General features: G+C 39.2%; 2 protein-coding genes across 3 annotated transcripts; one reads left to right on the forward strand and one right to left on the reverse strand.

The window, feature by feature from the left end:
* Positions 1–15030: 15030 nt before the first annotated feature.
* Positions 15031–23196, reverse strand: ATP23 (ATP23 metallopeptidase and ATP synthase assembly factor homolog; the record flags this gene model as incomplete). The annotated part of the gene is made up of 6 exons (XM_082280883.1): positions 15031–17048; positions 18001–18084; positions 21119–21256; positions 21544–21625; positions 21729–21774; positions 23013–23196. The coding sequence occupies 6 exons, from the start codon at positions 23194–23196 to the stop codon at positions 16845–16847; spliced, it is 738 nt and encodes a 245-aa protein (XP_082137009.1). The 3' UTR covers positions 15031–16844.
* On the forward strand, positions 23195–42004 carry RPAP3 (RNA polymerase II associated protein 3; the record flags this gene model as incomplete). Of its 2 annotated transcripts, none has more annotated exons than XM_082280881.1 (17): positions 23195–23449; positions 24877–25038; positions 25598–25738; positions 26166–26288; positions 27475–27602; positions 28188–28309; positions 28643–28713; positions 29724–29855; positions 31223–31350; positions 32970–33091; positions 34531–34601; positions 34763–34879; positions 36677–36888; positions 38047–38242; positions 38825–38922; positions 40331–40431; positions 41516–42004. In XM_082280881.1, 17 exons carry the CDS (start codon positions 23195–23197, stop codon positions 41605–41607), a joined length of 2271 nt encoding a protein of 756 aa, XP_082137007.1. In that variant the 3' UTR covers positions 41608–42004. The 2 variants fall into 2 exon arrangements, with proteins under 2 accessions (XP_082137007.1, XP_082137008.1); XM_082280882.1 differs by having other exon boundaries at positions 24880–25038.
* Positions 42005–72089: the final 30085 nt, after the last annotated feature.

Raw genomic sequence — 72089 nt, forward strand, 5'->3', positions numbered from 1 at the left:
AGCATGGGAAATGGATAGGATGGATCCATGGACTGTCATTTTAGCATCATGGACCTGAAAGCTATATTTCCTTAGTGAACCAGCTTGGATGGGGCTGCCCACTCAATATTTTACAGGCAACCACTACCACAGAACAGAGGTTAACATCTTTACCTCAGAGTTCCCTCACAGATCCAGTTCCTCCACTAGCATCCTTAATATGCCCAGGCTCCCAGCTGGGCCACTCCTCAGGGTTCAAAGTTTGGTGTGTGCATCTTGCAGACCTGATGGTGCAACCCTTCTCTTGCATATATAGACCATAAATATTTTTCAAATAAGCATGTCACAATAAAATCTGATGTTAACTGCAATACCCTGTTATTCAGCACATTAGCCAGGAAAAACACTGAAGTAGAATAATGGATGAAATTGCATTATATCATTATGGCATGAATTTTTCCACTTTCTCTCCAATTTGTTACACAACTTAAAGCTTGAATATGCAGACCTGTGTGGGTGCTCTGTGCAGCTAATCAGTGTATGTCTAACAAGTCTAGTTAAAGACAGTTTTAGCAGATCCACAGTCTGTGAGCAGACGGTCTCTGCAACACCTACACAGTGGTCAACACATTCCAAAAGCAAGTGCCTACCCAAGGGCAGTCGATTGGACTAATCAAGCATGCAAAATATAGATGACCTGGACACAGACAGCTGTCACTTGTCCTGTTTGTGTTTGAGGGCACTCAGAAATCCCAAAGAAAAGGGCTAATGCTGATAGGAGACTAGGAGGTGAGACATAAAAGCAATCAGCTACTGCCAAAAGCAGTAACATTAGCAGGTGTGTATTCCCTCATCTGCTTCTGAGGCAACCTGGGTAGGATCACTGTAAAGTTACAGGCAGGATGCTATGAAATTGCAATGTACTAATTACTGTACAATACAAAATCCTGTATTCAGTCATTGTCTCAAGCTACCAGGGCTCTTGCTGTAGAGAAAAAGTTAGATACTAGAAACTTTGCCATCAATTCTGTTCTGTGGCAAAATTACTACACAGCATCCAGATAAAGGTCTTCATGCCTGTCTAAGAGAGGAATCTGGCCTATTATGTTTTTCACAAGTATTTTTTTTATGATCTCCATGCTTATTGTCTCTCCTTTTCAGATTGATTTTATCATTTTATTTAGTGTTCGCTCTTAGACAGGTCTTAGTAGCAACCACCTGGCACAGTATGGCCATAAAATATTTCCCAGCATTTGTTTTGTTAGGTTAAGCATTAAGATCATTATGATTCTTCCTAATTTTTTTTATCAGGAGCAGAACTGGGATGGCAAACTCCAAAACACTGGTACACGTGGCTTAGGTATTTATGTGCATGTTAGTATGTTCTCCAAACAAATGACACATATTGAAATGTATTAGAGCGCACACAAAATAACATACTAAAATTATAATATCTATTTTTTTAAAGCATGCAAATTGCATGCTTGTCTCAATAGGTTAGAAACAGATGGAGCATTGTGTTTAGCACATTTCTTTAGAGTTTCTAAATCTGCCTGATGGGAATACCATTACCTGCACCAGCTGCACAGGTGACCTCTTTGACTTCCACTTGCTAGGCTCTGAATATATAAGACAGTGCTGGCATGTTTTTAACATAAAGTGTATGCAAATATGGATATATTTGACATGTTGCTGTAGTGCCTATTTAAAATGTATGCCATCTGGTTTAACCCTTGCACCCATAATCATAAAGTGTTTCAAACTCTCTGTGCAATAAAACGTTTTTATGTCTTTCTCCTGATTAATCTACTTTACTTTTTTCCATAATCAGAATCACTTAAGATTCCTTTTCACCTATGAGTCTTTTTTGTTTCTTTTCACTGGGAAATGATACTACTGTACTCCTAAGGGTGATTTTTTTCAGGCACTGAATGTCTAATTCCCTCTCTGGTTGCAGATGCTGAGGAAGATCTTGAAAGCCTTCCACATTAGGAATCTTATTACACAAGAAATAAGATACATTTCTTGCTTTCGTATAAATACAGCACAGAAAATATTCCTTCTTGTTTCTGTCTCATTTTTTTGAAAATGCTGAAGTGAATGTATCCCTTTTACAGTGTTTCCAAGATGTACTAAGGCCCATATTGAAGAATTACCTGTGTTAGTCTGTAGTCATTTTCTGGCTGAAAGCAACCATACACTTGAGATATTTACCCTGTTACACAAAAGACAAAATACTCCTTTCCTAGGAGTATGAATATCCAGAGTTAATATAATAGGCCTAATTTTAAGAAACCTGAAGTCAGGCAATTTCCTTCCATTTCAGGTGTTCACATGAGTATGGTTTTGAATGAAGATATATGGCCCCTGTGACATTATGGATGATTGATACAGTACAGGTTAATGAAAATGTATTGTTCCACAGCAAATCATAGAATCATGGAATGGTTTGGGTTGGAAGAGACCTTAGAGATCACCTAGCTCCAACCCCTTGCCATGAGCAGGGACACCTTCCATTGCACCAGGTTGTTCAAAGTCTCATCTAACCTGTCATTCAACACTTCCAGGGATGGGACATGACATCTTCTTTAGACAACCTGTTCTGGTGACCAGCGCATGGAAAAAACCCTATCCCTCCACTTGAAGTTGGTCTGTGGAGTGGCTTCTGGCAGTTTAGCAAGCTACAGGAATGAGGGGACAAAACCCCTTTACTCCCTTGGAGTCTGCCTATGGTCTTTTTTCCATTTCCAACAATTACTATGTTCCAGATTTTTTCAACAAGCAAAGGGAAAATACATCTTGTATGAGAGTCAGGAATTTGCTCAAAACTACAACAGTGTAATCCAATAAACATATTTCAGTTTAGATCTAATTATTGCAGAAAGAGAAAGACTACTTTTCTATGGGGAAAAGTCTCTGTTGTAATAATAGCAACAATATTAAGAAATAATAATAATCTTGTCATACACTTGGTTTCTACCCCTTTTCCTGTCATTACACACACCCTCTTGTCACTTGTGCAGATCCTCTGGTCAGTGGTTTCAGCCTGGCAGCAGTGATGGGTAACATGATTAGTGTCAGCATCCGGAGTACTTCACCAGTATGAATGGGATGATCATGGTGGTGGTGTCTTCTTCCTCAATAGGTGACATACCTGAGAACATTTTTACATGTTTGCTAGCATGTTTTTACCCTTTCTTTTTTCTCCAATGATCTGAAGCTCCACATTACAACTAAATTAACTACATACAGTGCCTTTTACCTGTATAATATACTATTTATCTGTCTCTTTTTTATCCCTGAAAAATGGGGACACCCCTAAAAGCAGTTCCAGATGCTCCTTTCTTTAGTTGACTGCTGCTGCACTGTTTACAGCCCTGGTCATAAATAGTGCCAGTGTCAGCCTATGCCCATTTATCATCACATCTGCCCTCCCCTGTTCTGCATTCTGCATTTCCATTTCTTGATGCCTCTGCTATCTTACCAGGCTGGTATTTCTGTATACTATATAGGTATGGTAGCCATAAATGTATCACTGCACATAGAACAACTGCTTATTATTGCTATCTCAATAAAAATTTGATAGTACTTTACAAAGTTAAAGGAAAGTAGAATGAATTAGTGACAACTATCTAGTCGATAGAAAAATTTAGAAGTGTTAAAGCCAACCCTAGTAAAACAACAACAGTTCGGAGAGGGCAAGCCTCATGAACCTCTGTTCTGAGCCTTGCAAACGCGTTTCAAAGTCTGTAGCCAGACACAAACAATGCCAATGCAGTATTGCAAGTCTACAAAATCACAGAGTTGAGTGTATGTTTTGTAACTATACCATATCTCATGAGAACCCCCCAGAACTTATTTTCATTTTGGGTGGTGGTGGTTGCTTCAGATTGCTCTGCATTGTATCAAATTCCCTTACTGAATTATTGTCTGGCAAATTTTCAGAGTCGAGATTTTTACAGAGCTCTTCTGATCAGCGTGCAGAACACATCCTGACCTAACACATCCAGTTGCTGCCTGCAGTCCTCTTTATCTCCAATATGCAGTCTGTGAGAGAACCTGCCTCCCTGCTGCTGCATCAACTGGGACTAGAAATTTTCACAGTAAAGGGAAGACAGATAATCCAGGCAACCTTGGGAAAGAATTAAAAAGGAACTGATTTGAGGCAGAAATAGGACAGAAAATGGGATTAAGCAGGTTTTAGGAATGGGATAGTGGGAAGAACAGGAAGTGTCAAAGAGTCTGGGCTCTCAGGAGAGAGAGAGACATGATCAGCAAGAAAGCAGCTCAGTGTCTGTTACATGTGAGGCAGAGAACTCACAAATGTAAAATTAGCAGCATGTTCACCTTCAGCTTCACAAACCACATCACTGTGAGAAGTACAGAAATAATTCAAATACCAGATGACTAATAATCTTCATGAAATTGCTAGATGAAATGAAAGATATATCATCTAAACTAAATGCAACAAGCTCTACAGATCCACCCCAAGACCTGAAATGTGATACATTTCTTCTGTCTAGCACTAAATATATCTTTATATTTCTCAGCACTGGTTAATTTAAAAAATGTATTTACTTCCAATCTTAATTAAAATTCTATTTTAATTATCAGGCAATTCTATTTTAAAATTCTATTTTAATTATCAGGCAATTAAAATTCTAATCTAAATTTACACGGATCAAGTAACTACTTATGGAATGTGTTCTATAGGTTGTGCAAAAAACACTTATAGTTTACAATGGTCCAACAAATGCAAAAAGAGGCTATGCTTGCAGACCATGAAAAAGAAGCCAAAAATTTAAGATTGTTACTATGAATTTGAAATATTGATATAAAGTCAATCTTTAACCTAACATCATCTAGAAAAGTGATTGTAAAATTTATGTTTAAAAGTCTAGATATAGGAAAAGGTTGTAGTTTCTAAAGTCTGATACCTAAAAATGTAACAATAATTCCTTAATTTACTTTGAAAAATACTTCTTATTTTCCATCAAAAACCAGTTGAAATGTGCAAGAATCTATCTGCCTTTAAAAGTCACTTTGAGCAACAGCAGTAATCCCTTCTTAGATGGAGAACACTGAAGCTACCTGTAAACCAAATTGCATTTTCCACAGATGACAAGGCAGCTCAGTATAATGGAACCCAGGTGTTGGACTAATTTCTAATTTAACCACAAATGAAGAAAAGAGAAGTATAATCCTCAATGCAAGTTGTTGTGGTATTACAGAATCCATCATAATGAAGAAATGCCCTCACTTTGCACAAAGGTTAACTGTACAAATGGTATTGTATCAACAAAAATGTTAATGAGTTTGTGCGGCAGCAGGTAAGCAAGAGCTGGCAGAAGGAAGCTATTGTGGTAGGCAGATAATTACAATGGAAGTCATGTCTTTGGTAATGACTGGGATTCACATCACATCTCTTTTCAGTCACAGTACAATTTCTCTAGCTCTGTTTATGGTAATCTATGGGATTATTTGACAGCAAGGTGACACTTTGACTTTGGAACAAATGTATTTCATAGACAGCACAATTACTGATATTGTGACATTCAATTAGACACATCACCGATGTATAATTTTGATTTTAGAAAATATACAAACATAAGGTATATTTTTTATTAATACATGAAGTTTTTTTGGTTCTCAAAATTTGGTTCATCATGCTATTGCTCTGATCTTACTAATTTGTAGAGTTGGGAGAAATTTAATAGCTGTGAGTTTTTAACCATTCAGAGGCAGGATTAGTAAAGAAAAAGGAAAAATTATGCCTTACAAACATGCAATTGTCTTAAAGAGAAGGAAAATAGATTTCCAGGCAATGTTTATCTGTGTTAGAAACTCTACTACATAACAAGAAATACGTAATATGCTTTTCAGGAGGGAATTCTGACAGTAGCTATACATGCTTTATCATATTCTAGGCCAAATCCCCAGCTAACCTATTTACCTCAATCTCACAAAACAGTTACAAATAGGAAAATATTCAGGTGAAGAATCAAATCTGTGTCACCCATTCTTCCCTTTCTGGAAGGAATGTGAAATAAAAGGGAGAGGACAACACCAACAACAAATGTGGTGAGTACCTCCTGAAGTTCCACCCTGTCCTTGGTCTATGGCAATAAGCGGGGTCTCACTGAGTATTTCATTGCAAGATCAGAGAATACAGCACTCCACCAATACTTGCATGTAAGTGTTCTATACTCACAAGTGATAAAATATGTACTTTGGTAAGCAGAAAGTAGTTTTCTGTTTGAAATTCTTCAATAAATGCTTTGTGCAAATGAAGTTTGGCTTCTGGGATGCAACGTGTCTAGTCACCTAAAAAACATTTCATTACTTCAGTTCTTTGAGTAGCTGACCTAATTTTACACAACTGCCTCACCTAAAATCTCTCTTGCTTCTTAAAATTCTATCTTCACAAATACAGCATTGTAAATATTAAATTTGTGGGAAAAACAAAACAAGAAATGAGGATACAAGGAGGAGTATAAATATATCAGAAGCAAAACCTTCTTTAGAAGACAAAAGCATTTCTACAAACACATTGCCTTACTATAAGCATGGCTCTTGCCCTACTAGTAATCTCCCTTCTGCCCTTGATGTAGGTTTTACAGTTTAAAGTTATGTGTCTGTCTTCTTTGTAGCTCTGAATCTGTGTGAAATATTTGTTATTTTAAGTTATGTGATCTAAGTATTAATCAAAGAACAGTTATAAGGAACAATAGTCACTCTGCATCATTCTTTCCATTGAACTTAGGTGTAAACTTTTATACTGAAATTGGATTAGAAGAGTTGGCTTAGGAAACTTATTTATAGTCACGATGTGGAAAAAACTGATTTGCTATCAGTATCCTATTATTTCCACTTTTGCTGAGAAATTTGTGTCTTGAGTGAACAAAATAGTATGTGGATGTTGCTAGGATTTTTTAGACTAGTCACGTTTTTCTCTCTCCGAGGAGACAAGTCACAGTCTTAATGATCTTACATTTGTAGAGTGGTTTTCATGCCAAAGAATGCACAAATGCTTTAACACTTGACAAATTACACACATGAATCTTACCGTTCACCATTGAATACCAGCAGCCTCTGTTGTGAAAGGTTTTTAACAATACACAGTAAAGTCTAGTTCACTTTAGTACAAGATATGACTACTATAAAGCAGGAAGAGTCTCAGCAGGCAGACAATAACACTTTAAATGGAAATGCAAAGACACCACTGAAGTTAACATACTGCTTAGAAAGTGTGTCACATCGATTTAATGACCTTCCTTTTGTGTTTTGAGAGGACCATACATGCAATAGCTCACTGAGCAAGTTCAAGTGCACTTGATGCACTTAGAGTACTGTTCTCCAAGGTGCTGAGTACTGTGGTTCACAAGGCAACAAATGGTAAGTCTGTAAAAATGACATGATTAAATGTAAGTAAGTTCTTAAGTGCTTTGCTGATCAGAACTTCCAGAGCTGTATAAGAGTCTGTGTCCCTGAGAGTCTGACATTCACATCTTGATAGTAGGATTCCTGAAGGAGAGAAATAGAGGCAGTGAAAAGGTTTGGGTTTTTTCACTGGCACAGTTTACAAGGCCAGAAATAAGTAATTTCTACCAAAATCCCTTGTCTCACCCATTCCTTTAGAATTTGCTTTATGAGGCTGCAGTTGAAGACAACAAGGGTTCTATTTAAAAAAAAACCAACAGAACAAAAAAAAATAAAATCCCCCCTTAAAACATATCAGAAGAAATTTAGACTAAACCTAGACCTCTAAAAGACTTCTACTAACTGTAGAGATGCTGGTTTCCATCGACATCTCCAGTGCTGCAACAAAGATTGTACAAGAGGGAGATTTACTCTAAGCACTACTTTAAGAATTTCTCAGGTGGGGGCAAATGTGCCTGACGATGGATAGCTGCTGCAGCCGCTGCTGCTGAAGGGGATGGAGAGAGTGGACAGCAGTTTGATGAGACTCTCAGGTGATAAGGAGCATGTCCAAAAGTCTTGAAGAAGCAAGAAAGAGGGTCACCACAGGGAAGGTTGATTTTGAATAGGAAAATCTATTATCCTAGTGTTTTCCTAAAGTTCATCCACAGGTGCTTCGGTCACCCTTGGACAGCATAGGACCATCTATTCTCAGACACCCAACCTCTGGGACCAGATCTGCTGCCTTTTCTGTCAGCATTTGGATTGGAGTTAGATTGCTTACATTAAGCATGTCATGAACGGTGACAGTTATGTGTCTCAAAAAAGATCTACAAAGGCCAATGTGCCAAGACAAAAGCAACCGAAACTAATACTTCCTAAACATAATACTTCCTAAAGTTAAATCTAAAAGAATTTTAAAGAAAGTGTTACCTTTTTTCCCCCATATTAAGACACAGTTTTAAGACTGTAGCACTGCACATGCAGTAGATGCCTTACTTTGTGGTGATATATGCAGTGTAGAAGTTACATGCCCAGCCTCACTGAATGGGGTTAGCAGAATTCTAGAAAATATCTTCAGAAAAGTGCATTTTCTGTGTGAGATAGGCACTTGGAAAGGACTGTAAACAGTATGATTTCTAAAAGCCTAACTGCATCAAAGACTCAGCTATCCAAGATTCATTGACTGAACTCAGGAAGGCTTCCTGAGCCCATGTGTCTGAAACACAGAGCATCTCTTTCTTTCTGAGCAAAAGTCTTAAAGGTTTGAACCTAGATTTCTTACCTCTTGGGGAATGTTATGTCAGAGTATGGGTATTGTAAAGAGAAGGAAGGGGACACCCTTGGTATCTTTTCTTTGCATGGAGTAAGTAGAAGGGTACAGGAACCAGAAAGAGTTGATGTAATATCCAGTCCACTGCAGTTAGTGGCTAGCAGACAAATTAACTCTATTAGAGTCATCCGAAGAGCAGGAAAGGATTATTATATTAAAGCTGTCCTTTTAAGTCTGCTTTTACCCAGCAGTCAGAAAAATGCATCAAGATGGAAATGTGTACCTGTGACCTTCTTTCCTTGTATTCCCAGTCCTACAGGTAATTAGTCTCCTACTCTTCATACCAGAAGGTCTAAGGCAGAAGGTGTGAAACCTGAGGGTAATATATATTCTGTGATACCCAGGAATGCTTCAGTTCCCATGAATGAATATTCAGCCCTGCCAGAAATTCAATTCAGTATCAGCGTGAGGTCTGACTGGTAATCCCCATCCCCTACCATGGTTCCTATGGTAAAGAAACATATTTCCCAAGTTTCCCAAGTGCATTACAGTAAAGTGTCAAATCAAGAGACTAAAATGTAGTGAGCCACCAGCTGGCACCAACAGTTTGGCATGGATGCAGGGAGTGTGAGGGCAGCTGAGGAGCAGGGGAGGACAGCAGCAGGAGCTGGGGCACGGGAGTAGTGGGGGAGACACAGTCACGATGCCTACAGGTATCTAGGTTTATTCATGGGCATATGACCAGAGGTGAGAAGGAAGCTCCAGAAAATAGGACCTGGGAAAGGGGATTCAACTACTCCCTCACAGTCTGATCCTGGGAACTCCCAGCTGGCTCCCACCAGACCAGATAGAAGCTATCAGAGTCAAATCCAGTCCTGTGGCATTAGGAGGTGGAAATTAAAAGAGAATGCTCAGAAGAAATACCCCTTGTTCTCACACACATAACATAGCAGACTGGTTCCCCAGATAAAATTTCGTTTACCCTCTCCCTCCTGTGTATTGGAGATGCACAGTGGGAGAAGAAGGAGGTAACTAGTAATGAAATGAAAAGAAGAAACGCCATTCCTTACTTGCACACACAAACTGTGGTGGTGCATGCCCCCATCTCCAGGCTGCACTATGATCTGAGAAATGCTTGTCAAACCTCGGCCCTGAACAACAACACCTGAGCAACTGTTGAGCTTATCAGAAATACCATCTTCTCCCACAAACTTGTGCTGCCTAACAAGCTTCTCCCCTTGTTTTTGAGCAACCTTGGAAACTTTTTTTTCCCTGAATAACAACTCAAGTGGAATGATATTTTTGTTCTCATACTTTCAAAGAAAGTTTCCGACCTGAAGTGTAGCCAAGATGAAAGATTACTATTACTAAAGCCGAGTCTGTTGCAGCCCTATAAACAGTGGTCTAAAATGAGACACTTTGAGCTCTCCTGGACCACATCAGGCTGTGACCAGCAACCTCCCTCTGAGGGAACACCTCTCAGAGCCAGCAAACTCTCAGGTTTGCTGTACTTGAAGGATTGTCGAACGATGACAGATCTGACACCCCCACTCATTGAGGCTCAACTTTTTGCCCATTGAGAAGATGAAAAGGCATCTGAAGTGAGTATTTCACTACCTTCAAGGGTAATTTTTCACAGGTACTTTATACAGACTCTTTATGTCTGTGTGCATGCAAGTACGCATATCAAATGTGGGAGAAATGCTGCTCTCCTAGATTCTTAAGACCTTTAGATTTGTAAATTAGGCCTGTAAGTAAATTACTGTTGTGGTATAGTAAATCCTATATGAATCCTTTGCCAAATTGTTTAAGTTATAATGTAAGTCAAGTTAGATGTTGTTAAGTTTAAGTACTATCAAATTTAAATGCTTTTAAGTGCTATTGGGCCCTTAGGGTTTGGATTGATTGACTCTAGATTTTTGTTTGTTGCTTTTCTTCGGTGTGCCTTAACCATCTAAGTAGTAGAGTAAACCTTGCCAACAAATTTTGTTGTGCTGTCACTTTTGTATTAAACCTGTTTTTACTGTTGCCTTTGCTGGTGATTCTTTAAGCAATCTTAAACATGCATAAGAAGAATTTGAGTAGGAAAGAGGAAGAGATGTAATGTGTTCATGGAGAAGTAATTCCTTCAAACAAGGAGAAAACAGCAGGACAAAAAATGGAGATGAAAGAAAATCATTCAACACTCTGGGGAGTGGGAAAGGTGCTCCTAAGGACTCCACTTTGTGCTAGGAAGGAGTGAGGGGGAACTGACCAAAGTGCCTGGATAGCAGAGGCTTCCTGTTGCCCCTGCCTTTTCCCCAGTGGATGTCTGTGAGAGGAGAAGATGGGTGCAAAACCAGCAAGCACTTCAGAACTTTTTGCTTAGAACAGGGACTCAAACCAAGATCTCTCTTCATATATTGGTTCCTTACTCAGCAGCACAGAGTGCTTTGTATGTGCCTTTCTTCTCCTTTTCCCTACTTTCATCTACTTCTCCTTTTTCCAACTTTCATCTTCTTCTCAAGGAAAGTGAGAGTAATGGTTTAATTCTCTCCTAAGCTCTGAATTATTTTTTCATGACCCATTAAAGAGCTACAACAACAGGAAAAACAAAACAAAAAAACCCAACCAACCAACCACACAAAAAACAAACCCCCCACAAACAAACAAACAAATGAAACAAAAAAAGCCAAACCAAAACAATAACCCCCCCCCCCGCCCCCAAGTAAATCTTTGTTTTCTAGTTTTCTTTTTAATCAGGCATACAGGCAGGCTAAAGGATGAATGCTTGTTAGGTAATTTGGGTGGATTTCCAGTGGATAAGACTCCCTGACCATGCCCTGAAAACTTCTGAACTTCTCAGTATTTCAGAGTTGGATTTTTCTGTTTACTGATGATTTTTGTTGTTTTCACTTATAATTGCTACTGTCTCTAAACCAGTTTTTAAAAACTACTATCATCATATGAAGGCTCCTGTGGTAACATACATCCATGCAACTGAGAGCTAGGTGCTACAAACTTTAAAGAGTTCTGCCAAGGAGCTATTCAGTGAGGTATGCCACATCTAGCACTTCCTCTCTAGCAGAAATAAAATGCCTGAAGGCTCTTTATTAAATTACTTTTCTATGTAGGATTATATATCTTTGCTATTTGGACAATGATGGTTTTTTTTTTTTTTTTGGTCAAAACTTGAAATCTTTCAGATTTAAAAGTTATAATCTTGTGAAAATTCAGGCTTGAGGAATAAGGAATTAAGCTAATGTAATTTGCATGATTCTGATTATCAATGATGGGTCTTTACAGCTTGACATTTTGGTCTGCCACATGCATCCTGGCATTTGTCTAAGTGTCCCTGTGAACACAGTCACACTCCAAAACAGCACAGATGCCAAAAGTATTTCCACACGTTTTGAAGCGGTCTTCTAAAGGAAGCATATATTCTGCAGAAGCTAACAAAAAAAAAAAAAAAAAAAAAAAAAAGTGATTGAAATGTGGTTTACTTTTAACATCTTTTAATATTAAAGTTATGCAAGTTTGATTAAAACAGGAATTTAAACCAAGAGTGAACTGCTCACTGAAAAACAGCTGTGTGTAATCTGCTGCTGATTTGCCACAGCAACATGCTGTTCCACAGTCCTTCAGCTCCCTCTGCTGCTTGAGTCACAAATTTTTCATATTTGCATGGAGTTTTTACTTGTTTTTTTAACCTCTGTTTTGATGAGAAAAAAGGATGCAGATTAAAATTGCACCTGAAGCAATGAAATGATTGCTCGAATTGATAAACAGTGTGTGCAAACTTCCATGTAATTATTGTCCCTTCTTTTCTCAGTGAATGACAAGCCCATCAGACTGTCCTGATTGCTTTCTGGTGACTTGCTGTGCATATATTCTCCCATTATAATTTGACTTGGTATAACAGAAAAGTATCTGTTGCTTAAACTGACTTTTTCTGGATATGCAATTTTATTTCATAGACATTATTACATAGAATCAAAGAATCATTTAGGTTGGAAAGATCATTGTGTCCAACCGTTAAGCTAACAATGCCAAGTCCACCACTAAACCCACACCTACATGTCTTCTAAATAACGTCAGGGATGGTGACTCAACCATTGCCCTGCGAAGGCTATTCCAATGCTTGACAACCCTTTCCATGAAGAAATATCTCCTAACATCCAGTCTAAACCTTTACTGCCACAACTGGAGGTTGTTTCCTCTTGTCCTGTCACTTGTTGTTTGGGAAAAGAGACCAACCCCCACCCGGCTACAACCTGCTTTCAGGTAGTTGTAGAGAGAGGTAAGGTCTCCCCCAAGCCCCCTTTTCTTCAAGATAAAGAACCCAAATTTCTTCAACCGCTCCTTATATGACTTGTGCTCTAGATGCTTCACCAGCTCTGTTTCCCTTTTCTGAACATGCTCCAGCACTTGAAGTGAGTGGCTCAAAACTGAAAACAGGATTCAAGGTATGGCCTCACCAGTGCTGAGTACAGGAGGACAATCACTGCCCGGGTCCTGCTGACCTCACTATTTCTGATACAGGCCAGAATGTGACTGGCCTTCTTGGCCACCTGGGCACACATTGGCTCATGTTCAGCTGCTGTCAACCAACACCCGCCCAGGAGCAGCTTTCCAGACACTCTCCCACAGCCTGTAGTGCTGCACAGGGATGTTGTGACCCAAGAGCAGGACCCAAGGCTCTTTGCCTTGGTGAACCTCATACCATTGACTGCAACCCATCAATCCAGCCTGTCCAGATCCCTCTGCAGAGCCTTTCTGCTGTCCAGCAGATTAACAATCCCACCCAGCTTGGTGTCACCTGCAAACTTGCTGAGGGTGCACTTGATCCCCTCATCCAGATCATCGATAAAGATATTACACAGGACTGGCCCCAATACTGAACCTTGGGGAACATCACTAATGACCCGCAGCCAGCTGGACGTAGCACAATTCACAACTCACTGTGTCCAGCCACCCAGCCAGTTTTTAACCCAATGAACAGTGCACCTATCCAAGCCAAGAGCAGCCAGTTTCTCCAGGAGAATGTTGTGAGAGACAGTGTCAAAAGCTTTATTAAAGTCCATGTAGACTGCATCCACTAGATCAGCTTGTCACAGGTGGAGATCATATTGGTCAAGAAGGACCTGCCTTATAAACCATGCTGGCTGGGCCTGATCCCCTGGTTGTCCTCTATGTGCCACGAGATAGCACTCAAGATGATCTGCTCCATGACCTTCCCCACCCCAAAGGCCAGGCTCACAGGCCTCAAGTTCTGTGGATCCTTTCAAACCTACTGTAACTGGGCATCACATTTGCTAACCTCCAGTCAACTGTGACCTTCATTTGACCATGACTGCTGATAAATGATGGAAGGTAGTTCAGTGAGCACTTCTGCCTGCTCCCTCAGTACCCATGGTTGGATCCCATACAGCCCCAGAGATCTGTGTCTGTCTAAGAGGTGTAGCTGGTCACTGACCATTTCCCCTTGGATTATGAGGGCTTCATTCTGCTCCCTGCCCCTGTCTACCAGCTCAGGGGGCTGGGTACTCAGAGAACACCTGCTCTTACTCCTGAAGACTGAGGCAAAGAAGGCATTGAGTACCTCAGCCTTCTCCTCAGTCTCTGTTTCTGTGTTTCCCCTCCCATCCAACAAAGGATGGACATTCTCCTTAGCCCTCCTTTTGTCACAAAGTTATTTATTGAAACACTTTCATTGTCTTTTATGCAGTAGCCAGACTAAGTTCTAATTGGGCTTTGGCCCTTCTCATTTTTTCACTGCAAAACCTCATGACATCCTTGTCATCCTCCTGAGCTGCCTGGCCCTTCTTCCAACTTTTCTCTTTTCCCCGAGTTCCAGCCAAAGCTCTCTGTTCAGCCAGGCTGGCCTGCTCCAGCAGCTTGAGGATTTTCTTCTTGAAGAACATCCAGCCTTCCCGGACTCCTTTGCCCTTCAGGACTGCCCAAGGTACCCTGCCAACCAAGCTCCTAAACACGACAAAGTCTGCCCTCTGAAAGTCCAAGGTACCAGTTCTGCTGAGTCCCTTCCTTACTTCTCCAAGAATTGCAAAATAAACATTTGGTGATTACTGTGCCCAAGCTGGTCTCCAACTATTTCATACTGATATACATACAGATGTTAATAATTACATCTTTATATAGCTCAATGTCCTCTTTATTACCAATATTTCTTGCAGATATCTCTGGAATACTTTCTTTCCAAGATTTTAATCTTGTTCACCTATCAAAAATGCTAAAGAAAAAAAAGAAGGAGCTTGTATGCTTGCATTTTCTAGTTTTTATTGCTATATTTTTCATTTCTAAGTAGCCTTGATAAAAGTTTATCCCAGATTGAAGAAAAATGTATATATTCAAACTATGTATTGGTCAAAATACAATATAAATGCAAACACACACACATTCATTAAAGCAGAACTTTGTTTAATGAGGTATAATGGATTATCTGCCAGAATATGTGTCAGAAGTATAAAAAACCCAGCATCATACATCATACTGACTAAAACGGTGACTTGAAGAGCAGTAAAGGTTAAAGGAATATTAACACACACTATTATCCTGTTTTCAAGGTGTCTCTGATCCTCAGGGGATTTTGGAAACTGCAGGTCTACACAGACTACATGGAATATGGGAAGCTTAGAATTCAATATGTAATTTTCTCCGCAGGTATCTAGGTTATTACACCCATTTTTTTCTGTTGAGATATTCAGCCATGAGATTTTTTCAGTCACTGATGAATTATCCAGGAAAATAAGATTATGAAATCACCATTCAAAATTCTGTAAAACTACTGAAAGTACAGTTTTGAGGAACCTTAGTCAAGACCCAACTTCCCCCAGTACAACTGGGATGACTTTCTGAGGGATCTACATTAATGCTTAGCCCCAGAAGTAATAGTGTCTTGTAGGTATGAATTATGCTACACCTGCAAATAAATGCAACCCATGCATAGTCCAACACAAACAGAACTCAGGCACTTCAAGCTTGATCAGCTCTCTCAGGCACTTCTTGTATGTGCTGCTTTGTCCTTTTTGAGGAATGTGTTTAGGTTTGAATCTTCGAAAGGTGTTTGCTGCTGATCAGGAAAAGGCAACACACTGTTGTCATCTTCAGGCATCTTGTTCCTGAGTGACACCTTAGGAGCAAGACCACTGGGCTAGAGACTTATCACATGACTGAATACCTCCCAGGAGCAAATTACAGAATGATGGTCAGATCCAAAGCATTGTAGGCATGTGAAATAAACAGGTGGATTGCAGGAGCCCAAAGCTGCAGTCAAACAAGGGCCCTATTAAAGGCCGCCAAATTCTGGAGGTACTTGGGAGTACCTCCCCATTTCAGCTGTAGCATGTCAGGCACTCAAAATTTGTACATGTGCTGACATTTCCCAACCTGAGCAGTTCAGTGCCTCACTCCTGCTCAAGTCTCACCACAGCCAAATCTCAGTATTGTATTGCCTGAAGAAGTTACATACACTGACAATCCTGTTGTCACAAAATATATTGGGACACAGAGAAGGAGAAGGCAACACTGATCATCATACCCAGTCCTCCACTACCAGAGACAATCAGAACATGAGCAGCAATTCAGGGCATTAAAGGAGTCAAGTCACAAAAGCTTTCCCACTACTAACAAATGTTAGACCACCCAATAATTTCAGGAGGTGCTCGAAAACAAATGTGGCAATTACTAAATTTTGGGTTTAGCCATAGTTATTAAATCTAGACCATGGACCTGCAGTTCAGGTGCCCATCTTTTAAAATACAGTGATGAAGATCATCAAGTTCATGGCTGTGTATCAAAGATAGTGAAAATGTAAAGATTTTATGAAAAGATTTATTCACTGACAACAAAACTTTCAGAAACCAAGTCCTAGTCAGTCAGACCAATCAAAATTAAATGCACATTGAAAGATGCAGATCATTATTTGACAAGTTATTTGGCATACTAAATTATCTTTCCAGAATAACAGGTGAGGAAACACAGTTTTTAGTCTGGTTCATTTACCCCATTTACTCCCACGGAAGTTGGCTCATGAAATAAGTCTAAAAAATTAACTGATACATTTGACAGATTTGCCCTTTCCACCAGCACTGTGGGCATAGACTATGATTCCAGATGTTACAGAACAGTTGGGTATTAATGGAATTTCTCATGTGGTTCCCCCTCCTCTCCCCCCTTACAAATTAGCATTATAGCGATCTCTGTTCTGAAAGTCTCTGTAAGCACGTTTTGCATCTGCTTTGCTGTGTGGGATTCTTCCAAAAGGTTCCAGATCATTGAAGCAGGCATCAAAAACTTCATCCACAGCTTTTTCTGCTGTTTCTTTGCTAACTTTTCGAACAGCCAGAATGGAACGAATTGCTCTGTCTCGTACACAAGTCTAAAGTGAAAAATAAATAAAGAAAAATCTGTCATTATTAGCATAATTTTTTCCAGATTCTGTCAAGTATTAACTCCTATTATAAAGGCAATAATTTTGTATGAAAGAAGAGTCAAACAGTGCCTGTAATAAGTATTAAAGTCAATTTTAGTTTCATCCTGTGTAAACTATGTGCTTTAGTTTTTCCATACACACATAAACCATGAGATAATTGTAAGACATTCCTTAGAACAGGAATTAAAATACAACTTGGCATTTGTTGTAGGTATTAAGTATTTGTAAAACTTGACCTGGGCACAAGAAAAAATATGTCAGAAAGAAACAGACACAAAAACCAGTTAGGATCTTTACAAACTGAAATGCTGTAAAACAAAGGAATGACTTCTCTACTGGCCTTCAATTTGATACTTCTCTTTATGGTAACTTTTTCTTACACAGTTTGTTTACCAAAAGACAAAAAAATATGTAAACATCATCTACAAGCTAACTGCCACTCTAACATCAGCAGCTACTTGGGTCTCCATCTGTAGACTTCATTACTATTTACAAAAATTAATTCCTACAAAACAATGCGGTTATTTAGAAATCTTCTTATTTTGCTTCCTTCAGTTTTCAAAGACTTTTTAAAGATTGTCACCCACTTACAGTGGACAAGGTATTTCCACTACATTTCCTGCAAGCCCTGGTTTTTGTTTGGTTTTATTAGCCATCCACTGTCAGTGGTAATGCTTTAAAACATGACTAAGTATTCAAGAATTTCACTCCAATAAAAATAACAAGGTGGGAACAAAACCCTAAACCAGTCATTAAAGGTTAGTTAAGAGGAAACAGCAAGTCCATGGCATCTATTTCTTTTATAAAGTTTTCAGCTATGAAAGTGCAGGAGCCTGAGACCAAGTAGGTAAAGATGGCTCATAACGAATTATTCTATTTTAGCATCCAGAACCTTTACCTGATGGTGCCCTTTCAATCCAAATTTAAACCTGGCTATTTCATTCATCAATGTACAGTCTCCACTGAGATTAGCAGCTCGAATCTATTCAGAAAAATAAAAAGACATAAGATCAGTGAAACACATGAAAATACAAAGTCAAAAAAGTTGTAGCAAATGCTTTTCTTCAGTATATTTCTGGTGATTGCTGGTGGAGAATATTCCCAAGGCCACTTTAACTCCTTAAATACCTGTTACTACCATACTCTTTACCTCCATCTCAGCCTCAGTGAACTGCAAAGTATTACCACAATCTTCAAGTTTCTCCAGGAACTACATCTCACATATACCTAAAGCTTAAATAAATGAGCAGTAGAGGTTACATGTATGTGTGTATGTATATATATGAACTGCTAGAAGAAAATGGAAAGTAGCATTCTCCACAATCTACATCAGAATCTGTTAGAAGGGCCAGGAAGAAAGGCAGATACCTTTCAAAGACTACAGCTGCAATACTCAGAAGAGCAGTAACGTGCCTGTTTCACAAAAAGCCACATTTAAATGTTTTAGCTTGTTAACTGTCTTGTCCTGTACACTAGGATTTCTTTTGTCTGCTAAATGTTCTATACCCTACATGGTCTGTTAGGAAATGTAATTAAATCCTGATTTCCTATAATTATGTACCAGAGTGAAAATAAATGCATGGAAAATACGAAAAGGTAAGAATTAAAAAGCTGTCAACAAAAAAAGTAAATACCATATAATTAATTAATCAAAAGACATGAAGTGAACAAATAATCCCAACAAGAGCAAGAACATGCACTTAGTTTATATAAAACTTATATAAAAGGAATTTTATGTAATACTTATGTTTGAGGCTTACATGCTTTACTCTGCACTGTGTAAATGCTTAGACAAAAAAAGTAGATGACAGTTAATAATTCAGAATATTGTATAGAGTTTACATGGCAAAATGTTGGCAGTGAGGGGCCTGCCAGGGTGGCTTTTGTGAGACTGGAGAAGCAGCTGTCCCTATGTCAGACAGAGCCAGTTTTAACTGGCTTTAAAGCAGACCCACCACTAGTCAAAGCTGAGCCCATTAGTGGTGCTGGTTGTATCTCTGTGATGACATGTCTAAGAAAGGATAAAAAACACTACAGGGCAGCTGTGAGACAGAGGAGTGATGCCCCACAGACACCAAGACAGTGAGGAAGGAGGGGGAGGAGGTGCTGCAGGCATCAGAGGAGATTCCCTGGCCACCTGTGGGGAACAGCATGGAGACAGAAGTTGTCTCCCTGCAGTCTGTGAAACAACACAGTAGAGCAGATATCTCCACTGCAGACCAAGGAAGACGTCATGACACGAGAGACAAACATGCCCTGAAAAAGCAGCAGCCCACAGATAGCCCATGCAGGAGTAGATTTACTGTCAGGAACTGTGGGCCTTGGGGGACCAGTGCTGGAGCAGTCCATTCCTGAAAGACTCTATGCTGTGGAAAGAACTCAAGTTGGGGCAGGTCTTGAAGAATAGCAGCCCAAGGGAAAGACTCACATTGGAACAGCTCACTAAGGACTGTATCCTGTGGGAAGGGCCTCAAACTGGACCAGGGAAAGAGTGCAAAGATGAAGGAGCAGCAGAGACAAAAGCGTTATGAACCGACCACAGCTCACATTCCCTGGCTCCCTGTGCCACTTGGCAGGTAAAGAGACAGAAGAATCAGAAAAGAAGGAGGGAAGCTGAGCCTGGGAAGAAGGTGAGGTGGTGGAAAGATATTTTTAGTTTTATTTTTCCTACTACTACCACTATCCTACTCTGTCATTAACTGGTAATAAATTAAATTAATCTTATACAAATCAAGTGTAGTTTTGCCATGACAGCAACTGGTGAATGACCTCCATGTCCTTATCTCGACCCAGGAGCTCCTTAATCTTACTTTTGAGTCCTCTCCTACTGAGCAAGGGAAGTCAGAGAATGGCTTGGTGGGTTCCTGGCAGCCATACAGAATGGCTTTACTCATACCAGATAAGGTTACTTCATGAAGTTTTGTCTATAAGAAGGTAGTAAGTGACTGTGGCTCTTTCCCACAGAAAATAAGAATTCAATTTATGAACTAAAATGAATTTTTATGAAATCTGCTTTGGTCAATACTAAACTCATAATTATGCTTATCTCCCATACTGTTTATAGGTGAACCTTGTGCACATCTAAATTCTGGAATCAAATACATTCTCATTAAAAACAAACAAATCAAACAACTCATGACCAAAAACAAACAAGAAAACCACCAAAGACAACATAAAATTTTTATGTATTTTTTAAAAAGTTAAAAAAACCACCTACTTCACACAGTCACAGTGCACAGTAATCAAAAGGATAAGCTTTTCTGTGACCAAATTATATGGATTACGTCAGAAATAAAATAAAAGCATGAGGATTCCTCTTGTGTACTTGACACCTGTGTCACATACACAAGAGAAATCCTTCTCAGCCTGTGCTCTATTTAATTTCACCTCCTAAAGCATTAATTAAGGCCTTTAATACCGCAAATGTCCTTTGAAACCACAGAATCATAGAATGGTTTGGGTTATACAGGGCCTTAAAGATCATCTAGTTCTAATCACCCTGCCACAGGCAGGGACACCTTCCACTAGACCAGGTTACTCAGAACCCCATCCAATGGACATGGATTCATAACCAGTGTACAAGCAGCAATATCACAATTACTCAAAAAATGAATGTTAGAGGAAATGACAAGTTTGTTGTTAATCAAAAAAATCTAAGCAAAAACAAGGTTACTGTACTACTGTGGTAACTACCCAACATACCAAGACTTGCACGGGATAAAAATAATTCTATAAGCATTTGATTGATGTGTGAATGTGTTTTCATTTCTAACTACTGTCTCATTTGTCAATAACCACTTCTTACACTCACAATGATCACATTCTACTTAGTATGACATTAACTTACTAATATTTGTGAAAACTAAGTATTTGTTTTCTAAACAAAATTATTTAGGTTGACCTGACAGAAAGGACAAAATGTATTAACAGAATTAAAACAGACCATATAACACAAAGCAATCCTAAAAACCAGCAGTAATTAATAAAATGACAACATCAGAACCATTTTAACTTACCTCTGAACATGCTAAGTGTTTGACATTTTTAAACCAGTCAACATGTGCACGGCAATGATCAAATGCATGAATTAATTCATGTGTGACCACCCGGTTCATATGGGATTGTTGGCGAATGTTGTTCTGACAGAGAACAATCTGCAGATGAAGAGATATAGGTAGCCTTTTCAGCCAGTTTCAACACCTCCTTTACTTCACAGACACACAGCACACACCACTGACAGCATTTAGGATCTTTAGATTGGTGTTTTTCAACATGAATAGCTTTATGATTCTGAAGTGTACTAGATCCAATAGCAGGGAACATCTTTCATTTATCTCGTTTTCATGATTAACTCAGGTATCAGCATTGGTAGATTTAATCCTAGCAACAAAACACTAAAATAACTGAAGCCCTTTGAAAGGGGACTATGTCCAGCACCCACCTGAGATGTGGCAGCATCAAAACCTCCGCTGACACAGCCATCACAGTTTTCACAAGAAAAGTGTCGGTCATTGAAGACAGTGCTGAAAGGCCCAAACAAAGTTACAGAAAAGAATTTGAAGAACTTCAGTCACTACTTATCACAGTGATGTTACTACACAAAACAAGACAAATTAGTTTACATACCAACCAGATTGCTTCAGAGCCTCAAGGAGAAGTTGAGCATACGGATCTAGAAAAACATTGCTGCAATCAATTTCTCTAGACAAAAGTTTTGAAAATCATCTATAAACAAAATATAAAGACAGTCAAGGAAAAAAACCAAACAAGAAAAGCACTATACATGCAAATTCATACTTTGCAGTATTTAATCCTAATGCAATGCAACTGGCATCTGTTACAGCTCAGACTATGTGAAACAGAATCACAGAATGGTTTGAATTGGAAGGGACCTTAGAGATAATCTAGTCCCAATCACCCTGCCTTGCACAAGACCAGGTTCCTCAGAGTCCCATCTAACCTGGCCTTGGAACACTTCCAGGGATAGGGGAACCACAACTTCTCTGGGCAACTGTCCCAGTGCCTCACCACCTTCACAGTAAACAATTTCTTCTGTTTATCTAACCTAAATTTCCTCTGTTTCAGTTTGAGCCCATTTTACTCCTTGTCCTGTCACTACGATTCCTGATGAGGAGTTCCTCTACGGCTTCCCTGTAGGGCCTCTTCAGATGCTGGAAGGTTGCTATGAGGTTTCCATGCAGCCTTCTCCAGGCTGAACAGCCCCAACTTTCTCAGCCTGTCTTCACAGGGGAGGTGCTCCAGCCCCCTTACCAACTTGGTGGCCCTGCTCTGGACTCACTCCAACAGCTCCATGTCCTTCTTATGTTGGGGGTACTAAAGCTGGATGCAGCACGACAGGTGGGGTCCCGTGAGAGAACAACAGAGGGGGAGAATCACCTCGTTCGACCTGCTGACCACAGTCCTTTTGATGTAGCCCCGGATAAAGAGTCAAAGCTGCTCAGGAATCAAGTCAATCCTGACATTATTTTATTACTAACAGACATAAATAGAGCAGCCTATAGTGCCCACTGTTTGCCGTTAACACAGTCCGAATCAAACAATTAAAAGGGCACGAATGCACAGAAATTGACAAATCATCTTAATTTTTCAGGAAAAAAAAGAAGCAAAGAAGAACCTTCTTATTAAAAAAAAACAACAAACCCCCTCAACCACTTTCGAAATGGTATTTTGCCTCAAGCAAACTCGGCGTGTTCCTAAAGCAGCAGCCGCACGCCCCGCCTGCTCGGGCGCAGCGCGGCCGCCGCGGGGGTGTTGCGGCAGGAGGGCAGGGCCCTCCCGGGACCCGCGGCACAAGGTCACCGCCGCGAGCGGCCGTGGCCGGCCCGGGCTCCGCCTCAGCACCACCGCTGCGCCGGGGCCGGGCCCGCGGGGAGACGGGGAAGCGCCTACTCGTTTCCAGGGTCAGCCTCAGCATCAGCTGGCACTTGTTGTGGAAGGTGAAGAGGCTGCGGACCAGGAAGCTCTGCGGCTTCTTATTCCGGTCCGGGAAAAGCCGGTAGCCGAAATCATCCTCCTTGTCGTCCGTTCCTTTCTTCTCCGCCGACGGCGCCGAGTGAGCCTTCCCTTCCTCCATGCCCGGCCCTGCCGTCCCCCGCCTGCCGGGGGCACACCGGGCCCGGGGCCCGGACCGCTCCAATCGCCAGCTCCGCTCCCGGCACGTGGGCGGGGCCGCGCGCGCAGGCGCTGTCGCCTCCTGCCGCCTGCGCCGCCGCGGGGCCGCCGGGGCGCGGGGCGCGGGGCTGTCCCGGCGCGGGGCCGCGCTGCAGCCTGGGAGCGGGATCGGCAGCGCGGGCGGCGGCGGCGGGAGGAGCCGCGACACGGCGCAGGTGAGGCCGCGGCGGCACGGCACGGCACGGCACGGCACGGCACGGCACGAGCGGGATGTGCAATGCCCGAACCCCGTGGCGGCGCCGTCCCGTAGCCGCATCCCCCATCCCTTGTGGTCCATGGGCGGCTTGGCCGCGCGGGGTGGTGAGGCGAGGGAGAGCTCACCCTGATGGAGTGAAGGCCTCACTTGGAACTTGCGGGCGGTGCAGAGGCGGGTGTTGAGGCTCAAAGGGGCTGTTCTGCCTCGGGGCCTCCTGCGGCACGGCCTCGGGACCCGCTCCAGGGCGGGCCCGTGCTGCCGGCCGGGGCGCCGGCGTGGTGCGGCCGCTCCAAGGGAATCGCTGGAACCAGCAGCCCTCGGGTGTTGGGAGGGCCCAGCACTGAGATGAATAAAAGTGCCCTGAAGGGTGTAAGAGCTGTGCCGCAAGGAGGTTGCTGTCGGTGCGTGGATTCAGGTCGTTGCTAAGTTGTATGCGGCTAGTGGGTAACGGAGCAGGCTGACTTTGTACACTTGAGCAAGATGCTTTAGAATGGCCGAGAACAAACAGCCAGATTTCATGTTAGATTTTCGCATTCATGGCAATACTATTTTAGTATGCGATAGGAAAAAGAAAAGTTCAGCAGATCACAAGGCATTTTATTGCATTTTTTAAGTGTCTTGTTCTAGCTACCTAGAAGTGCTAGGCTGGATGGAATATTTGATTGTGTCCATGCCCAGGTTGCGCGATATTAACAGATTGAATATTACAGAGTTAGGTCCGGGTGGGACAAAAACGGAAGGTGGAAAAAAATATAATTGGAAATTAATTATGAGCTCCTTAATTGGAAATTTGATTAATGCTCTGTATTTCTCAATTCACTGAAAGTTTCTGCTTCCTTTCAAATAGACCTAGTATGTTGCTCAGGGTAAGCATGTCACCATCTATGTATGAACTAGGGAGAAGTACAACTGCTGCAGCAAGGTATCTGCTCAGCTGCTTACTCTTGAGTCTGTAAAAACATTTCTGCTTTGGTAGTATTAGTTCAGTAGTAATGATGCAGAGTGTTTTTCCATCTCTTTGAGACCCTTGTCTGTAATATGGATAGCACGTTGTACCACAGAAATCATTAACTGTGTTTATGTTTAGTGTCTCTACAAATAGCTTCTTTATACTTCCATGAGGCTTGTAACAGATCCTGAAGCTTGCCATCAAGAGGTTATAGTTAGCAACCATTCATAACTTTCTTCGTCTAAGTTTGTATTTAGCTCATCATGAGTTACTTAATCATGATTGTTTTCAAAACATGTTGCTTCATTCTTTCAGATTTTTGTGCTATGAACTGTACAAATAAGGGGGTGTTTCTGAATTGTAATTTTGAAGTAGCTAGCTTCCTTCACTACATACTTTCAGCTTCTTTTTAGAAGGCTTTTTTCCTTGAATTTCAGCAGATTACGATGAGCACACCAAGTAAAGCGATAGAACTGCAGCTGCAAGTGAAGCAAAATGCTGAAGAGCTGCAGGATTTTATGAGAGAATTGGAGAGCTGGGAAAAAGATATTAAAGAAGTGGATTCTGAACTCAGGAAACAGAGTGGGGTCCCAGAAGAGGTAAAGAACTCAAGACCAGTGTCAAGACAGCTATTCATACCGTGATAATTTTCATAATAATTATGTTTTGCTTTAGCTAAATGACATTTGTTGACTTAAAATACCTGAATAGAAGGCACAAACTAATTCACAACATGTCCTTCATCTGAAGTAAACCAGAGATTCCTCTGTAAACTGCACCACCAGCAGAGCTCTGGGGCAGTAGCCTCTGGAAGTGATGAGGCCAGTAAATTTTTTATCGGTTCTGGGTAGATTTATGAGAATATTTCTGTTTGCAACATCAGTATTGCTAATTTACTGCTGACATTTAGTATATTGAAGTTATTCTTCACTGATGCTCTGAAGAGAGTCGTCTTCTAAAACTCAGCTTAGTATCATGCGTGTAATATTTGCTTTTATGTGTTGAAAGATTTATGCTTATTGTTCTTAGTGGTTTTGTAGAGTTCATGAGAACAGCTTGCTGATAGATGGATACTGTCTAGATACAAGTACTGTAGATTCTTCAGTGCAAGTGATTTTCACACATCTGTTTCATAATAAGTTACTTAATTCAATTTAGAATTTGCCACCAATTCGAAACAAAGCTTTTAAGAAAAAGAAGAAAAGCAAAAATAAAGTCCCTTCAAAGATAACCTCTGAGGAAAACAAGAAAAATAAGATCAAATCTTACGATTACGAAGCATGGGGAAAACTTGATGTGGTAAGTCATAATATTTGCTTTGTTACCTGAGTCTTATCCCCACTTGATTCTGTGTTAAATAAGATTTTGTTACAGTGCTGAGAGTTCAGTCCACCAGTCAGTATCTTACTGTGCTGGGTACTGTATGAACATAGGGGAGCTGCCTGCCAAAAAGGTTACATGTTTAATATTTGGAATATTGATAAATACTTGATTTTCTATTGACAGTGCTTTCACTCAGCAAATTGAATTTGAGTTTAAGGGGAAAAAAACCTGTTTTAATAATAGACCTATTAGAAGGTCATAATTATAGTAGAGTATAATATTAATCACAACTGGGAATATTGGAGGACACATTAGTAATTCTCCTAAAATCTTACTTGTATTATTTTGCACTGTTAAATTATAATGAAGACCACAGGGTTTTTTTGTTTTTTTTTGATTCCAGGATAAAATACTTGAAGAACTTGATAAAGAAGATAGTACTCATGATTCTGTATCTCCAGAATCAGACTCTGAAGAAGATGGAATTCATATAGATGCAGAAAAGGCTCTTGCAGAGAAGGAAAAGGTTATAGAATTACAGATGTTTATTATTGGTAGAGTAGCAACTTAAGTGTAGGAGCATTCGCAATTTTCTTTTAAAAGGTCATGCACTGAGACCGCACATCTGGTAGAAGAATTGCTTATTTGGAAGTTTCTTTGTCTGTTTTCCTGCCCATTATTCCAAAATAGAAAATTCTCACTGCAGTTCTATTTCTTCTCATTGTCGGTAGCAACAAGCCTGTCAGATTCTAATTAATGTTTGCTTATGATAATAAATGTATTGGTGATTTTTTGCTTTGATAAAGAGCGAACTGTTTTTTCCCTGAACTCAACATCTGAATGCCCCAAACTAAATCCACAAGAATTTAAAAATAGTCCCTTTGTGAGGCCAGTACATCTGGGAACGATGGGTGAACTTCTTTGCTTTAGTAATGGCAAGTCCATACCAGTTCAGTTTTACTGAATAAGGTAGGATATAGAGAGAGATCTGTCTCAGGCTTCGTTGCTATGAGAAGGAGGCTAAGTTGTGCAGCAGCTTCTGGTTTTTGAAAAACTTCTTTGTTTGTAAGCAATCACCTAACCCATCTGTCAGTCAATACTTGACTTCAGTAGTTTTAGCTTTGGTTTGGGTTTCTGTGGGGTTGTTTGTTTGTTTGTTTGTTTGAAGTTGTCTCTATGGGTGATATTTGTGTTCTGTCCCTGCTGCTAAGGAAATTCCTTGACTTGTAATTGGTAGTCTACACTGAGAAATTGACATATCTTTGGCCATTATTATCTTGGCTGCAGTGAAGTCATTGAGGGTGCATGAGATAAAAGTTGTGTCCCAGAGAAGGGAGAAATGAGAATATTGACTTGGAAAGCAAAGATGCCAAATCAAGTTACTAAAAACTTAAAAAAAAAAAACCCATTCAGTAATTTAAGTACTGATGTATGTGCTTGTTACAGGTTTCTTGAAATGACCTACAGATACTTAAAATCAGTATTTTATAGACCCATGTTATAGAATGTGTCGTGAGAATTATTTAATATGGGACACTTAAAATATATTAGTTAGAAAGTGTAGTTCACGGTAAAGCAGTACTTCATGAGAAATGTTAAACAAAAATATTTAAGCATTCTAAAATACAAATTTCGATTTTTTAGGGTTTTTAATTAGCAGTGTTTCTGCCAATGTACAGTAACTTGCTGAAAAGGCTTTTTTCTATTCACAGGGTAATAACTACTTTAAACAAGGAAATTTTGATGAAGCTATAAAATGCTATACTAGAGGGATGCATTCTGATCCATACAATCCAGTATTGCCCACAAACAGAGCATCAGCTTTTTATAGAATGAAAAAGTAAGACTTCATTGTTAAATCTGTAATATTTTCTTACTTGAAATGCTACCTTCAGATTTTTGGTCTAATTTTAATTCTGGATTTATACATCATGCTGTGTTGCAGTCTGTGTAAGGCTGTTGTTGCAACCTGCCCACCAGTTACAAAGTAAAATAGAAATCACCAGGAGAAGTAATCTGGTAGTCTCCCTCATCAATTTTTCCTCTGCTTGCGCACTAGAAGCTTACCGTCTTCTGTGTTACAGTGTGTAAGACTTGAAGAAAAACGAGGAAGAGAAAGTGAAATTGCCTTCCAGATTCAGTGAGCTCTATTTCTAAGGCTTTAATTTGTTTTGGGTGAAGAAAGGATACAGGGGAGTTGGTTGTTCTTTCTGTGGGAGTAGAGATTCTTGACCACTGTTTTCCTTTCTTCTTTTAATGTATTCTGAATCAAGAAATGTGTAAATACTTGGTTTGTGCCCCTTCTGAAGCATGTGAGATTTCCATGTTCTCAAGAACCTGGAGAGGCTCAAAGTAAGATAAACTACTGAAGTTTTGGGGTTTGTTACCTTGATGTGTCCAAACTACTCATTCATTTTTTTGATAGGTTTTCTGTTGCAGAATCTGACTGCAATTTAGCACTTGCTTTAGATAAAAATTACATAAAGGCTTATGCGAGAAGAGGGGCCGCTCGCTTTGCTTTGAAAAATTTTCAAGGTGCTAAAGAAGGTGGGTCTTATAAAAATTGTTTTCTTAAAATACATAGAAACCTGTGGGATCTGCTTCTTTGATGTAGGAGTTTAATATTCATTTCCTATAAACAAAGCACTGAAATACCATGTTGCATATTCTTTTGGTAAGGTAAAATTCAAGTAGCAAGTCCAAATGATAGATGTAGATGTTAGTTCTAGAATAATTCAGCTTTAACTGTTTTAGAATGTTGCATTCCTTTAAATATCTCAGACTTCTTGGGTAACTACAAAAAAGGGCTATCTCAAAGGAATGCTCTGCTTACTGGTTTGTGCTTCCTACCTGAAACATATTTTTCTGGTCTTCTGATAGATTATGAAAAAGTTTTGGAGCTTGATGCAAACAACTTTGAAGCAAAAAATGAACTGAAGAAAATTGATCAGGTAATAAGACTAATAGGCCCTAGCATAAATTTATATGCCCTGTTCAGTTTATATCTGTGTCAATTTTTGTTTCTAACAAGAACTGATTCAACAAATTCTCATGCACTTTTTCTGGAATCTGAAGTTCACTGAGGTCAAAATCTTTAATGGAGTTTCTTTTGGAGAAACTCGCATATATGCAGACATCAGTGTAATAGTGGAAAACTAAGACTGTATGTGTGCACCATCTGGGATTTTTTGGGTTTTTTGTCGTTGTTTTTTGGTTGGTTTTCTTTGGGTGGTTGGTTAGGTTTTGGTGGCTTGGTTGGTTGGTTTATTTTTTAATTTTCCCCCATTTTCTACCCTCTGTGTAAATGCTTTTTTCAATCAAGCTTAGTATTTTGGTATAAGGAAGCACAGCACGAGAGAACCCCTGTATTCTCTTGGCCATAAAACTACACTGCTACCCTGTTTGTAGTCCCACAGATTGCTATGGTCAACCAAACCAGAAAGCTGTTCTAAGAACAGAACAAAGTACTCTAATATAAGTCCCTTTCATGACAGGGAGGAGAATGTTGATTATGATGACTTTAGTAAATATAAGCACACCTGTCACTACTATATGAATGATTTACGCCTTACAAAACTGTATTTTTGAAAGTGCTTGAAAAATTTGTTTTCAGAATGAAGACACAAAGTCTCCAGTAATTGAAGAAATAAATGATATCTGAATCGGGCTGTATACAAACAGGTTCCATGAGTCATTTCACACTGTGCTTCAGAAGTTACATACTTTCTGTTTACCAAGCATTATTCTGACTTGTAGTCCCTCATAGAAATACATTTTCAAGAAACAATTTTAAATTGTTTTTAAATTGTCTCTTCAATTTGCATTCAATTTGCAACACAGGCACTTCTGTTAAAAAGCTTGGCAGATTTTCTTATCTTAAAAGTTTAAAAATTATTTTCGTTTATGTTCTGAAAATGTTTAAGTGGGGAAATACTTAGGGGAAAAAATTACATCTTCACAGGCTCTGTCATCAAAAGAAAGTTCAGAACAGAAAGAGTTTGAAGATACGATCAGAACAGGATTAACAGACGAAGAGAAGCAGCGCATTGAAGAGCAGCAGCTCAAGCAGAAGGCAATTGCAGAAAAAGATCTGGTAAGTCACAGGTTCTGGTGGAACGGGAGAAACCTAGCAAAGAAAAGGGTTGTGTTGTGCTGTTATGCAAATGTATAAATTAAACCAGATGCTGTCTTGAACTTCATAAATGCAATGTCCTTGATGTTACTTTCATTGTTTCCTATTTTGGGCTCTAGGAAGGTGAGTGGTCCAGTGAGTTCTGTTTGGATTCAGCTGGAGGAATAATTATAAAAGGTAGCTTTTACAGCCCAAATTGTATGTGCTAAATTTCAAATACATGGTAACACAAGTAGAGCTTAAACCGTACTTTACAAAGATCCCATTTCTCCATTATTAAGCATCTTGATGCTTGCTTGTCCAAGTGGAGTTGTGGACTATTTCTTGTTTTGAAACTTCTGATTACATGATGAATAGTAGTTACAAAAAAGGACTTCGGGGTGCAGACAACAATGACAATAAGAATGTATTTCTGGATACGCAGTCTTGACTCACAGTTGGCTTATCAATTTCTCCCTCTCGCCACTCTCAGTAAATAAAATTACCAAACTAAACTAAAATTTTTCTGTTCACTTACCTAGCTATGTAAGTTCTGACTTCTTACCATTATTCAGGTTTGCTGTATTGGTTGTAAGAGGTAATTAGATGAGAATGAAAGTATGCATTAAGGAACAAGAGTTTGAATAGGTCACAGAAGAGAAATTTCAGTGTAATGCAGTACTTCATTGGCAGCAGAGCTGACTCACTGCAGGCTTGTTCCTGATAACATGGATCCTATCAAGTCTGAACTGTGGCCTTTCTTTTATTTGTCAGTCAGTAGAGTAGTAGCAAAGAACATGTGCAGCTTCTAATTAGTGCTGAGAAGCAAAAGGTAATTTTAGTCCCCCAGAAACAAAGAAAAATAATGTAATTTTCTTGTATGGAGCATTAATTAGAAAACAACAACATTTGGACCCAAGTAGTATTTGAGGATAAGTTTTATGGAGCAGGATAAAGATGAATTCGTGCAGTGCAAAAAATCATCTGGAAAGGGAAATTGTAAAGGTTCAGCTTGTGTTTAAATTCAGGAGGTACAGGGTAGGTTATCCTGTACATCAAGCATAAAGTTAAATAACAAGTTGTAGACTTACAAGTCTGCATTTGAACTATGCATGTAGCAAAGATTTTTTTATCCTTGAAGTATTAGAAAATATTAAGATTCTTTCTGTGTTCTGCCTCCAAACTTAGATAGGAAGAAATACGCCATAACTGTCTGCCCTGATGTGGGTGGTCTGTGCAATTCATCTTTGTAATGTTGTGACCCTCTCTGCTAAAAAGGATAAGAGAAAGTTCATTGTACTAGATGTTCTCAATGCTGTTTTATTTTTTTTTTGACCTAAATATTCCAGGGTAATGGTTATTTCAAAGAAGGAAAGTACGAGGCTGCAATAGAATGTTACACCCGTGGTATCGCAGCAGATGGCACCAATGCACTATTGCCAGCTAACAGAGCCATGGCCTACCTAAAGATTGAGAAGTAAGTGGAATTGCATATGCTGTATCGTTTGTTTGTTGTAAATCAGAAGGAAAAATGATCCAGTAGATTTTCACTCAAGTTGAGTTATTGTCACTCCTTCTAATTTTTGTTAGAATTCAGTATAGAGTAAATCATGTTGAAAGCAGTAAAGGGGAGAGAACAAATCTGTATGTGTGATCTTGAAATGCAATTTGTGGGAAACAAGTTCTGAGGGAATAAAATAGCACCAGTATTAAATAATGGTTTCTGAAGTTGGATTTTTGTTCTTTTATGTGCAAAATTCAGGTATTCACCTTTGTGAAAGGAACTGCCCAGAGCTTCGTCTTTGACTATAAAACCCAGTCAGCTACTAAACGCAGTCAGCACTGTAAAAAGAAGTGGATTATAACTTCTGACTTTAGAGGGAATGAATATAAGCTTTTTCTGGAAATTGTTACCTTTTAAAATATTTTTTTAGCTTCACTGATGGAGGTGCATATGTGTTGCTTCTTTATTTTTATTTAAGTTTTATCCAAATAACCCAGAAACTGTAGGGAAATTAATGCTTTCTGGCAAATTATCTAAGTTCTATACAGCCGTTTTTTAGGTGTGAACTTCTTTTGACTCTGTGATGTTGTGGTATTTTAAAACTTGTAAGCTGGTAGCATGAGAAGCAGAGAGCAGAGGCTTATGTTGGTCATCTGTTTTCACATGACGTGGCTGAGTATCAGTAGAGACAGATCTGAAATGAGGATCTGTAATTAGGATAAGATAGGTGGCCTGGATAGTATTTCTGACACAACACTTGCAATTTAAAGGACATCATAATGCAAATAATCTTCTGTGAGATTCAGTGAAAGTGATACTTTAATTGAATGACCAAGCAAGAAAATTGATTCTCTATGATAAATCTTGTATCATGGGTCTTTACATTTCAAAGAGGAGAAAACATAAAATGCAACAAAAGCCCATTGGTATTCTTAGAAGCTGCTAGTACTGATGAGAACCGCAAATAAAAATTAATTTGCATAAATTTAATGATATTTTGAAAGTGGAGGAATGAATGAAAATACTTTTAATAAACATATAGTGGAATCGTGATCTAATGTAACTTAATATAAATGGGATGAGGAAATTTAATCTTAAAATGAAGCAAATGACATTAATGCAAGGATATACTGAATTCTCATTCTGAAATAATTAAGGACAAGTTACAGAATTCCAAATGTAGAGAAATTTATTCTCATACTTCTCCTTTCTTGTATGTTTTCTTTGTAATGGTGTTTCTGGTTTTCAGAAGTACAAAGCCATGGTACTGACTTTGTTGAATTTTTAAAGTGGACTCTGCTCTGACAAGTTTTAAGTGGGTTTTATTTTGCAGAGGATGTGAATTTTTTGTGTTCCTAAAAAGAGTCAACACTTTTCTATGAGATGCCAAAATATACAGCTGAAATTTCAAGGTGCTGAGAAATCATATTTTATGGGAGTTTTTTATTTCACATTTTCCCTCAGTGATGTTTTTATGTATGTAGGTAATGAAGATCTACCTTTATATTTTAATTGGTTTGGGTAGCTCTGTCTTTTCGGTTGAAACTGCCTCTTGAAACTGATTATTAATTTTGTACTACACTTTTGCTGAGGTACAAAGAGGCAGAAGATGACTGCACACAAGCTCTGCTCTTAGATGCTTCCTATTCTAAAGCTTTTGCCAGAAGAGGAGCTGCCAGAGTTGCTCTTGGAAAGCTAAAGGAAGCTATTCAAGGTATGACTTTGAATTGGCCTAAATGTGGTAGGTAAGAGATCATTATAAGGACATCCTGATCTTCTGATTTGAGATTATCAGTGCAAAGGTTAAAAATTAAGGGATTTCTGTTGGATTTCGCTCAATGGGTATAAAAACTTGGGTGTTGGTACCCACATAATGGGAAGACAGTTTTGTGTGAAATTACAGCTGTTACTATGTATGGTAAGCAGTAAGAAATAGTTTGAAAATTTTGTTTAAAAAGTCAGTCATAATATAGGTGTTAGAACGACTTATAAGTAGGCAGTGAGGCAGATTGAGAGCTGGCTGAACAACAAATCCCAGAGGGTCTTAATGACGCAGGGTCTAGTTGGAGGCCTGTCACTAGTGGTATCCCCCAAGGTTCAATACTGGGCCCAGTATTGTTTAACTTGTTCATCAGTGACTTGGTGCAGATCCTTCCTCAGCAAGTTCACTGATGACACAAAGCTGGAAGGAGTGGCCCATGCCCCAGGTGGCTGTGAGCCTTCCAGAAGGACCTTGACAGATTGGAGCGATGGACAAAAAAGACCCTTCTGAAATTCAAAAAGTAAATGCACAGTCCTGCACCTGGGGAAGAATAACCCCTGCAGCAGCACAGGTTGGGGGTTGACCTGCTGGGAAGCAGCTCTGTGTAAAGGACCTGGGGGTCCTGGTGGACAGCAAGCTGTCCATGAGCCAGCAGTGTGACTTTGTGTCCAAGGAGGCCAATGGAATCCTGGGGTGCATTTGGAAGAGCACTGCCAGCAGATGGAGGGAGGTGATCCTGCCCCTCTACTCAGCCCTGGGGAGGCCACATCTGGAGTGCTGTGCCCAGTTCTGGGTTACTCAGCACAAGTGAGACATGGAGCTCCTGGAGTGGGTCCCACAGAGGGTGACAAAGATGATTAAGGAACTGGAGTGTCTCTCTTATGAGGAAAGGCTGAGAGAGCTGTGCCTGTTCAGTCTTGAGATGACTGAGGGGTGACCTCATCAATGTCTACGAGTATCTGAAGGGAAGGTGTCAGAAGGAGGGAGCCAGGCTCTTCTTGGTGGTTCCAAGCAATGGGACAAGAGGCAATGGGCAGAAACTGATGCACAGGGAGTTCCACTGAATATGAGGAAGAACTTCTTTACTGTGCAGGTGACCATGCACTGAAACAGATTACTCTGACAGGTTGTGGAGTTTCCCTCGCTGGAGATATTTAAGAACTGTCTGGGTGCAGTCCTGTGCAACACACTCCTGCTTGAGCAGGGAGGTTGGACCAGATGACCCACTGGTGGTCCTTTCCAATGCGGTCCCTTTCAACCCTGCCCATTTTGTCACTTACCTGCCTTTAATTATTTTTAGATCCATGAAAGGAAAATAGAAGGTTTAGAAATCTGCCACATGTACATTGTAACTTGAAATACCTACAGTTTATGTGTTGTTTTTCACTCAGATTTTGAAGCTGTTCTGAAGCTGGAACCTGGAAATAAACAAGCAATAAACGAACTCACTAAAATAAGGAATGTATGTATGCTTGTTTGGGTATAGTGGGGTTTTGTTTGTTTGGGAGTTTGTTTAAGGCTATAGTATTAGAAGGTTTTTATTCTTTATTACATTTTTTTTAACATACCTTGTATTTATTCATCAAACACCTGATGTTTTGGACAACTTGACATTTTTTTCAGGAATTATCTGCGAAAGAACAGCAGACTCAACAAGAATATCCTGCAGTATTGATAAAAGAAACGGAAATTAAAAATATAGTGAAATTGATTGATAATCCATTACAGATTAAATCAACAGTAAGTTGTTACATGAACTGCTTTCTGTAATGATGGGAGAAGAAGTAGAGCTTAAAGTTAAAATCTGTTTTCTGTATTTATAGACTAACTGCTGATAGATAGCCTTGCCTGTGGAAAGCCAAAAATGTATAGATTTACTCTTTTGATATTTTTCAAGGACATATACACACATGGAAATGCTGAAGTTCATAGCAGTGGGGGTGTAAGCATTCAGCCTGCAGTACCACCCTCAGCAAACGTAGTGCATGCATACATTTATAACGTGGAATAGGCAGGCAGCCCCACAGCACTGTCTTGTGTCTGTAGGTAACATTGCAGTTGAGAGTAAATGGGAGAGAGTTGAATCTCTGTGTTTGATTGAGAAGTTCTGGGTAAAGTTTCCTTCATTTCTTCTGCTATTTACAGTTTTTACAGCAGCCATAGTGGTTATAAAACATTGCCTACTTGTGTCATATGCTGCTGTCACCTAGGGCTGCTTCTCAAAGAGTTCTGAGCATACATTTTCATCCATGTAAACTGTAGGACAGCTGGCATTGATTTTCAATAAGCAATATATTTGGACTATGAATTATCAGTGTTTATAGTCAGATGAATCAGCTATAGATGAAAAACTGGAATACCAGGTTTCTTTATGTATTACGCTTCCTCTTTTAGTACATTTAATCTTTATATATTCAGCGATGAGTTGTGTAAATACAAAGTGTGCTCATACTTAGTATGTGTATGCACTCATGCTATTTGAAAACCTTTGTTTATCTTCATCAATAATATAATTCAGATGGATAGTTTTAGTAGAAAATGTGTGGTTATTTTTATCCTTTGGGAGGGGGGAGTATTATAGCCTTTCTATAGCTAGATACAATATTTCTTTAAACCTAAATTAATTTATTGTGAAGTAGATGAAATACTTCAATAATAGACAATTATATTTATTAAGTGTTCACTTTGACTGCTAGATTAAGTGAAGATGCTAGGTTGGTTGTATTCCTCTTGTTATTCTGTTAAGGTAGAATAAGTATAGGTGAAACATCTGTGCTTTTAGTACTGCCATTTCCTAGAAGTCTAAATTGTTGAGTATGTTTAATCATGTTCATTCACATCTGTATTTCTAGAGCAATATACACTGTGTTCATGCTCAGGAAATTAAGTTCCAAAGTAAGAAGTGATGAGGGGTTTTTTTGTAAGACCTGTGAAGGTGGCACTAGGTGATGGTCAAAAATAATGGGGATCGTGCAGAGATTAAACAAGCTGAAGCATTTTAGCATGAGGTGGAATCAATTACCTTAGTATATATGTAATGTGGTCAATCAGAAGGGTTGAGTTACAAATATTTATTACATCAAAATTTTAAGTTTTGAAATTTTTTTTAAGTTTTGAAATTTTAAAATTTTAAGCCAAGGCCTATGTTGCTATGATTTTTTTTTTTTTTTTTTTATAAAGCTTGACCCCATAATGGGACAAAGTATATCATAGATCTTGCCTATTCAGCCTTAGTGGGAAAAAAGTATGCATTTTTAATTATTACTGGGAAAACAGATGGCATATTGAGATCCTCTAGGGTAAGGATATACTGGTTTATGAGTACAAAGCAATAAAATTATCATATCAGGCTTCATGTAGAATTTTATGGTTTCCTGATTTTGCCATTTGCCTTTGTTCAGAGTGTCTTCTCTGTGCACCACTACAGAGGTAACTGGTTATCATAAGATTCTTTTAAGTTACACAGCGCTCTGTCTGGGGTCTGTATAACCACTTACGTTGAGTCCACACATGACATGGGGTCTGTGCTCTGTTCAGAAGCCATTGCGAAGAATAGATATTGAAGAAGTTGATGATGATACATCAGATGATGACTTGCCCAGCACTACTTCTTTAGTCAGTAACTGGAGGAATTCAGTGAGTATTGAAACAACAGAGACTCTAGATCAGGATGATCTCTTGACTACAGTTGATACTCCAAAAGCAAAGCACTTGAAAATAGAAGAAATCAGTGATACGTCACCATTACAGTAAGTATAATAATTCTGATCCCCTTTTAAAAAGGTAAATGTAGTTAAAATGTAATCTTCATTTCCAGATGTCTGCATTTGGTGAGGTATTGAAGATACTTTGGAGAATCTGAATTAAAAAGGAAATGTTGAAAGAAACTGCAGTTCTTGCACATTGCCTCTTTGACCATGTAGTGGTTGAGACAAATATGATCTATTTAGTTTCAGATGGAAAACTCAGTCTTGCATTGCAAATATAAAGAAATTCATAATATTTTCCTGTATGCTATACTCATTCTTGCTTGGGCACTCCATCTTCCCTAGCTGTGACTTTTATTTGTATTGTTTTAGAATAGATTTTGAACAGAGTTCAAGCATTCTTTGTACCCCAGTTGTGTGAGAGAAGAGGAGCAGATCAGTGTCACCACCCTTTCCTCTGCTGAGGCAGGTGGTAGATGTGCTTGGTTTTTAAGTTAGGCAAATTAGGCAAACTCAAGTCTGTCTTGCTGAAACTAGGCTGAAGTACAGAAGCTTTATCTTCGCTCAGTGTTAGAACTGTACTTGTTGTCCACTGGTTTGACACTGCCTTGTTCTGTTAATAGTAAATACTTTTTAAGGAATCTTGATCAAAGAATTTCTTTGAAAAACACTGGCTCCACCCACCTTTTCTAGCTCAGTTAGATGGATTTACTGTGAAGTGTTGAAGAAAAAAGTATGTTCTTAGCCATTTCTTAATTTCTAAAAAATAAATGGACTTAAATAACAAATTATGGGACAAATATACATTATACTGCTGTCAGTGTTGAAACTAGTTTATCCATGTGACATTGTTTATTGTTTTCCATTATGAAATTCCAGAAAATGTGATTTTTTTTTCCTTGCAGTTATATATGGGAGAAACCTACTATGAAATGCATTTATTTCCAGAAACAAAGTAGACAGAGGCTGAGTAAATTTAAGTATTTACAGATGTGGCTTTTTAGAAAAGGTGAATCGAATATAAAGCTTGTATAATTTGAAGGGATTTTTAAAATACCGGCTTAAGCTAAAACACATTATTTAAAAAAAAAAAAAAATCAGTATTTTAGCTTTTAATGAATAGAAAGATCTTCAAGTAGGTCTCACTGTAGGATTTCCTTAAAAGTTTATTTGATTATGTGTTTGAAAATACCTTTGCAGGCTGCCTGTAAATGTGAAAGGAGTTTCATCAACATTGCATCCATCTTCTCCTGCAAGCAAACAGAGAGAAAAAGAAATCAGAATGTCATTTATGTCTGCTTCTCCAGTTCCTCCCATTCCTGCAAATTCTTTCCAGCTGGAATCTGACTTCAGGAAGTTGAAAGACTGCCCAGAAAATATGTACTTGTACCTGAAGGTTTGAAACAAAGAATATTAACAGTATTTGGACAGTTTTTTTCAGCATCAGTTGAAGAAACAGTACACTTAGGTGGAAGGGATAGCTGTGTTTAGAGTGTCTTAAGTGTACAATAGTCCCTTTTTTAAATTGTCTTCACATAACACTAAGTAGTCTGATGTGCTTGAAGTACAGTCTCAGCATTTTTTTTTTCAAATACAGGCCCTTGTTCTTTAAAGACTTAAATACATTAAAAACTCTATTAAATTCTGATTTTTCAAATGAGTGCTTCTGGGGTAATTAGACATAATGACATTTTTAAACTAAGCAAATGCTTGAAACACATCAATCTACTTAATGTGTACTTTTGCTTACATATATTTTGAAAAAAAATCACTTTGAATTCTTTTAAGAGAAGTTAGAAATTACCATCACCAAAAAACCCCAAACAAACAAGCAAAAATTGTTTTGTGTAATTTCAAATTTGGTTTTTTTGCTTGCATGCACTCCAGCATTGTCCATGACATTCTAAAAATGCACATGTAATTCTCATTACTCACTTGTATTTTTTTGTCTAAAAAACCCTTTTTAATTTTTCCATAGCAAATAGAGCCCTCACTTTATGCAAAGCTGTTTCAGAAATCCTTAGATCCAGACTTGTTTAACCAGATCCTGAAAATTCTACATGACTTCTACATTGAGTAAGTTTAACTCCTCCTTTGTTTTACATTACTTATTTATTGCTGTTCTGAAGGGTTTGGGGTTCTTTTGGTGCGGGGAGGGGTTGGTATTTTGTTATGTGTTTGGGGTTTTTTTAATGTTCTCTCTAGTCCCAACCTCAGGCCTACAAAATGATTTTCAGCACGCAGGATTAGATGAGCATAATGAAATCATTGGAATTACTCAATAGTTTCTTCTTAAGAAGTGAAACTCATCTTGAAACATTAGGTAGAAAAGAAGTGAAAAAATACTTTTTCTAAGGGTTGTTGAACTGTGCTCTGCTAAAGAGCATCAGAAACTAGCATTAGACTGTATGAAATAACTTTTGTTCATATTACTGTGTGTATATTCTGTAAGCACATACAATTGCACATTGTCCTGTATTTTAACTTCCTAAAGCTGAGAAATTTAGAGGGTTTTGGTTTTATGCCACACTTACTGTGATGCATTCAGATTTAGTTATCTGCTAGCATTTTACAGTTGCCTGTGGCAAATGTGTTTTGGAGACAGGTTCTGATAAGACAGGACCTGGCAAATTATTTTTGAAATTTCTGTCCATGCTATCATTTGAGTCCTAAAGTTAATTTTGTTTGTCAGAGGCAGTGTACTGCTTTTCTTAATTACACTGTCTGAGAAGCACACACTCTATGTTTTTCGGTGTTGTTTTATGGAGAAGAGCAAGCATGAATCAATGTTTGCCTTTCCCTTGGTTTCCTTGAAAAATAAGATATCCATCATATGGGTGAAAAATGCTGTCTTAGAGATACAGTCCTGCATTTGATGATGCAACATAAAAAGGCTAGGAAGTTGAAATCTTTTGCTGTAAGGTAAAAGTCCTGTCTCCCTCCAAAAGAAATGCAAAGTTATGAAAGAAAAATACTATTTGTTAGTATTTGTGAGACAGGCAGTGCCTGTTTACTCTTCGCCAGAAAAATGTAAAATGAACACAATCTAGGAATTTTCTGTATGGACGAAAATTAAGGCAGCTGTAATTGGCTCAGCTTTTTGATGAGCTTCCTATGGCCACAGGTACTGCTTCCTTTCACACTACCTGATACATATAAAAATGGTGATGTTATGGCCAGGTGTAAGCATTAAATCATGTAGTAGGTATGCTGTACATGACCAGCAGTCAGTTTGTGTCAGTCTAGGTTTTTGTATTTCTTCACTCTTGCTCTGTAGAACAATAATACCTACATAAAGGTTTCTGGGTATTGACTTTTTTCTTTGTGAATGGACAAATGAACAGGAAAGACAAAGATAGGGAATATGAAAGACAAGGAAATTCTATTGGTCCTTTAATTTCTTGTTCCTGAATTCTTTAATATTGCTTGCAGCTACTGAATCTAATCACCAGTAGTTATTTTTATATTTTGTTATAATCTTCAGGAAAGAGGAGCCATCGCTCATCCTTGAAATCCTCCGGAGGCTCTCTGAATTAAAAAGATTTGATATGGCAGTAATGTTTATGTCAGGTTCAGAAAAAAAAAGTAAGTAATTTGGTAGTAAACTTACTTTGTGATACTGTAGAATCTAGCAAAAAATATATAAAACTTAGTGCTATTCTTGTTTATTCCATGTAATAATCACTTTAGTTGTCTAGCGTTTTATTGGTTTAGAAGTTAATATGAATGTCATGTTATTTTTCCTAATCCTTTGATTCCTTATTTATTGTTTAGACTAGAAAACTAGAGCTGAATCCTCTTATTTTAATCAGAATTACCACTGCATTTTATTCTGATAAAATAAGCTTTGCCAGCATGTCAGTTTGTAGCTGGTAATGTTACAAATTTATGAATTTGTATGAAATTCTACATCTGAGATCCAAGGTATCCAGATTATACAGTTTCCACAATTTACAACTATTTCTTGACAAATCCTGACTTTTCTGTTGGCAAAAGAATGCAGACATCTCTAAAGCACTCAGCCTGGTTGTCTGTTCTGTTCCAGAGGCATCACTCACATTAGTTTGCAATTTGTGTTGACCTTGGCTCAAATTCATCGTTTATAAAAGTGGGTTTTGTCTCAAATATTTTCTTTATTTAGCACACCAGAGAGACTATGTAATAGTGAGGCATAAGCAAAACATTTCTCTGCAACCATGTAAATTTAAATTTACTATCTACAGCTGAGTTTCACTAAAAACCATAATACTTAAAAGTTTTTGAAATGTGAATCTCCTTAAAATAAAATTACTTACTGAAGTGCAGTGCCTCTTGTAAAGGCATGAATGCTGTTTGTCTGATGTAAGCTTTATCTGCCATCTGGTATTAACTTCTGTCTTCTGCATGTAGTGGCATAGTGTCAAGATAGTAAACAAATTAAAAGCTGTTTGTGGCCTGGATTATACACATGTTGAAGGAAGTGTTGTTAAGCATCTCTTGGGCATTGAAACAAAGTGAGAGTTTTGCTTTGCTACTTTTGTTCATCCTCCAAGTAGTTCTAAAATTGAATTTGTATTTCAGCTGTATAATCCGTACACCCCTTACTCTCACCAAGGAAAGAATTGGATTAATTTACCTTAAGAGTGTGAATCACAAAAATAACAGTTCATGTTGGGACTTTCTGTTTCAGTTACACAGGTATTATTCAATCATGTGACCCACATGGGATTAAAAGATGCTTCTGTTGACGAATTGGAGAAGAAATATGGCATTTTCTCTTAGCAAGATGGCCGACGTAAATGTCTGGATTTGCACTTTTTTCATGTGGAAATCAGCTAAGAAGGCTATAAAGACTGAAATTTTGTTGCTTTTTATAAATAATGAAACTCTTAAACTTGGGTTAGCCAAATGGCAAGTACCTGAAGAGATCATTATTTAGTTCTGCAATACATTTGTTTTCCAGTACCTGAAAAAATACGGATCTGCATTTTCTTCTGTGGAATCTGTTTGCCTGAAAAACAGTTGGGCAGATTGGCATTCAGGATTTGGACTGTAGATAGAGATCTTTATTAAAAGGAAAAAAATATTTGTAAACATGTCTTTGGTAAGAATCAAATGCTGTATATTAGAATTATGCATGGGGTTTTTATTTTAGAAAATAAACTGAATGTTTAATTGAGATACTATATTTTTAAGGAATTTTTTATTAAGGTGCCTAAATCACTCTTCTGTAAAGATCCATCACATCAGAATTTGTACTGTGCAACGTGAACCTGAGGTATGATGGCAAGAAAATTCCAGAATTTTTGCTTGAGTTTGCTAAAACTCCACTTTTAGATATGGGTAGCTGAGAACCTCTGAACCTTTTCCTGTGAACCTCAACTGTAATTGCAGAATAGAAGGAAGACAAATACTGTAGAATTAAACTAAAAGTTTAAAGAAAAACACTTTCTGTCTTCTTTCAAGAGTACTTTTAAAATAATCTGGTGAAACTTAACTTCGTGGGTCAGTTGTTCCTGAACAGATACAAACCCCTTAAGACAACTCAGGAGGCTAAGCAAAATACCTCAACAGTAGAAAGCAAAAGCATGAAATTAACTGAAATTCTCAGACAAGAGGGATCATTAGGCATAATAAATTACGTGTACTATTCACATGACCAGGAGGAAATAACAGCACTTGTCAAGTATACTCTAAAGTTTAGCTGTAGTATCCAAGTGGTGGTGTCTGAAAATTTGCCTGTGTCTCTCTGAGCTGAACTGCTCTCTTCCATCCCACAGATGCTAATACCCTGCCAGTTTGCTTTCATCCTGATTCAGCCCTTGTACTGTACTCATGCTTCTCTGAATGTTTTGGTTTGGAAGTTGTGCTGTTTTTCAAAGGAATAATTTAATGGCTATAGCATTCAAAAAGACTTCAAACTCCCAACATGGATTAGTAGGAAAAGATGTAAATGTTGTCTTCTATGTAGTCAGTATTAGAAAATTAATTTTAAAACATTTGCAGCTATGTTATGTCCTAGTTTAGATATAATCCACTTAAAAAAAATATTAACTGAGCTACATCCTCAGGCTTGGTAGCAATTGACAGGAATGGCATTAGCACTGGATCCCTAAGGTGGCTTCCAGTTAGCCCTGGAACGGAGCCCAAGAGCGGACAGTGCAACTGGGAGAATGGAAGAGCCTTTCTATAAGAATGCTTGCAGGCTACCTGTGGTAAGAATGGTTATTACTAGGTGTGGCCCGAGTTACTGATAATGGGCTATTTATTCCCCTTATTGTAAAGCACTTCAGATAAGGTATTGGGGATACTGCTATAACTAGTAATGGTGGGGGATAGAGTAGTTACCCGAGTAATTTTATAGGTACAGATTTTGTAGATACAGTGTACCTTCCTATGGACTGTTACAAGTTGTTCAGTGTACAGCAGAGGTGTTTGTTGGACTAGGTTATACTGGTAAACCATTTGGTACATTGTCAAAAGCTGGTTTTTGAAAACTGTTGTATGAAAACAGGTGATTGGAATAGGGATCTTCAAAAGTAAAAGCAAGATGATGTCAAAAAGATTAGAAACTGTAGGCCAAGAGTCACCTGCAATTCCACTGTGCTGTGCTCTTAATGAAAATAAGCTGTCATGGTTGGGTTTTGTCCACACTGCTACTTCTACAGAGATTTCTGTTCAGGACTTGTGCATATTGAGGAGGGATGATGAAGTTTTTCAAGCATGTAGAATTTGGTGAGGTGGATGAGCAGACCTGATTTTATGTTGCTACTGAACTTCAGCCACCAAGATTTATCTTGCGGATTACATGCTACTGCAGACTTTCACTTTTGTTTTTAAATATAACATCTGGAGTTACTGAAGTTACTTCTCAGTGCATAGAAAATGCAAGAGGGAGAGCAGAATGCAGGTATTCAGAGAACTGCCAGCTTCACCTTCTCCAGGAGATGGCAGTGTTTTTCCCTTCTAAATTGTTAAAGACTGCCAAATTTCTGAATTGTAGAGTTTAATAAAACATGAAGAGGATTTATAGATGTCAAGCAAGTAAAAAGTCCTTTTTGGAGAAAGAAGATTTTTTTTTTTTTTAATCCAACGCACTCTGCAGTGGTTATAACCCTATTGTTTTGGGGCGGGGGGGGGAAGTTGCATAAATTGTGTGAAGCAATTAAACTGTGGAATACTTCATAGCCCTTTGCTATGTTACAGCATTCAAGGTGTCAAAAATCTGAGATGATGTTTGCTACAGTGATGGATTCAGACTTGAGTTTTGAATGATTATTTTACTTTTCAGTATTAAATTATGTTTTTCAGATAACTTTTTATTCATCAAGGTAATTTTTAAAATTTGAACATTGTCCTCCAGTAGATCTCTGAGACACTCAAACTCCACATTGTCTGTTGATTCCATAGCACAGGTTGTTAGAATAGAGGGAACTTATCCTAGGACTTACTTCTGCAGAACATCCTTACAGTTTTCCCTTTTGGCAGTAGACTGTGGCTTTATTTTTTTTTTTGCTTTCCAGTAGCTCTGGGTATCTCTGCATTCACCAAGTAGTTGTTTAATCTGAGCTGTGTTTGCCTTGCTTGTAAGGGTGTCTGGTGACAGTCATACATGAAGATAAAGGCACTTGATTTACTGCTTTTTCGTTACACTGCTGTCAAAAAAAAGGTTTTAACATGACTTGTACTTGGCAATACTTGTGTTCAGTTACTGTGGAAAGCATAAGTGAATATAGTTTCAGTACTTGTTCCAAAAGACTTTTTAGGATTGAAAATTAATGGTTGCGACACTGCTCAAGTAGTTCTTGCTGCTTCTCTTCTTCCCTGTCGTTTTGTTTAAAAATAGACATTTCAGCTTGCCAATTGCCATATCAACTACTGTTGCTTTTGAAGCTACTTTTAAATAATTTTATTTATATAAATATATATATAATTTTAATAACTTTAATATTAGTATAAGCTTAACATACTGGTTTTTAATATTTAGACTATAAGTGTTTGGGGTCCAGAGAACCTGTGAACATCAGTTTCAGGAAACTGAGGTTATAGCTCATATATAGCTCTTTTACTAGGCAGAGATCTTTTTTTGTCAGTGATGTTGCTTGTGGGTGCCATCACTAGGGAATACTGAAATGGAAATAGATACTGAACAGTTCATTACCAGTGTCATCAGCTGTCAGTTGTTTTCTTCCATCTTGCATGACTAACACTTCGATTGTTCAGGAGTTTTTTTTGTTTTAATGCTGGTGCACCTACAGTGCAGTCTCCTCTTACTCCTGTCAACTACTGCTTATTTTAATTTTGTCCCTTGGTTCTGTGTTTTCTTGTTACTGCTACTTAGTAATTACTAAATAGTCTGTCCTCATGTCCATTACTTACATGTTTTTTTCTTTTGAGATCACTGAAGAGCTCTCTTGTTCAGGTTGATCCCTTTTCACACTTCTTTCTTTCCATTACCATAATTTGAGCTTGTTATCTTGATATTATTATTGGTAACTCTGGTATACCCTTTTCAGCCCTTATATTTTCCTCCCATGAAGCCTTGATGAGCAGTGTTACAACAGAGGAATTAGAGAGAAGATGAAGGAAATTAAGCTTTTACAGTTGTGTTTAGGTGCTGTGATGTCTAGGCAGCTTGGGATTGCTCTACTGTCAGTATTAGAATCCAAGAGTGTGGAGCATTAAAAATACATCCTCTTTTCTCTCCTTCACCTGTGTCCCATGTAGGGGCAACTGTGAGACAAGGAGTCTCTGCCAGTCTCTTCTGCCAGTAGGTTTTGTTTGTCTTCAGTAAATCAATGCTTTTCTAGGAATAGCAAAAAGGACCTTAATAAAAGCATAGAGCTGCACATGTATTGACTCTTACTTCTCCCCAGGTAAGATTCACCCTGTAGCTTTTCTTTTGTAGCAGCTGTCAAGCCACTCTTTTTCTTTCTCCTGTCTTAGAGAGCGATTAGTGTTTTGAACTGCATTCTATCCTTGCTACTTTTGCATGATGCTTTTTTAACTCCCTTAAGGTGTATTTCTAAGGGTTGTGTTATTCAGAGGACAACATTGTCCTGCAAAATCCTGTGTTAGTGATTATCCTTGAGAGAGCAGGAAACTAGCCTGACCTCTAAGGAACATGTTCTAAGCTGGAATCTAGTCTTCATGTAAGTCTGCCAAATGACCTGGAATTCTGTTAGTGATTGATCTGTGATCTGACCTCATTTTCTTTGCAGGTTAGGCTTAGGCAAGGTACAGCTTTCAGGATAAAAGGTGGAAGTGTATTTTGCATTGTTGTCTCTTTTCGTAAGCATGCAGTTCAGACTGATTGCAACAGTAAAGTTGTCTGGGTTTTATGCATCCGTCACTTTGTACTATTTCATGTAAACCATTTGTATGAGATCTTTCTTGTTACATCTGTCACTATATGCTGATTCCCTCTCTGAATTTGTCTTCATTTGCACTGTGCCCTTTCTGTTCAAAACATTGTATTCTCCACTGCCTTCCCTCTCCTGTCATTAGTTGCAAGCAACTCAGCCTCTGAAAGTGTCATTTGAAGGCCTCTTCTAATTTTTAAATATTTCTGCTCAAAGCTCTTTGTTTCTGAAAGCTCCTTCTAATAACCTTGTTTCTTCAGGCTCCATTTTGTAGAAATATTCCACTCTAAAGTCTGACTTTATAAACTGAAGCAAATACAGCATAAAACCCAAACAAATTCCTTTTTTCTTTATTCTTTTGCTTTCTATTCAAGTGATTGCTGAGTTCAGTTGTGATTGAATACTTCAAAGTCTTTTCCTTTCTTCATAATAGAAGAAAGTAGTGTTTTCTTCAAACTTCAGACCTTCCAGTCTCTCTTTGGCAGTTGTTTCATTAATGAAGTTTAAGATGACAGCGTAAAAGATAAATTTGATTCCTTGTCCCAAGTGAGTCTACCTGGTTTTTAAAGCAAGAAAAGGTACTATTAAGCATAACTAGTGTTACATTAACCAGCAACTGGATATACAAAAGTCTTCCTTGTCCTAATGCCTGATAAGATAGATTCATGCTCTGTATAAACTGTTAAAGTCCTGTTTTATGGCCCCTTATTTAGATAGGTCTTCCACAATGAGCTGAGCATCAGATCAGCCTAAGAGAGGTCCACAAAAAACCCTGTGAGAGACCGAAACTGGGTAATATCTCAAACAGTTGGCCATTTGCAAGGGTGCTTTGCTGAGGCCAGGTTTGCATCCCCCAACCAAAGGGGAGGAGGAGAGGTTTGTGTGTGTGGTGGGGAAGCCTCTGACCTACGACAGAGAGGGTGCCATCCATCACCAGAGTGACCAGGACAAACCAACTTTTGTTTAGCAACAGACTGGATTTTGAGCCAGATAAGGGAAAAGACCGATGAGAAACCGATCCTCTGAATGCATTCATCCCTTCTGACAGGGCATACCTGGCTCAAGTACAGAGATCTAAGAGGCAGCTGTCGTGTCTTAGAAGGTGTCATAAACTATCAAAGACCCTTGAAGTGCCCCCAGACTCATTTCTGGGGCCTTCTACCAGAGAATGATCTACAATGTTGAAAGTGGTTCATAATGAATTGCTATCACTTTTGGAAAAATCAGTTACACCTTTCTGACTTGAGAAAAATGTACTCCAGAACCTTCATTGGAAAGTGAAAAAGCTGCAAACTCTTTCTAAAATAGTCTGAAGTTTAGATGTTTGAAATAAAAAGTAATGAGCTACTACTGTACACCAGAGCCTGTGTATAACACCATGTAGCACATGAGCCTTGAGGAGTCCAATTCTGTCCTTAGTGTTAAGATTTATTTCTTTGCTTTTAGTGGTTGGATTCTGGTAGTTGTGAAAAGTAGCCAGGCTATTACTGGGTTGCCTCGTATTAAATGCAGTATTTAAGTGAAAGTGTGTGTGTTTTTCTCAAGATGGGTAAAAACATTTTACAGGACACCTCCTGAGCTGAAAGGGGCAAGATGATGGACATCTCTTTGAGCTCTCATGGAGGCAGGTCCATCATCTGACAGATCACATCTTCTGGGAGTGTCCCATGTAATCCAAGAACTCAGTGACTGGCAGCTGAAGGTGAAGTGAATTTCCCTTTCACAAGACTCAAAATCAGCATATTTTTCCAAGCTTTCAGAATTTCAGTTTCAACATTTCTCTCTACTTAAGTAAAATCTAAAAAATTGATTAATGTTTTCACCATGGGATTTGCAGAAGCTATGAACAGAAGAACAAACTACACTAACCCTTTTTTTAGTAACTTTCACTAGCTTTCCTCTCAGAATTACATTTTCCTTTGTCCTTTCATGCTTTTGCCTGTCACATACTGGGTTTATGTGAAGCCAGCTGTACTGAGGACAGATTCCTGCAGTCGGTTCTCGCACTACTGGACTTTATCAGGACAGCTCTGCTGCTTCAGACCCAAGGAAATTTGGCTCAATAAGAATTCCCACATGCTGCATATAAAACACCCAGGCTTTGAATGTATTCCTACCTGGTTTGTGCTGGTAGAGACAGGGAGCCACAATACCACACAGCCAGAGCTTCAGTCTCAACTCCTTTTAAAAGGCTTTTTCCTCCAACTGCAGTAATGCCAATGCAAAATATCACAGGGATCAGGTGCTGTGCTCTGAGGCAGATGAGGGGTTTGTTTGTTCCTGTTCACTTACCCGGGGTTACAATATAGGGCTCTTCATCTTAAGATCTCAAGCTTAAAGAGTTTGGTAATGGAAGTTCGTTTATCATTCCCAGTTGCCTAATGCATAAAACAGAGGTTTTTTTCTAATCTTCATTTCTTTCCCCTGCTAATTCCCTGTGCTGATAATTTGCCATCCTACAGCCTGCCTGTGCTCCCTGTCATTGCCAGTTCCTGACTGAATATAGCCTATGTTTTTCAGAGCAAGGAGGATGTTTTGAATGGGTGGAGTTAAATCAGAATAATAGACCAAAGAGTATTTTCAGGCACCTCAATGTATTTGATATCCTTGTGTACAAGATTTTCCCACATAAAGTAATGCCCACCAACAGATTTCAAAATTTAACAAGACAAATATTTCCAAACTGATGAGCATCTGTTGGGACATTGCCAAAGATGTGACAATTAAATGTCCATGTGCCTCTGAATCTCAGGAAAAAACAGCTGCATTATGGAGCCTAGGGGAGCAGTGCTACGTCCAGTTTTACAGTTTTATTACAGGCCACAGGCACACTTGGACTAATCACTGCTTGGAAAAAGAAGAGAAACCAGGCAATGAAGTGAGTGATGAGACCAAGCTGCCAGTCATTATATTCCATGATTTTAGGGAATAGCCTCGTGTTGAGACTTGTCCCACTTTTGTGCATAGCCTCATGCCTCAGGCAAGTTCCTACCTAGAAATTAGGTCCTGTAAATTCAAGATTTGAATTTTTTTGTCAACATACCTGTACTTGTGTGCTATCACTGCTGCATTAGAAGCAGATAGTCACATGTGAAATTTATCATAGAATTACGGAATAGTCTGAGTTGGAAGGGACCCAGAAGGATCATGAAGTCCAGCTCTTTAGCAAATGGTCAGTATGGGGATTGAGCCCAAGACCCTGGCGTTATGAGCACCATACTCTGACCAACTCAGGTGGAACATCTGAGGCTTTCATAGACAATTAGGAGACTGTTGCCCAAGTGTAGAGATGAGATTCTCCTCACTGGCAGGAGAAGGTAAAAATGTTCTCTTCTGATGGGGAAGGCAGCTCTGGATCTGCAGGAGAGCTAGGGCAGAGGGAGGTGCACTGAACCTCTCAGTGGGGGAGGACTCTGGCAAGAGCCAGATGGAAACTGAGAATTAGAAGGAAAAACCTCAGAGCAACTTTTGAGCTCATGTTACAGCAAAGAGTGCTACTCATTGAAGATTGTATTTGATGAAATTTACATGAAATACCCTTTTTCCTTCCTAATTATACAGCTGGCATAATGATTCAAGAAAATCCGTGGACTATTTATGAAGTGAATTTTGTGAAGGGAAAGCTATGAACTATATTTGATTTGTTTAATTTATTTGACAAGCTCTGAATCTGACCCAGCTTGGGAGAAGAGGACTGCTGTGAGGGAAAGAGAGCACAAGGCCTTTATCTTTACAGAATTATTTCTGCCAGCAAGGAAAACCTTTGGCTCTTCAATTATTTCAGTCCCATCCTGGCATTTGTTTCCTGTTGCCCAGTCCTGGATCATTTGACTTGTCATGTAGGATCATGGTTGCTTTTTCCTCTTCTATCTAATGCTAAAAATGAGAATCTTGATGGCCCTCCTTACTCAACAGCCTAGAAAAAAGACATGACAGGAAATTTTGAAACTTCACAGAATTGCCTAAAATCCAGTATCAGGGGAAACTGATACCAGACAGCTGGGGCACAAACTGGAAATTGGTCTTCCAAGGGTAACATGTCTTGGGACATGGCTGTTGCTATTAAAGAGAAGCACAAGAGGATTATGCATGTAGGGAGGGTGTGAATGCCAGCATAAACAGATAGAAAAAGACAGGAGTGGCCAACTGTTGGCTCAAGGGAAGATTTCCTTCCCTAATGATTCACTGTCGCTATTCAAAGGCAATAAAAAAGTCGGTAGAGAGCCACAGCTTTCTGCACTTACACAGAGACACAGCTTTCTGCTCTGACAGAGAGAAAAAAGTTTGCCACAGCTCCTTGTTCTTTTTGCCCTGATTTATCCCAGAATCCTCAAGATGCCACAAGAACTGATGCAGATTTCCTCTTATCATTGATTCATTCTCTCAATGTAAAGTGTGTTGATTTATGGATAAATATTATGCATTGGCTGTGCTGAGCCTACTGATCATGTTTGAACACAGTCATGGAAACAATGCTTCTTCTTAAAAGAATAGAAGTAGAATGGCAAAGTCAAGCACTCAAAAGGCTGAAATTGCTAGTACTGCTCAAAGTGATTCTTAGCTTTATTCAACCCATTTGTGGATTTTTCATATGATGGTATAATCTTTAATTACACGCTACACCAAATTTCTTACCTTCTAGCAGCCACGCTTGGAATGTGTTTATCTTCCAGACATGGATGGTTTGTTTGAAAGACTAGCTTTTTTCCAGGAAGATTTTTGGTGCCTGTATTTCAGCCATCAAGAGGGCAGCCTCTCTGCAGCACAGTTCATGCTTTTAAACTTTTCAAAATACAGTTGTTCAAAAACATCTAGCTACATTGCAGCTGCAGGGAGCAAAGTAAAATGAAACTTTTAAAACCCTCAGCTGGGTTTTAAAAGTTTCATGATGGCATCAGTGACAGCCATGCACAGTTGCCCTCTTCTCCTTATTGAAGTACTCCTCTGTTTCCTGGCTGTTTGGTACCAGAGGGGCACCTGTCTGACAGACAGACACACACCCACTTATGCATGTGTGCTGGTTCAGCTGGATCACATGCCACATGTGCATTTGCTTTGTGTAAAACAGACTGGGAATGAAAAATCCCTGTAAAATCTACAACATCAATATATGTTTTTATTCATTTTTGAGTGCCTTGCTCCAATAGACCTTCATTGTTTTTCTTTCATTTCATTTTTGTTGTTCTTACTCCTCTAATTTTCCTTCCTGCTTTTCTTTTATTCATAAGTACTAATTAACTGTGCCTATGAGCCATAACGCTTTCCTAATGAACAAGCTATAAGCTTTGCGAAAGTACCTTAAAAAACATGGGAAAAACCACTTCCAGCTGAGCCAAATGCAGCACATCTCCTCATGTCAGTCAGGTTGAGAGCAGCTCCCTTTAGTAGTCCTTTGGAGAGTTGCCAGCGCTGCACAATTAAAATCCAGCCTGGAAGCAGCAAGAGCAGCAGTGCTCAGACGCGGCAGCCACGGGAGGGTGAGTACCTTGCTAGGAGAAACACGGGAGACTGTGCCAGGAGAGGGGCTTCCTGGGGGCCTCCTGAAGCTGTGCCTGCTCTGACTTGTGACATGGCCCTCCAACTCTACTAAAAATTCACCACATGTAAGAAAAAATAAAAATGTCTGAGGACAGAGTAGAGGGAAAATGTTTCAGGGAAGAGCCAGGTCAGCAGGAAGATGTGGAGCTACTGTAATAGGAGGTACATGGGAGGTTCATGCAGGTTCACAGGAAAGACACTAAATTGAGAGAAAGGATTAGTCCTTTCTGGGAAAGGCAAAATAGGAGAAATGGGTTGATTTACTGCCTCCACAATAACAAAAAATGAGATTAATCCGTAACTCCATCCCTTCTTTTTCAGGCAGATACAAAAACAAAATAGCTCTTCAGAGCTTTTATGTTCTGCAACATAATAGACAGAAGAGAGCACTGTGAAGAAATCATCTAATTCACACTATTTATTTTTTATGCCTTTTCAGTGAAAGACTCTTTATGTTAACATAAAAGTAATGGGAAAGAGAGATGAGAAATGGACCTCCATTTGGAGAAATTAAAATCTTTTAGTATAATACCAAATGAAATTGTTGTTGTGAGTCATTGTGTAGCAGAGGCAAAAACAATGGATGTTTGATTTGCCGAAGTCCCTGCTTTTCATTCAAGGCAAATGAAGCAAATGCAGCTCTATTGCATGAAGGAGTTTTCTTAACTGGCTTGAACTATTATGCACTTCATTTAGACCAGACATGCTACAAGAATAAATGTTATGTGAAATAGGCATAGGCTGATGGAAAGCTGCAAAAGTGAAGCTGCATGGGCCTGAAAAATGCCTTTCCTAAATTTCTGCACTTCTTGCACATTGTTCACGGAGCAGGGCCTGGGAGAAAGCCATAAACAGCATCTCTCAGGCTGTGCTTGCTCGTCTGTACAGAGGGCATCACATGCAGCAGAAAGAACAGAAGGCAAGGGATAATGGCAGATAAAAAGGGATCAGGACCCTCTCTTTGGCTGTCAGACCAGTGTCTGACCTTTTCTACACGCCACTACTTGTTGAAATCATAGCAATTCTTCCTGTGCAAAAGCAAGTTTGCTAAACACAGAATGAATGAAAACCCTGCTTTCAGGCAGGGAGCTGTGCCGCCTATTGCCCTCACCAGCTGAGGGTTTCCAACAGCATATGCAACACACATATTTTCCTTCTGGCTTTAACATCACTTTTCCTCAGTTAAAGACACCATGTGAAAACATGACAAATATGAATCTTTCATGATTCTTTGGTGCTTCTCTGGACTTCACACTACAGTCTTGTTCATGACACAAGGAAAAACAAGTTTAGAGCAACACTGATTTTTTCTCATAATGCTCTTTTATGTGTGAACATTAATGGAAGAAAAGCAAAGCAATGAATAGCTTTATAGAAAAGCTTCCACCAAAGGGAAATTAAAAGAGGAAGATGAGTTTAAGCGTGTGAGGTCACACCAAGAGGTACACTGTGGCTTCCTATTTCATTGGTACACTGTGCAGGAAAAGGCAACATTAAACCTGGTGTAGAAAATAAACACACAGAGAGGAATATCCATTCAGAACAACCTGACTGCTAGCCTCATATTTGTAGCCTGTAACTTTTTTCTATATTTTCTTCAAGAAATATATACAAAAACAAATAGAATAAATAAACAAGAATTTCAAATAAGAACTAGTCTTGACCAAAAGAAAAAAAGGAAAAAAGCACCAGCAGAAAAACTGACATAATGAACAGCAATAAAACCAATAAAACAGGCTTAGCACAGTGCAGTGTGCCCAAAAGCTCAGACTTTGGATGCAAATTGAGGTAAAAGTAAAGTCTGGCTTTTTGCTTTCCAAACTCTTCTACACCCTTTACTTGTAAAACTTGCACTCATGAGCATAACTCTTGATATTTCACATTCTTATTTAAGAGGGCTTTTTATCCTAAGGCATTAAAATTACAATATTCCTCCTGGAGTCCCTCAAGTTGTTTAATAATTCTGTGGTTTAATTATTGAAATTATTGCAATTTACATTCAGCAAGTCCAGCAGCATGTTGGGGATTTGAAGGGTACAATATATATGTATTCTCAGCAGTAGAAGAAATATAAACAGTCTTCAGTCATGGCTTCTCCACGTAGAATAATGATGGGAGGAGACGCTTTTTGGAGGTTCAACAACACAATAGGATTTGGGACCCAAATCGCTATAGCCGATCTTCTTCTCTTCTACCCTATGAGCTGATATATGTCCAGCACATCAATTTCACTACTGAATTTTCACAGTGGGTACATGCAGACCACAAAAACCTGGGAAGGATAGAGTTGCACAACCCTTAGCTGATGCTGAAACCAGTTTGTGGTGCATCTCCCCTACCAACAGGGCTTAATCCTTTGGTTTAACCGTACCTCAAGAGAAAACTTGGTGCCTCTACACACTCCCTAAGAACACAGTGGATGAGCATTAGAAGGAAAAATCCTGGTTCAAATCTTTCTCATCCTTACAGCACAAGCCAGTGCCCTACAACATCCCGGGCAGTAGGTCCTAACTGCCTCTGAAAATTCAACTTTGAATGACCTGATTAGATCATTGGATTATTGTCTGCTTTGAGAAAAATGTGGAAGAATATGGTAGAATACAAAAATACAAAACTTGATCTCTCTTCAGCTGCTGGGAACAAGTTTCACAACTAGTTTATAACTGCATAAATGCTGGATTGATTGCTACAGGAGCAATCTCCAGCAGGAGTTTCTGACTTCTGTAAAGTCCCGTACTAAACCTGAGGTAAACAAAACACGGTGTTATCTGAGCATTCCCTTGCCTTAATATTATTTGTCCTTGTAGCAGTCAATCTTGGTGTGCACACTGGCTTTGTTACTTGGGTGTGTATCACAATCTTTCCCTCTCATCTCACTCCTTCTTCCTCCTGTGGAAATAAAACCCAGACTCAGGGGGAAAGGAACATGCAGCAGCTTACAGGCAGACCTCCAATCTAAATGGTCAAATCCCAGACTACTAGGTGTGGTGGTCCTCTGCTGGAAAACCTGTTAAATAATTTTCTTATGGAAATCACTGAGGTCTCCACTTGCATTGTAACACAAAGTCCACATTCCCAGGGTAGATTCCCCTGTCTATCTCCAAAAAAAGTGAAGGAAGAGGGTTGATGAAAAACTGAAACCTGCTGAACACAAAGAATATGGGTTGTCCAATGTGTTGTAGGCACAGTAGGAATCCATGCATAGACATAAATTATCAGAGAGAGAAAATACCTCAGCATCAAAGCCATGTTCAGTGCGTGGGAGAGCCTCAATATAGCTCAAATATAGCACAGTGAACAGATGTCTTTACTACCGTAAGTGTACTCAGACCTCCCTGGATTTACAGCAACAGCACAGAATTACAGTCTCTTTCATTCAAAAATTATAGCAAAAAATCTATTTTGCCAGTCACCTTTTATGTAAGACCAGGAGGCTACAACACTCACCTACAGTAAGAGACATGCACTAAAGACAAAAAGAAACAGGAGAAATTAATGGAGGAAAGATGAATTTTCCATTTTTCCTCTTGAAGCCAGACTTCATTATGTGGAGAATGCAAAATTCCTTGTAGCCAAACTCAGGAGGTGTAGTCTGGATGGTAAGGCTTCAATAAGTGGATGTGCCTCAAAAGTGGGGTGTGCATCAAAACTCACTTGAACTCGTCAGGAAAAATTTTTTCTGTGAAAGGGTGATTAAGTGTTGGAAAAGGCTGCCCATGGAAGTGGTGAAGTGACCATCCCTGGAGGTATTCAAGAAATGACTGGATGTGGCACTCAGTGCTATGGTTTAGTTGACACAGTGGTGTTCTGTCAAAGGTTGGACTTGATCCTTGGAGCTCTTTTCCAACCTTAATAATTCCATGATTCTATGATTCTATGTCAAATATCTAGAAAGTATTGCTCCACATCTACCCCTCTGGCTTTGAAGAAGCTCTCCAGAGTCACAGATGATAAATACACACAGCAACAATTAATATGAATATAAAACAAGGTAGCAGGAGAAGCAGCTATAATGTGTAATCCCTCCTAGCACCCTTCCTCTCAGACATTGTAGGAGAAGTTATTTAAAATGAGTGGTTTACTTCAAGTTTTGTTGAAAATTTTATCTGAAACCTCACTGAGTATGGCTACTGTGGACACATCGGGCTTTTTCCACTTTGCCTCAATTCACTGGACTCTTGGATGGACAAACTTAATGGAAAAAGTTTCCAATAAAACCCATGGGTGATTTAGTATACAAAGCTACTATTAATGAACCCTTAAGAACAGGACTAACATGAATTCTTTATGATGACGCCATTTAAAACAATTTTATTTCCTATTTTAAAGCTGAGTTTCTGGAAAACAATACTGAGGTATGAAATGTCTCCATTTTATGATGATTCTGGAGTTATACAATAAGATTTTTCTGACAGATTTACAGGTTTTAATTAAAATCAAAAGTTCAGACAAAAGTCATAGTTATAAGAAAAGGTTATATTTTCATTAATATTTTAATAGAGGCATCTGAAGCAGTCATTTTGCCCAGAAGAATAGGTCAAGTCTCTGAATATTTGATTTCAGTGTAAGTGGAACAAAAATATTGATTTAAATACAAAGTATTAAGTATATCAACCAGGTAATGCCCTGAAGAAATAGACTGGTGGGGGCCAACAGCAAAACAAAAGAACTAATTTTGGTCTTTTTATTAGACTGTTGGCAACAAATATATGAAATTCTGACTGAGTGCCTGAAGTCAGCTCTCAGACAATTTCTTTTTGTAATGTAAATAAAAATATGTGATTAATGTAGCATTTCCTGTATGGATACTAAAATTACTTCATCTTTTTGATTAATCTCTTAGGCATACACTACAGTTTGCATTGAAAAAAAAATCACATACAAGTATACTGAGCCAAGAACACATCCCTCCTAGTTAAAATGCATGCTCTTGTCTGTGTGCATCCATTGGTTTTAACCCATTCCAAAGAGAGGAGAATGGTTCTAAACTGCACTGTAGCAAAAACATCCAGCCTCTTTCTCCCCTTGCCTACCATTACTTGTCACACCTCTAAAAATGCATATGGGACTGTGGGTGAAATTTAGTCTTCAACTGAATATGAGTATAATCACAGGACTCTCACTTTTTGCTACATGAATTGGTTTTCTAGTCTCTATTTATGCATGATAAACAATATAAATTTAAGATTAGTTTTATCCATTTTTTTGCAGTATAGGTGGAATTTGAAGACCTTTTTAAAGAAGCCAGTCATCAGGTACACAAGTACTTTCCAAAAGTGCTACATTGATCCCTGAAGCACTGCAAGCACAGCAGTCTGACCCAGGCAGCTGGAGGCAGCTGCCAAATTTCTCTCAGCGAGGCTGACTGTAGGCTTGAGTGTCTTATCTCTGTGTTGTGCACTATTACATAACCATGCCCATCATCACATGTGGCTGGACCTGGTTCTCACAGTTTCCTCCCCCAGTGGTGCCTCATTCCAGTAAATCTCAGCCACTGAGGATGCAGCTCTGCGGCTCAGGACTGCTCTTGTTTTTCCTATCACCCCATGAGACATCCCATATACAGGAAACTTGATTTATCTTTCCTGTCTCTGTATGGAGACCAATAATTATATTCAGACAGAGCAGATGACAGCATGTGGATGTGATCCAGAGATGGCAGGAGAGGGAGAACTGCCTGCTCTTTTGTTGTGGTTTCTAAATTCCAGTTCATCACTGAAATGACTTCCTAAGTTCTAGCAGTACTTAATCTCTGGCTGGAATGCAGCTTAAATTCCAGATATTAGTTTTTGTTAGGGTAGGTTAATGAGCTCTTAAGTACCTCTGATTTTCGTCTCCCCAAAGTGCTCATTGGAGATTTTTAAACTGTCTTGGCAAGTTTGGTGAGTTTGGCAGCCTCCTATAGTGTTTCCATACAACATCTTTTTCACCACAACATTTTGATATTTAACATCAAGATTTACTTGTCAGGGAGCATAGTATCACAGAGTCATTTAGGTTGAAAAAGACCATTGAGATAATTGAGTTTATTTTATGAGACCATAAGATGAGAAATTAAATAAGGTATAAAGTTTAAAGCATATTTGATTGCATTCAGTCTTAAAAGCCTCAGGACTAGTGTGAAGCCCATCTTTTAAATACCTCTCTTGGTTCACACCATGCATAATGCTTTGGCTGACACATATCATGGGGCAGTGTGCCTTTAATCTAAGCAGGGTGTTGAGCTTGTCTCCCACACTGAGAGACACCACTGTGTTTCTTCAGGTGGGGTTAGCTCCCAGCACCACCTCCAGCAGGTGCCCACACCCAGCTGCAGGGCAGGACAGCAGACCATGTGTTAGCAGAGATCAGGCAAGCACCACAGAGCTGTAGTGCTGGCTCTGTATCCCAGACCATCATCTTCACTGGCAAGAACAGCCAGCTGGCACGGACACAGTCTTCTGACTGAAACCTATCTGACTGCACAGTGCCACATGGATGTGGATGTGGATGTGTTGATCTGGGCTGGGACTGGCTGGGGTGTTTCTGAATAAGTGCTCCTGGATTCAGGAGATGGTCCAAGAAGGAGCAGTTATGCTCAGTCAAGAGCTCAGTTTGGAGTGCTCTTGACAAGTGGAAGCGTGAGTTGTTACAAGCAATCCATTATCACCCTTGACTTGTTTGGCTCCTCTCTGTATCTCCCTTGGGGGCACTGCAAAAGCCAACGCTGTATTTACACAGCTCTGTTCCTCCTTGGCAGTCTCCTTAACCTTTTGGAAACTGAGTGTGGCACAAAAATAGCACACTGCAGGCACAGGTCTAGTAACCCTAACTCTGCCTATCCATAAAACAAGCAGTATAACAAATGGAAGCTTTGTCTTCAGTCCCTCTTTTTGAAAATAGTACTGGAAAGACACATTCTGTTTCATTTAAACAACAGGCAGATGCCATGAACCAACCCAGAAAAAGACAGTACTTTACTGGGGTTCTCTGCTAGCACTAGAAAAAACTACAACTTTTTTATAATCAGAGTTTGTTGTTCAGTGCCTTGCAAAAGGTTGGTAGGGAGCCTCAGGAACCATAGAAAAGACCAAGAAAACCTTTTTCTTCTCGCCCCTTCCCCTCCATTTGAAGGTTTGGTTTCATCACCATGAGCCCCTTTCAGACTTGGATGGCTGTAGCAGTTTTCCCACCAGGCATGCCAAAGGCAGACACACAATCTTCTGTGGCTGGAGTGTACAGAAGTTAAAATCTGTCCTCTGGCCTGGGAGGTAGGGATTCAAAATAATTTCTCAACATTTCCAGGTCAATGTCCTAGTTGTTTTCTAACTGTTCTCTTCTCCTTTCATTTAATAAAGCTTCAATTACTCTGTTAGAAATGGGAGGCAGTTAACAAGAGGCGAGGAACCTCTTTCTCTGCCCTGTTCGTTAGGGTGGCTCATAGTTCAGTGATCAGATGAGATATGGAAACTGAACTCCCTCAGAGGAAACCGGGAGTAATCCAGAGATCTCATGTGCTGTGTGACTCCTCTCACCTCAGAGCAATTGAATAAAAAAAAAAAAAAGAAAAAGAAAACAAGGTCGTCTTTGCATTCTAACCCACCCTGGCTAGAGTTTTTCTCCAGTCAGATGATTCATTACACCCAGACCAGACCTGAAACTGAATATATTTGTTCAAGTCTTCTTTGCAAGAGCAAATTTCTCACTAAGACATCTCCATATGCTTAGTGCTGTAATATAGTAATTATTGAAAAATCTCACTGAAGGAAAGTCATTCATGAGGGTATTTTTAGAAGAGCATCCTGCTGTCCTCATGCTATCCTCAATTATTTTAGGTCTGAGGATTGTGAGACAGGCTAAGGACCCTCTGCTTTCTGACAGAACAGTTCTGCTTAATTAAAATAACATAATTTGGAAGAGCAGACACAGATCAAATAGTATAAAAATAAACCAAACCACAAAACAATAGAGTAGGCTCATATTTGTCACCAGATCTGATTTTTACCTCTTACCCTTCACCAACACACAGTTTACCCATTTGAAGTGTTTTGGCATTGCTGTTATATGTAATGCTATCAGATCACTTTATGAGCAGTTTTCACATTGCAGAGTATAATAAACAGCTCCCAAAACATACCAGAGACACCTTCTCTGTATATTATTTTCATGTCAAAATTAATTCTTGCAAAAATAAATTGTGAAGGGAGACTTACAGAATTTTTTCTGAAATATTATGCTGTAAAAACTGAAACCTTATTTCCTTAAACTATCTGCAAGATTGAAAAAAAATGAGTATTTTTTCTAGATGGAGAATCTGCAACGTTGACCAAAAACACCTAAGCAATTCTATAGCCATTTCTTTGACTTTTTGAAAGTTATTTTCAACCCTCATATTGCAATTTCTTTAGCATACTATTGAAGGAGTAAATTTCATTCCTGAGTTATTCCCCACAACTCAGAATTTTTAATGGTCTCAGTGGGAGCAGGTTTGCTCTCAAGTAATGTATTGCTGTGCCAACACAAAATATATTTGGATGTCAGTCTTGTAAAATGTGAGAAATGAAGCTAGAAAACTTCTATGTGCTACCAAACTTTTTCCAGTCAGATCACCAGACCTGTCAAACTGTTAAACAAATGTCACCGCGTGTGATACCCCTGTGAGTATCAATAGGATGGAGAACGTATTTCTTAAGGGCTTCAGATAATGCTGGGAGGCTTCAAGCTGTCCAGGAGCTATTAGACTAGGTTATCTTTCAGCAGAAGCATCTCATCATATGCAGAGCAGCTCCTGAACCTCTTCAGCCTACAGAATGGCATGTTCACACATAAGGAGCTTTGTTTTGGTTGTGTGGGCTGACAGTCAGGAGGTAAACACACACGGTTCCCTTGTTGCCATAGAGGTGGCATGACCACGAGAGGGGCTGGTGAGTAAACAGTACACAGCCATCTCATTTTAACCTGCTTGAGTATGTGCAAATCACCACCCACACTCACAGAGTAAAGGGAAAAAGAAGAAAAATAGCACTTTTAGTGTGAGATCCTTAGTTATTTCCCATCTGGTAGGAAATGCCTAGCACCATGAAAGACCTGATGGCAGCAGAGGAGGAGGAAACTCTCCATCACTCTCCATCACTCCCGGGTAACTTGCTGTTTGCTCTTACAGTGAGTTAAATCAGCATGCAGGTTGGACTGCATTTTTTCTGGTATATCGTGACATAAACTGCTGAAAAAAGCAATCGAGAGCCATTACATAATAGAGGGATTGATCTAATGGAGGAGTCTTTGTCAAAAATTGTGGTTATTAATTCTTGTACTCCCACATGTGTATCGGCTGTGCGAGATATGTTCATTCAAAATCCCAGTCCTGTCCAGCCAAAGATGTGCTCATCTCCTGTGATTTATTTTAACTGCTTTGTGTCAGTATTAAACAAGCTCCTTGTTTAACACTGTTGGAGCAAGTGCAGATATGATAAAGAGAAAGCCAGCTTTTCCCCAATAAGCTGTCATTACCTAAAAAGCTGTAAATGTTGGGCTATTGCTTTCATACAATATGAGATACTGTAACATAGACTTTATTTCATTAGGTGATATTTAGCTCTTCCTCCAGCTTCTGTAAGTGCATGTGTCAGGTTACAATTTACAATTTCTATTTTTTGTGAAGTCAGTTCATTGCACTTCACTTAAATCTTTAAATTAATGGAGTTGCTCTTCTGAAACTTTGCTACTTTAGAAGTTATTTGTCTTTATTCCTGAAGCCTGAGGATACCCAGGTAATTTTATTTTTAAACCTTCAAACTCTGAAAATGAGTAATTTCATACACCCTCTTCTGTCTCATGTAACACATATTAGCTTCTTAAGGGAATAATCCTGAAAAGAATATCTCCTTGTATCATCCAGAATACATTTCCCACATTTGTTTATGCCAATGTTGTGGGAATTAAATTTTTAATGTGGGATATATGTCTAGTCTAAACATGACTAAGAAATAGCACACATTTCCATACCCACAAAATACATAAGGTATTTCCTCTTTGACATAAGAAACATGCCTGAGAAAAAAATGCCATGAAATACCAAATGCAAACTTTACAGACCCAAAAATTAGTTGGGTACATTATTTTTTTGAAAGAGTAAGTTACATTAGCTAGTAATGAGAAGTTACCCTTGAGCTGACAGCTGCTAATCAGAACAAAACTAATATTATTTTCCCTTTTTTTTTTATCTTTGTAAGAAAAGAGACAAAGCTCTATCTTCTGGACCCTTAAAAATAGCAGCTGTTATATGAGCTGGTTTCACAATAATACTTCAGGTATTAGAATTCCCAATAGGGACTTCTAGCACTGAAAGGGAAAGAAATGTACTTTCCATCTACCTTTCTGCGTCACCAGGGAGTGTAATCAAGTACAGCATTTCCAAAGTGGGTAGGCTTTTTGGTTGGTGTTTTCGGTTTTTGGGTTTTTTTCCCTTTTTGGGTTTTGCTCTGTCCTTTGAGAACTGTGTATCTTTTCAGGTGAAAATAAAACAAAATTCACATTGCTGTGCTTGAGTGATGGTGAAGGATAAGAAATGTCCATTTATGTTGAGTAGGATTCAGAAGCTTGAATGGGAGCTGGGCAGAGCCAATCATTTTAAAGCTCCAGGCACATACCAGGGGTGGAAGTTATGGTTATGTTGCTACAGTATGGTCTGGAGACTGTTTTTTGCTGCAGCCAGATGATACCAGAATGTGACAGCAAAATTCACTTCCTCCCCAGCAGCCTGGCTACAGGCAAGCTGCCATTGCCAGCTCCATTTGATGCTGTCCTGGGACAATATCAGTCACCATATCTACACCAAAACCATGCCAGGAGCATTGTCTAACAGCACGTCCTCCTTGCTGGCATTTTAGTAAAGCAGATTTATAGATGCAGTCCTACAGACCCGAGCTACCTACTGGCCCTAAGCTGTTCCCATGGTAATGTAAACCCTACTGCCTGAAACCAGCACAGCATCTTACTGGGAGTTCTACTAGGCGGTAGGGTGGGAAAATGTCAAGCAAGGAGAGTTGTGAGACCTCTTTGTTTTCTATTCTAAATTCTTTAGCAAAGGAATCTCGTCTCTTTACAAAATATCACCTATCCAGCCCAATATGCATAAAAATCACATGATAGAAGTATGGGGTGTGTATGGAAAAGTTAATTCTGCCACAGAAACAGTAGGATTCGGAGAGACATGACTTACTCAGAAACCATTTCTTTCCACTTATGTATTTCCTGTCTCAGTCCACAATTCCTGTTGCTAGCAAAAGAGGCATCAAGAATGTTTCACCAAAAAAAGATTGACTTTCAATTTCTATTTCTTTTGTGGCCTACGAACAACACATTTCTTTTAAAAGAAGCTTATTTTTACTTGAGCTCCTTGAATTGCATAAATTGCTTTCTTACAAAGGAAACCACAACACTTTTGATCATTTAAGGTAGTTATTTGTGTGAAGATCAAGATAAACTCAAAAGTTACATTTTGAGATATTGAGGTTACAGCCATTGTTGGGCATCTGCTGTAAGCAATTTGGCTAAGTGCAGTAAATGTTTCTACAGCCTTACTGAAGAGGGGATGCCATGTGGCACTGAGAGAGCACTGCTAGAAGAATAACAGGTGTGAGAATTAGCTATTTTGAAAAGTGTTGGAAATTATGAAATGCCAACATGCACTGGACAAACTTTTTGCTTGGTACAATACAGTCAAAATCAAAACTTGAGTTCTCTTAATCCATAGGAAAAAACTAGAGTCAAAACATTTTATTCAATATTTTCAATACTGCATTTATAAAGCATGTTTAATTAAATATAATTACATGCAACTATGAAAAATTCAAAAGATATTTTGATTGCTCTACACTGGACAACTCATTTTCAAATGGATAATTATTTTTCAAGGCAGAGGGAGAAAAGATAACTTATAAGAAGAAGAGAAGAAACTTCTCTATGTTAAAGGATTGTTCTTTCTTCTGTTTTGCCATTGATTAAAAAGAAAATAAAATTTTACAATACTGGGACTGATAATAAACCTAAGTCTGTCACTCTTAGTCATGCTATTTCCCAGAGTAATGAAGGAGAGCAACACCTGGTAGTTAATCAAGACCTACCTTGTTTTGTTCATGCAAAACTCCATTGAATTTTACTCAGATCTGTGGCAAAAATAATTAAAGATCACATCCTGAGATATATTCCTGATATCATCTACTTTAAAGTAAGAGCAAAGAAACACATAATTTTTATTTATGCATATTTTTAGTATATCTGTGTACTTACTTAAATCATACAGTCTTAATTAGAGTTCCTTGAAAATGAAAGAATTAGGATCTTTTGACCATGAATGCAAGTTGCAATATAAAGTAAGAGGGTAAATAAATTAGTATCTAGATAAACTTCTTGATTAAATGAATCTTGCTAAAAGCACCAGATGTGAAAAAGACAAAAGACTAATTGTCAGCATCAGTGATGCTAATTGAGTGATTGACTTGCTGATTACAATGAACCACTGCCATTAGAGTTTTGTGAGAATTGTTTGCTCTTGAATCATTCTCACATGTTGAAAGTGCTGTTTGGTGGCATATTTTATATGCAATTATTTTGTTTATTGATATAGAACCCATTTGCCCCAGGAAGACATCTCTTATTGTAAGTTGGGATTTTTGTAATAGGCAAGTAATTTTTCTATAAACAATATTGACTAGACTAATATTGGTGGGGTTTATTTTTAAAGTTCTACACAATGTCTAATTTGTCTCCATTCGTCATCATTTTTGATCCACGAACTTCTTCTAATTGCCACTGAATGTCATTTGCAATCTCATAGAAATTTATAAATAATAAGTGAAAAATCAGAAGCTCTTCAGCTAGTGGAAGTTGTGAAATGTTCAAGACATAGCACAGGTTCACTGAATGACATATGACTGAATACTCATAACAGAAAATCCCTCTAATTAGACCTAGCTGAGCTGTGGGAATATAATCAACAACCTCCCATTCCTAACAATACTTAGTTTGAAAGACCTTCCAAATATCTGACTTTGTCATGTCATGCATTTAATTTATGTAATTGGAACAGAAAAAAACCATGAATAATTATCAAGAGATTTACTGGATGTGGCTGTCATGTTCTTAATGGTACTAAAAAAATGCAATTAAAAGCCCTTAATATTTTCAATAATTGGAAAACAGCATGTCTTTGCTTGCAGATTTTGTCTTGTCTTCTGTGTTGGTGCTGTGTAAATACCTGGGAGTAAAATCCTGAAGAGAAAGAGAGGGGAGGATTGCTGCTTTACTGCCTCTGTGTTTCTGAAATCCATTTTGTCATGTCTTAGTATATAAGGACTTTTGTGCTCCATAAAGCTCATACTGGCAGGTGTCTCCTGTGTAAGAACTAGACAGATGATCAGGAGGAGACTGAAGTCTGCAAGACCCAGTCAGAACAGTAGCAAACTCTGAGCTGTCATTTTTTCCTGCAGCATTTTTACACCTGAACTACATTCACAAGAGTTTCTAGTTCTCCACCCCATTACCAGCTGTCGTAGCTCAACTCCTCATTACACACATCTGGGGGGAGAAGAAGGTTTGAACCAAACATTTTTGAGGAGCAGTCAATCGTAATAAAGAAGAGGCAAGGAGTAATGGCAGGAACCTGAAGCAACCTATTCTCCCAAAAATGTTTGTCTCCTCTTTGTATACATCTTTTCAAGCAATGAGATAGATTTGATGGACTTAGCTCAAGGTTTCACTTTGCACCTCTGCAACACTCACTTGGCTAGCCTTGCTCAGGCTCAGAGAATCCTGAAGGAGCCAGCAAAAGAGCTGTGTGCAAAGAGACTCTGCAGGCAAGACATGTATAAATTCAGAATGCATTTTCCCACTGGAGAAAGCAGTGGCTGCTTGTTTTATAAGGACAAAAGTGCTAGTGAATTTTCTTATTCAGGCTAATCACAGCTCTTTGTGTCAGTCATGGAAGACTGCTTGGGGTTGATCCAAAATAACACCTTCCCACCTACTCAGCATTTAAGTTTACTGTGTGCTGTGCATAGGAGTACAAAATAAACAGGTATTAAGTTAGTGCTTTAATGACTCTGGGATCTCTAACAGACAGAAACCAAAGGAATCCATCGCTGTCTTTGCATGCGGTGTCACGTATGTGCCAAACAGAAACACTCTGGAGTCATCAAAATGTTCTTTCCTTTTTATGTAACTGAATGTGCTGAGGCAATTTCCTCAAAAGTAATTTTTAGGAGGAGGTGTTAATTGTTATGTCGACATGTGAAAGCTTCAATATTATGCAAAAATGTTGATTTAATAGCCACATTATTCATCACTCACAAAGGGGTCTGATGAGTTTACTGACATGCAGAGAAAGATTTCCATTTTCTTCCAAGAGCTAAGCATCATTATTGCTAAGCTAATGAATACTTTGAGAAAATGGCTACCAATGACAACTGGAGGATTTCTGAAGCTGACGTCTGTTCTTGACAGAAATCAATTACTTGTAAGGCAATTATGGTAAATAAAAAATACTGAATTCAGAAAATTGAGGTATTGTTAGCCTGACATGGCCCACACCACTGGAACATTTGATTCAAGGAAGTAATACACAATAAAAAAAATTACCCTTCTGTGAAGCCATTGTTACTATGTGTACAGTTTCTACAATGCTAATCAATTGCTAAGGAATTAAATGAAAAATACTGTGCTTTTTACAAAGGGATACCTTCATCAGTATTCCACCAGAGACTTTCTGGAAATAACTAGGTGGGTCTGAATCAAAGCCTAATTCTGAATATCACCAAATTTTGGCTGAAGACAACTGTGAATTTTCTCTCTTCTCCTCTGGGAACAATCATGTCTGTCTTCGCATTTTGGAGCTGTCTTCTCTGTTTTCAAGTTAGTTTAATAAGCTTCTGAAAACTGAAGATAAAATGGGTTGCAGAGCTGTCTCATCAAGAAGCGACCTTGGTCAATTTAGTTCATTAAGACCCTATCAAACTTTCATTATTGTTGTTCTCAGTGCCAGTATAATAGAGTGGGAATTGCTGGTATCATAAAGCCTTGTTGACAAGTGCGTGGTGTGGATCGTGTTACGATTTAGAATTATATATGAAGTGTAAGGCCACTGAAATTTTAATTATATTAGGTCACAAGAGAGGAAATAGTCCTTGTCTCCATGGTAATTGGAGAGAACTTTAGAGAAAATCCAAAGAAGTCCAAATTTGCGAAATTGAACACAAAAGAAGTAACTTTTGTGCCTTACTCCTTACGACTGGCTTGTATTAAAGCAAGACTGAGAAAAGAAATCAAAGAAATACATGGAACTAAGTCAGGAATCATACCTGTGCCTTGTTATTTCAATATTTGCCTTGAGTAATGTAATCCTGCCCGTGAGTCAACCAAAAACCAACGTTTGGGTAACCCTAGCCAATGCCTCAAGGTTGGATACCATTTGTTTGACTCATTTAAGTCCAGAAAAGCCATTTTCAACCTGCTTGGTTGGTTGGCCAATACCAAAAAATGTTTATTCAGATCTTTCACGATTCCTCATGGATCCCACAGAGGAATGGGGTGTTTGGACTAAATTTCTCCCTGGGACACCCTATGAATCTCAAGAACTGGAAATCTTTGGCTCAGTAAGAATGGATTTTTGCAAAATATTTGATTCTCCTGGGTCAAACTCTAGATACTCTAGATATTAAGGGAGCAGGAGGAATTGTTTAACTTTGAGATAAAAAGATACTGCTGTAAATCAAGGAAATGAATCCACATGAAGAGAAATATAACATCTTTCATCATCTGGAGCCCAAATTGAGGTTTCTAGATTCCTTGAGCTATCACACGGATAAAATCAGGAGCCTAAGAATGGTTGACAATGTATTCTTTACAAAGCATTGCAAGACTCCTATCTAGTTTGTATGTGAGACTTTTCAGGATATTTTTTAATGTTAGCTTGATCTTTCTCCACAGGGCATTTTTATTCCAGATTGTGCAGGATCTCACCACAGAGAAATAACAGCCAGAGAAACATAGAGTAATTTAGATCTAGAAGTAGCAGAGCTGTAGCCAAGCAGTCAAACTGCATTACATGGGGTGTACCATGCATGAAGAACTGGGCCTAGTAAAAGTGAGTCTTAAGAAACATTAGACTAGACACTTAACTTTTAGACGGCTGAAGTTAAGGTAGAATTTATCACAACTTGGATATCAACTCCAAAATTACAATCCTATCTCAGATACTAGATTGGAAACAACAGTCCTCAGTGTCCTACCTAAAGGCACTGGGAACCACTCCTTGCACCCAAAGCTCCCTGAGAATTTTGAGGGTATAACAGCTCCCACCGAGCAAATGAGGCACCCAGTTTCCATCCAGTTTTACATGTCACCTAAAACTGATTCCCATGAAAGGTCCAGTTCAGTGCACAAGAGTAAGTTCCAGGCACATCATATTACAGGGTCTGTCTTTCCAAATACTACAGTTCCACCAATAACCACAACAAAATTTTGGCACTTTGAAGGAAAAATAGCTGACGATGGAAAGCGTATCATGGTTTCCAAGTCCACTTGTGTCGTGGGTTCGGTTTGTAACCGGGCGGAAACACCAATTTAGTGTAGTGGTTTGGTCCAAAATACTCATTACTGTTTATCTGCTGTGAGATAAGAATTAGGAGAAATGCAAAGCAGGCACCAAACTTGAAAGAATATAAAGAAGTTTATTAACAGACCTAAAAGAAGGAAAAAAAAATTATACCACCTTCAGAACTCTCCTCCTCCCCCCACCTTCCTCCCTTCTCCCACTGACAATGTAAAAAGAAAACCCTTAAGATGTTCAGTCTGTTACCACTTCCATAATAACCTTGTTCAGTCCATTTAGAAAGAGAAGTCTCTTCTTGCTCGTGCTATGAAAACATTATCACAACGAGACAGCCGCCCACTTCCAAATATTGTTCAGTCCATTTAGGAAGAGGAGTCTCTCTGCCTGCATGTGAGTCCCTTCCCCCGACTTGCAGCTTTTCCCACAACTGCTTTCAAGGGTCCACTCTTGAAGTTTTTTGGGGTACAATTTTAAGGTTGAGCCGTTCAGAAACAAAAACAGAGGCGCTTCTCCTTCCCTGGGAGCAAAGGGTCTTCATCATCTTCATCGTTAGGACTATCTCTGGGAGCATCTCTAGGGACTGAGGTTTTCTCCTTTCCCGTTTGGAGCAAAAGTCCTCATCTGGTTCATCTCTCCCTGTCCAAACTTCTCATGAAATTACAGCTGCGTCAGCATCTGCCTATCTCAGCACAGGTGCTTTTGCTTACGAGTTGAACGCTCCACCCCCCCATATCTTCATGAAATTACAACGGGATACTCTGATATATCATAGCTTCACAACAGAATTTCAGCTTTAAGCATCTCTCTCTCTCTTCCCTCAGGGTTTCAGCTCTTCACAGCAGTAAAAGGGTTAATCTCACCTCGGCCTTGCAGCTCTGCAGCTGGAATGTTGAATTTTTCTTATCGCAGTGGAGAGGGGGGAGAGCCGAGCCGCTCCGGCTGCCCACGGCAAGGCAGTGGGGGGGGTTCCATGGCTGGAACAGGTCCATGGCTCCAGGATGGCCGTGGCCCGGCCCAGCCTGGCCCAAGCAGGGCCTGGCCGGGCCCGCTGGCCCCCACACGGGGCCTGCAGCCACCTGTGCCAGCGCCGGAAACGAGAGAGAGCTTGGGGGGGAGTTTGCCTATTCTTAAATGTGGATCACAGAGGTGGTCACAACTTTAAGTGGCTTAGAGAATTGTCCATATTCAAACTGGCCAGCTGATAGGTTCTATCAGTTCCCAGAGGAAGCTGTAAGCACCCCTTAGCAAGGACATCCCTTCCGGGACTATGCTTGCTAACCTATGACAACTTGCTATTATGCAAGAGTGTTTTTATGGGAAATAAATGTCAGGTTTTGCCAGCTGAAGGCTGAAAAGCACTTGTCCATGACAGAGTATGCTCTGTATTATGTTCTCAGTATAATAAAGAAATAGGGAAAGTTAAAGCAGAAGCACATGGTGGCAGACAGATGTATTCACGGGAGAGAGAAAAGATGGAGATGCAGCCTCTTTCTAGAAGTTACCTATCTGGCAGTGCTACATCAGTGAATCATAAGGAGGTCTGAAAATTTGAAACCCCGATATGGAGAATACTTGGACTTTACCACAGTGCTCAGAACATGGCCTACATTTTCTTTCACAAGTTAATGAAGCTGCTGTATCACTACAATTTCCCTTTCTCTGTCCATGGTGTAGCTGCATCCAACTCCTGCTTCAAAGGGATTTTGCCATCACCCATCTCTGATCTTTGCAGGGGATGGAAGAATGATCTTCGCACTGTTTGGGTTTAATTTTGGAGCAGAGGGGGTCCTGCTGAACATGTATTGTCACTAAATCAGAGAGGTAACATGTGAATTGTCTGGGGGGAATTTGCTCTGGACATTGTCAAAGCATGGGATTAGCCTTGCAGGCTTGTGGGACTCTGCTTAATTTGAATTTTGATTTTGTTTCATGTTCAGACAAAACATTGGAACAAAGGCAACTCATCTGAAAGAAGCTGACTGTTTTGATTTCAGGTTATACCACTGTGGTCACTTAGTTTTCCCTCACAACAAAAACCAGCCAAGTCCTGCTCAGTCACAACCCTTGGTCAGGATGAAAGTTGTAAATCTTGAAAGATCCCCACTAGACCTGTCCTGAATTTCAGTTTCTCTTTATCCTACATTTTTGATAGCTTTGGCGCCCTTGTCTTCCTAATGATCTCATCTCTTCCTTCACATTGGTAAAGAGTACATTTGCTTTCTCTCTCTCCCACTGGTGCACAGGGTAGCCCACCCACCTTGTTTGCTGCTGTAGGGGCCTCCTGTGCTTCCCCCTGCCCTGGGTGCCCTGCCATAGGGCAGCCCCTGCCCATCCAGCACCTGTTCTCCAGACCTTCTCTCCTCAGTCCACTGTCCCTGCATATCCCTCAAGTTGTCAGTCACACTTAGAGCCCAACCATCCCCAAACTGGGATCCACAATCATCTGTTCATGTCTGTCCTCCAGTCCCTCCAGTTTCTCATCCTTACATTGTGCCAGTCACCAAGAGATGGCACATCTTCTCATCTGTGGAGGATGGGAGAGCTGTGGGGCCTGTGTAATGAACCCCTCAGAGCCATCCTCCACTTGCTCCTCAGGCCATGGGTGGCACATACAGAAATTTCCTCCACAGGTGGGTGGGCATGAGCACATCCCCCTCTCCATGGACTCATGAGCCTTCTGTGGCAAAAGGTACATTGTGACAGACTTGTACTCCAAGTGCTTCAGGTCACTGTCACTCTTCCAACTGCTCCAGATCCTCATGCTGAGACTTTGGCTGCACATGTCTTCTCACCTCTTTCTTCCTCTATCAGAGGCCTAACCAACTCAATCCACCTTCTCATCCTGGCTCTGTCTATGCCGTCCATTCCTGCCACCTGGAGGAGGAAAAACAACGGGTAAAGGGGTTTTCTAAAAAATTCTTCTCCCTTGCTAGTCATGCCTCCGAGCAGTACTATGTCACCAGCTCCATGGATGCCTTCTAGGACAAGTGGGTGCTCTCAGATGTGTTTTGCTGAGTATCACTCACCAGCTCCTCTGACACCTTTGTCTGAGACCCCAACTTTCACACTCCTGGTTTTTTCATTCATTGTCCCTATTACCTGCTGTCTGCCCTTCTTGTGCTTCACTTTTCATTGTTCTCTCCCACACAGCATCACCTACAGGACCTACACAGCTCTCTGTCCAGTACTGTTCACTCTGCTCCAAACTCCATTCACTTCTACTACTGCAAACATGCCTTTGTTGGCATTTCTACTTGTCTTCAAAAGAAAAGGCTATCCCAGGGAAATCAGAAAGAACATGAGAAATAATTTAATCCCAGAGATAAATTATGTAACTGCAATCACAGACACTTGCTCCTAAAATAAGGCAAAACCCTCCACAAACAAGTATGCAGGAAAATCTTTTGTGCGTGACTTTGGTTTGAATGACAACATCCACCTTTGTGGTTTTGATGAATGTTTCTTTTAATTTAATTTCATAAAGAAATATAACTAGGTTTCATATAACAAAGTGTTGCATAAATGATGTTAAACATAGTGAGTTTACTGAAGTTGCTTTGATCTGTATTTTTTAATAAGCATAAAAAATCCCTAAAGCCACATTTTTATTATGATTGTTATTTTAAAATGGAAGTTTCACACAGTTCAGATAAAATAAATCATTCCCATTTCTCCTTTTCTTTTTTCTTCCTTTTTTCAGTTTGATAGTCCAATATTTGAATTACTAAGTAGAATATATAAAATTTATAATATAATTTAGTAATCTATGATGGAAT

Source organism: Coloeus monedula (assembly GCF_965178545.1).
Source record: "Coloeus monedula genome assembly, chromosome: 4".
Taxonomy (NCBI): domain Eukaryota; kingdom Metazoa; phylum Chordata; class Aves; order Passeriformes; family Corvidae; genus Coloeus; species Coloeus monedula.